The 72,089-nt window shown below is 42.6% G+C and overlaps 2 protein-coding genes across 2 annotated transcripts in view; both read right to left on the minus strand.

The window, feature by feature from the left end:
- POLR1B (RNA polymerase I subunit B) overlaps positions 1-881 on the minus strand; it is a 25,006-nt gene extending 24,125 nt beyond the window's left edge. The window contains exon 1 of the mRNA XM_065929184.1: positions 647-881. Coding sequence (XP_065785256.1) covers positions 647-823 — 177 coding nt within the window. The 5' untranslated portion in view covers positions 824-881. The remainder of the gene's footprint in view (positions 1-646) is intronic.
- A 6,943-nt stretch (positions 882-7,824) lies between these two features.
- TTL (tubulin tyrosine ligase) lies at positions 7,825-41,759 on the minus strand. Its single transcript, XM_065929185.1, has 7 exons — positions 41,502-41,759; positions 37,265-37,343; positions 29,987-30,219; positions 24,950-25,085; positions 23,000-23,269; positions 18,401-18,544; positions 7,825-11,454 (listed from the first exon to the last, which is right to left on the minus strand). The coding sequence occupies exons 1-7, from the start codon at positions 41,656-41,658 to the stop codon at positions 11,340-11,342; spliced, it is 1,134 nt and encodes a 377-aa protein (XP_065785257.1). The 5' UTR covers positions 41,659-41,759; the 3' UTR covers positions 7,825-11,339.
- Between the last annotated feature and the right edge of the window lie 30,330 nt (positions 41,760-72,089).

Raw genomic sequence — 72,089 nt, forward strand, 5'->3', positions numbered from 1 at the left:
AGCTCCACCTGCTGCTGCTGCTAAGTCGCTTCAGTCGTGTCCGACTCTGTGCGATCCCATAGACTGCAGCCCACCAGGCTTCTCCGTCCCTGGGATTCTCCAGGCAAGAATACCGGAATGGGTTGCCATTTCCTTCTCCATCACATCTCCACCACCTCCACCCAAAACACGATCGTAAGCAAGAACTGTCTCTTACACAGGTCTGCTTCTCCCTCACTGTCAGAGCCCAGTGACCGGAGACACTGGGATGCTTACTAAATGAGACCCTACCCCATTATTTTCACCTGAAGCCTGCTACCATCATCCTCTAGACCAATCACGTTAGTTTGGAGTAAATGTTACTTAATGATGTTAGCAATCTCTTAAGGAGGACCAAAGGTTTCCCACCGAATCTCGCTTTAATACCTCACTGGCACCTTCCTCGTCATAGCCCGGCGCTGGGCCTGTGCCCCATTCCCCCATCTCCTGGATCTCTCCTTCCCTCTTCCAGGCCCCCAGCCTCACTCACCTCTCCCTCTTCTCCAGCGCCTCACACACCCCGCATCCCATCCGCCGCCAGGCCCCTTTGCTCCACCCGCCTGTAGCAGGGGCTAGCGGCGCGGGAGAACCCAGAATTGAGGAGCGCCTGGGAGGACGCCGGGCTCACCTGCACCGCGTGGCTGAGCCCCTCGCGCACAGCGTAGTTGAAAGACTCGACATGCGCCCGCGTCAGCTCCTGCAACGCTTGCTTTTGCTGCTCCCGCGGGATCCCGTAAGAGGGGTCGGTCAAGTGCTTTAGGCTGGGCCCACTGGGCAAGTTTCGCCACCGGCCGCCGGGATCCATGAGTTTGCCTGCACACTGGGCGACAGCGACTGCTCCACACGCGCCGGAAAGAATGCCCGGCGCCCAGCACCCACGACCTGCTGGGAAATGTAGTACCTCTGGGTCTGCCGGCTCTGGGTCCTCCGATTTTACAGGGTCGACTAGAAACTAATACTATGGAGCAAGTGGGCCGGTTCAAAACCCTGCAGAGCCGGAGAGCGGCGGATCGGCCCCGTCTCCTCTCTTCCGGCGTTCACCCGTGTAGATCTCCGCTCTCCACTCAGAAAGCGGAAATCCGCTCCACGGCCAGTTCCGCGTGTGAAATCTCCATCTTTCATTTGCGCTTTAGGACCGGCGGAGAGTGGTGTTCAAAGTCTTCCTTTTCTTTCCTAGACCACTTTGCGATCCAATACTGATGCAGACTCTCGGGGTGACAGCCAACCGGAGTCCTGGCTTCAAGGAGAAAGCAGTTGGGCACCAAACCGACTGCTCTCTACCCAAAGTCAGGAAGGTTCACCACTGGGACCATCTAGCGGTGGTCCACCCCCCATTAGCCCCTCTCCGCGTCGTCTAGACTCGAGTCTTGAGCGGGAGCCGGCGACGTGTGTGCAGGCGGGCGTCCTAGCCCTAAGATCCTGTAGTTATTTAGTCGCTAAGTCAAGTTCAACTCTGCGACCCCATGGACTCTAGCCCGCTAGGCTCCTCTCTCCATGGGATTTCCGGGGCAAGAACACTGGAAAAGGTTGCCATCCCCTTCTCCAGGGGATTTTCCTCAACCAGGGATCCGGGCATCTTAGTTCCCTGACCAGGGATCAAACCTGTGCCCCCTGCAATGGAAATAACCACTGGATCTCCAGGGATCCTTTGAGTCTCTGTAAATCCTATAATCCATTCATCTCCCTAGAAAAGGATTTATCGGAGACTGTCTGCAGCTGTCTTTCAGCTTAATCTTTCCTGTGTATGTGCGTTTAACAGCTCTATTGTGTACTGCGGTATAACTGACACACAATAAACTACCCCCATTTAAAGGGTACGCGCTGGTAAGTTTTGACTTAAGACCTAGATAGCATATTAAAAAGCAAAATAAATAAATAAATAAATAAAATAAAAAGCAGAGACATTACTTTGCTAACAAAGGTCCATCTAGTCAAGGCTGTGGTTTTTCCAGTGGTCATGTATGGATGTGAGAGTTGGACTGTGAAGAAAGCTGAGCTCTGAAGAATTGATGCTTTTGAACTGTGGTGTTGGAGAAGACTCTTGAGAGTCGCTTGGACTGCAAGGAGATCCAACCAGTCCATCCTGGGTGTTCACTGGAAGGACTAATGCTGAAGTTGAAACTCCAATATTTTGGCCACCTCATGCGAAGCGTTGACTCACTGGAAAAGACCCTGATGCTGGGAGGGATTGGGGGCAGGAGGAGAAGGGGACGACAGAGGATGAGATGGCTGGATGGCATCACGGACTCAATGAACTTGAGTTTGAGTAAACTCCGTGAGTTGGTGATGGACAGGGAGGCCTGCGGTGCTGTGATTCATGGGGTCGCAAAGAGTCGGACACGACTGAGTGACTGAACTGAACTGACATACACCCTGGGCTTCCGTGATGAAGGTATTATCACAATTAAGATAATGAATTCATTCACCACTTACAGAAATGTCCACCTGACCCAATTCCACCTTTACCTAGGTCGGTGGTAATTCTCATTCCTATATCAATTAAAAAAAATTATCTTCTGTTTCTTTCTTGTGTTTACACCATCAAATCTCCCAAGATGTGTGCAGTTGTGACCTAAATTCTGCCTTCTCTTCCTTTACAGTGACTGCTCTTTTTAAGAAAAACTCTCTTCCTCAATTCCCTTTCCCTTGGTCAGGAAGGCAGGAGAATGAAGGGATTATGACAGGTGTGATCATTTCCATCAGCATACAAACTTGCTGGAAAAGCTGTTAGACAAAAAACAACTCACTGATCTCTTTCTTGTCCCCTTTAGAACACGGATCTTTAAAAGGTTGATCATCATTCCTGTCTCTCCACTGCTTTCAAGGTTCATCCATGTCTCAGCATATTTAGTACTTCATTCTTTTCACAGCTGATTAAGAACCCATTGTATGGAGACCCATTTTGTTAATCTGTTCACCTGTTGATGGACATTTGGATTGTTTCCGCCTTGACTGTTGGGAGCAATGCTGCTAGAAACATCCAAGCACAAGTTTTTGTATAGACATATGTTTTCAATTCTCTTGGGTACTACAGCTATTTATGGGACATATGGTAACTAACTGAGGTACTGCCAAATTTTTCCAAAAGCAGCTGTACAATTTTACATTCCCACTAGCACTGTATGAGGGTTTCACTTTCTCCTGTCTTCACCAGTACTTACCCTCTGTGTTTTAAAAATTATATCCACCTAAGTACATGTGAGGTAGTATCTATTTGTGATTTCTGTATTTCTCTAATGACTAGTGATATTGAGCACATTTTCATGTGTTACTGACCATTTGTATATTTCCTCTGGAGAAATGTTTGTTTAGATACTTGGTCCATTTTTCAGTCTCTTTTTAGGTCTATTCAGCATTTATCTTCTTGAGTCAGTTTCATTATTTTAAATGTCTTTCTAGGAATATGCCCATGGTATCTAATTTGCTGGCCTACAGTTGTTCATAGGATTTCCCTATAACCCTTTTTATTTGTAGTAATATCCTTTCATTCCTTATTTTATTACTCTGAGTTCTTTATATTTTTTCTTCACCAGTCTAGCTAAAGGTTTCTCAATTTTGTTAATCTTTTTTGAAGCGCCAACTTTTGGACTCATTGATTTTTATCTATTTTTCTATTCTCTAATTCATATATTTCCATGTACCTTTATTATTTCTACTTCCTTTGAATTTAGATTACTCTTCTAATTTCTTAAGGTGGGAGGTTAGATTATTTAAAGATATAAAATTTCCGTTAGATATGACTTTAGCTGCATCCCAGAAGTTTTGGCATGTTGTGTTTTCATTTTCATTTATCTCAAAGTTCTTTTTAATTTCCCTTGTGACTTCTTTTTTCAATCCATTGGCTATTTAGGAATGTGTTTTTTAATATTCATAGACTTGTGATTTTCCCAGATTTGTTAATGGTTTTTAGTTTTATTTCATTGTGGTCAGAGAACATATGTAGTATGATTTCAATAATTCATTGAGGCTTTATGGTGTACCATATGGTTTATTCCTGAGAATGTTTCACATGTACTTGAAAAAATGTATATTTGCTATACAAATACATTAAATATATAGTTGGGTAGAGTGTTCTATAGATACTTGTTAGATATGGTTAGTTTATATTGTTTTTTATTTCATTGTTGATTTTCTAGACATTATTGAAAATGGGAGATTGAAAACTCCCAACTATTATTATTGAATGTCTATTTCTGTCTTCAGTTCTGCCATTTTTTGCCTCATGTATCTTGGGACTCTTTTGTTAGGTACATGTGTTTATAATTGTTGTATCTCCTGATGGATTGGTCTTTTTATTATTATAAAATGTCCTTCTTTGCCTGTAGTGACAATTTTTTTCCTAAAGACTATTTTATCTAATATTTGTATGGCCATCTAAGCTCTCTCTAAGTTACTGTTTGCATGTTATATTTTTTCTCATACCTTCACCTCTTGTGTCTTTGAATCTAAAGGCTGTCTCCTGTAGATGGCATAGAGTTGGATTGTGGTTGTTTTGGCTTTTTATCCATTTTGCCAGTCTCTACCTTTTAACTGAGTCTTTAAGCCATTAGCATTTAATGAAATTACTGATAAGATAGGAATTTATGTCTATATTTTGCTGTTTGCTTTGTATATGCCTCCTACCTCCCCCCATTCCTTCACTACTGCCTTTTCTTTTGTTAAATATTTTCTAGTGTAATATTTTCCACCAGGGCTTCTCTGGTGGTTCAGATGGTAAAGAATCCATCTGCAGTGCAAGAGACCTGGGTTTGATCCCTGGGTTGGGAAGATCCCCTGGAGGAGGGCATGGCAACCCATTCCAGTATTCTTGCCTGGAGAATACCCATGGACAGAGGAGTCTGGCGACTTCAATCCATGGGGGTCACAAAGAGGCGGACACGACTGAGTGACTAAGCAGCACAGTGTAATATTTTAGTTCCCATGTCCCTTTTTACTATATACTTAAAGTCATTTTCTTAGTGGTTAATGTGTCTGGGGTGGATCTCTTTGAATCTATTCTACTTAAGAGTTCATTGAACCTCTTGAATGCAGTTTAATGGTTTTCATCAAAGAGGGAAAGTTTCTGACCACTACTTCTTCCAGTATGTTTTCTGCCACCCTCTCTCTCTTGCCTTTCTTCTAGGATTCCTGTTATGTCTATGTTGGTGTACATATATATCAACAGTTAAGTTCTGGAGCCTGTTCATTTTTTCTTCATTCTTTTTTCTTTCTATTCCTCAGACTAGATGATCTCAACTGAATTCAGAGTCACTGATTCCTTCTTTTGCCAGCTCAAACCTGCTTATGAACACCTCTATTAAATTTTTCATTTGCTTTATCATACTTTCCAGTGCCAAAATTTCTACTTTGCTTTATTCAGAAAACAATTTCTATTTCTTTAATGATATTGTGTCTTTGGTGACACATCATCCTATCTCTTTTATTTCTTTAAACATATTTTATATAGCTGAATTAAAGTGTTTATGTAGTTAAGTTCAATGCGTGTGCTTCTTCAGGGATGATTCCTATTGACTGTTCCCTCTGTGGGGCATGCTTTCTTTTTCTTTGCATGTCCCATAACTTGTTATGAAAACGTTAATAATACAATGGGGCAATTTTGGAAAACCACTCTTCCCTCCTCAGGGTTTATCGTTGTTTTTTTAGTGACTTTCCTGAACTAATTCTGTCAAGCCTGTATTTTTTTATGTATGGCCACTGAAGTGTCTGCTCTATTAGCTTAGTGGTCAACCAATGATTCTACAGAGATTTCCTTAAACACTTGGAACAAGTACATCTCCCAGTCTTTGGCACAGGACTGTGTGTATGTTTGTGTGTGTATGAAAGGTATGCCTTCATGCTCAAGCAGGCAGTTTACATCTCTGCCTTAGTCTTCACTTCCTGCTTGTAAAGATCCTCCTTGTCAGACAGAGGTGAAGGCTGAGGGAATTCAGTTCTCCTCTAGGCACATACACAGCCTACAATTGTATTTTTAGGAATATACTGATGCTTTTCAAAACTTATGAACATCTCATTCCCCATCTTTCCCTTCTAAGTTTTTTTGTTGTTCTAGCTGCTAAAACCATCTCAGCAAGTTGAGGGGTTAAACAGTTGCCACTGATTATTTTTAACAAATGCACCCAGGGATAGGCTGCTCAGAGTGGGCACACTCTAAGTGAGGTCAAATAAAATAAACTGAGGACTTACATGAACTGCCAGTCAGGCCAAACAAGAAGACCTCACTAGGAATGGAGCTTGGGGTGAGCTCCGGCACCATTCTATACCCTCTCATGGCTGCTGGGCTGCTGGGGTTTCACCATGACTCTGGGGTTCTTGGTTTCCAAGGCTATCACAGAGCTAGATAAAGGGGATGAAAATGGGGCAAGTTCAAACACTACCAAGCTTGCTGTTTTTATCAATATGCAAACATTTTTCTTTAATAAACGCTTCCTGGATTGTTGCAAGCTTTTGGCTAATTTGCCACTGTTCTCATTGCTTTTATGCAAGATGGGATTTTCAGAGGCTCTTCCTCTACTATTCCCCCTGATGTTTTCACCTGTGAATTCTGAAAAGGAATTTTGATTGTAGCAGACTTCAAGTTGTGCCACCAAGTATCCCATGGACAGGGACTCATTTTCCTTTGTCTTCAGGGATGCTTTGGGGAAAACCTCTTTAAAGTATTACTGGAACTTTTACACCACGGGAGAACATCAGCTTAAGGGGAAGGGGCAGCTACTAACAGCAAATGGGACCAGACTCTAAAAGAAGTCCTTTGACCCTGTCCACTCTCAGGATTCTAAGTAGCTGCCTGCAGGGTCCATGCATGTCTGCTGATCTCTGCACCCAACCTGTGCAGTCCCCACTGAATCCAGTGGGTATGTGTCATGTCACATCAGAAACTTGTTTGGAGTGGGGTGTTTAAGCCAAGATTTCTGGTGTGGAAGCTGCTATGCAAGGCAGGCCAGCTATACACAGGAAAGGAATTCAAAGCATCCAGCCTCAGTTGGATGGTTTGTCCACAAGTTACATGTTTAATTACAGTTTACATAAGTGAAGCCCTTTCTAGCCATGTGACTAAGGGTCTGAGGTGAGACCAGTAGGTATTGATATGGTGGTGGTGGTTTAGTTGCTAAATTGTGTCTGAATCTTGTGACTCCATGGACTGTAACCTGCCACGCTCCTCTGTCCATGGGATTCTTCAGGTAAGAATACTGGAGTGGGTTGCCATTCCCTTCTCCAGGGGATCTTCCTGACCCAGGAATCGAACCCAGGTCTCTTGCACTGCAGGCAGATTCTTTACCAACGGAGCTACAAAAGAAGACCCTAGGATATGCCTGCTGGTATTTATATGGCCTTGGTAAAGTCTTAAGAAGGACTTCTTGAACTTCTGGCTAATTGGAGAAGGATACTCTCTTTAAAGCACACAATCTGCAGCATGATTCAGATAATACACATGACATGTAAAACATGATGGACTAGATTTTGGCAGCTGAAATTGTTTCAGTGCATCACCCTGGAGCAGCTCACAGTTTCAAAGGACAAGTCCAACTTTCTTAGGTCAACAAACAATGGCCATATATGTGCTTATTTTTGCATGGCCCGTGAGCTAAGTTTTGTTTTTTTTAATATTTTTTAAGAGTTAAGGAAAAAAAGAATATGCAAGAGAGAACCAGTTGGGCTGGCAAAGCCTAGAATATTCACTACCTAGCCCTTTAGAGAAAAAGTCTGCCTGCCTCTAGGTTAACAGAATCACGGATTCCAATAACCAGGCATATCGGACGACAGTCAACACTCACAGTAAGATGAGAGAACCAAAGGGGACAAAAACACTTGAATACGATTCCTTTAATGCTCCAGGCATTCAAACATTCATAGAATCACCTTGTTTCAGAAGTAATTTCCTCTTAGGTACAGATTCTGTGTCCAGGAGCAGAGACAGCTTTCTCCATGGCACCCACTGGTGCTGTGGGGACCCACTCCGGCACTCTGTCTTCTCTGGTAGAGTCCCCACGACCCATGGCAAGGCTGGATGCACCCCTGCTTGACATAACCTCCACTTTAATGGAAACACCCTTGGTAGTGTTACCACTGCTTGTGGGTTCGTCCATTTCCAGCACAACCAGATGTTCCAAGTCTGGGGCCATCACCCTGAGGCGCTCATAAAACACCACATTAGCTGGTTAAGTCCACCAGCACCTGCTCCACTATATCAGACAGACACTGAGGCACTTTCATGTCCTGGGGAAACGGAGTTTACAGTCATCATAGGAATCCAGTGAGACAGAAGGGGCTTTCCTCTCAATAATACACTTGTAACCCTAACACATATTTAGCAGATTTATAAATTCATGTCTGGTTACATTTGACAACAAGGCTTCACAAAGTAGATGAAAGCAGATTTAAGTAGATGAAAGCATGGCTGAGTTTCCAAAGGCTATGACGGGGAGCAGAGAGAGAGAGAACTTGTTTGGATGGAATATGCTGTATATCACGCCAGCATCCGGTCATCCTTAAAGAAATGCCTGGCTTTCCAAAAGAAATTTTAAAAAAATCTCTAAACCTTATCAGATTCTTCCAAGGTAATAATGTTATCTGTCCTTCCTTCTCCAGCAGTGGTTTGAGGCATCTCAATGCATCTGACGCCTGAGGTTCAGACCTAACGGGCCAGGGGTCAGGGAGGAGGGAGGTGTGGACACCAACATTCTTTAAAGCTTCCCCAGTGACTCCAGCAAATTATCCACATTGAGAACCTCGGTCCTCAGTGTTCTCCAGCCTTCCTAATCTCCTGTGTCCTCACTGAATGCCCTTGAGGTAGTCCCTGGATCAGGCAACAAGATCTTCCACAAGATAAGAAACTAAGGCACAGAGGTTCATGGGTTTCTCTGTTGCTGTGCAGCCAACGAGTGGAGATGGAAATCAACATCTCCAAAACAACACCACCACCTCCTTCCCTAGCAACTGGCGACACGAACACAGACTACAAGGATGAAGACTGACTGGGGGACCATCTGTGCCAAGGATATTACTGAAGGGTACGGAAGAGTTCTGTGCCAGCTGTTCTCCCTGATCAGACATAAATGCACAAAACAGATACTTACTTGAAACCACGTGAGGAATGAAGCATAATTTCCTCTTTAAAGCCTTTCTTCCCTCACATATTGCTATCAATTCTGTTTTCTTAGAAAACCCATCAAAATCCACAGACTTCCTAACACCTGGATTCTTAGTTCTGTCACTGTAAGAGACACTGGAAAATTCTCAAAAAATATCCCTGTAATTTAGGTCCAAAAGATCATTACAAATCTGCATTTGCTTGTGACAGGACTACAAAATTTTCCCTGCTTTTTTTTTTCCCTCTTGTTTTTTGACCGCACTGGGCAGCATGCAGGATCTTAGTTCCCCAACCAGGGATCGAACCTGTGCCCCTTCTAGTGCCAGTGTGGGGTCTTAACCACTGAACGGCCAGGGAAGTCTTGAAAACCTCCCTACTTTTCCCATCACCAGCCCACACAGACTTCCCAAACTCCAGGACCCTACACTTTCTCCATGGCTGTGCACCTGCCCACAATCTACTCAGGATCTCCCCAAACACTAACTGCTCTGGGCCTCTAGGATTCCAGTAACACTTCTTTTATTTTGCTCTGGATGCAAACTTCATCATCTATATATTCTGGGTAACCACTGGCATGTTTATTTTTTAATTCCAAACTGCAGGGCGAGCCCAGCCAGCTGGTCCTTCCTCCACTTCACTGAGACACAATACTTTCACATCCCACACCCACTGCTGCATCCATGAAATCATTTCCATCATGATTCCTTTTTTTACCATCAGCTCCCACATCTCATCATATTTGAGGTTGCTTTTTCTTTGCTCTGTAAAAAAGTCTCCCCTGGCTGCAGAAGTGGAGATGAATAAGGGAGGGCATATGTGCCAGAGAGAAGGACCGCACCGGCCGCTGCCGGTCCTGGGGTGGAGGGTGCATGCCTGTTCAGTGGGTCTGCGGGGATTCCCATGCACTGTGCACTCAGCTCTCACTGGACACAAGTGGCATGCGGGGGCTCCTTCTTGCTAGTGACGTGGCCTCCTGGAAAGTCTGTAGATTATTCATCCATGCCGTGGGTAGTAGAAACTACACCTAAGGGGACACTGCTACATTTGCTGATTGACAGGGTGCCATGTGCCGCTTTGAAACCACAACTTTTCCATTTCAAGAGATTTCCTCATTCGGGCGAGACATACACTGATCCATAGCCTCTCCCGGACGTTGAGAGGAACAAGGAGACGAAAAATCTTCCCTGGAACAAAACCTAACCTTCCAACTCCTAAAGAAGGTGTTGAAAGAGCAAGAAAAACAAAATAGGGAGGAAGCCCCTGGGGTGGGGTAGGGGTGAGGGTAGGGGTGAGTGGAATTCTACTCTCCTGGGGGGCGTTTAACAAAATTTAAATCCTCCGAAAAATTAACAAAAGAGAACCTGTCCAAAGGGCATGTAGAATTCTGGTTAAAACAAGGAGATTTGAGAATCGCCATAATCGTCATATTTCAAAGACCCACCCCACCACCCACACACACCCAGCTATTAAGTAAAGCAAGACCGCGTTTTTTCCTCTCTCATGCTTATTGGATGCTTATGGGTTCTCAGCAGACTCTGCTGCTTGGTTTCTAAAACATGCAGAGGTCAGACAGAGCAGCGCTTGGCGCCCAGTCCACGCCAGCCCTGACCGGTGACCGGCCATCAGGATCGGGGCGAGCACGCCCCCTGGCGGCGAGGCGGCGCCCGCACAGCCAGGCCCCAGGGACAGATGGTGAGCACGTGTCCAGACGGTTGGGGGAGTGACGGGACAAGCGGCGGGCACCCATCGGCCACCTCCTGAGTGCTCTCACATCCCGTCCCCACCCCAGACCTGAGGCCACAGCTGGGCACAGAGCTAAGGCACTAACGCACCAGGTGGACAGTCACCAGCCAGGTCCGACGGCTGCCACCCCTGGGCGGGAGAGGTGCTGCTGCTCGTAGCGCTGCCTTAGGATATAATTCAGATCTTTTCAAAGAATGAGAAAGTAAAGTAAGTACATCCCTGTTTTTGCCCCTTAGAAGAATATCTGGCTCTTCCGTCTGAGAAATGTGCTGCAGTTTTCGAATCTCCGTAGCAGGGCCGAGAGCTCCACCCGGGGACCTCTGGGCAACCAATCGCTCCTGGGGGAAGCTCCTTTGTTTTCTCCCAGCACGTCTCTCCGAGTCGCCTCTCTTCCTCCCTTTTGGCTTGACAGCAATTCAGACACATCTCCTTCCCCTGGGGCAGGACCCCTGCGTGCTTCTTCCGAGGCATCTCTGCACACGGCCCTGGGTCACAGCTTGATGAAGGTGGCCGGCTGGGGGGGCTGCTGCTCCGCGTCTGGGGGCGGGAAGACGCTGGCAATGGCTATGTCCACGATGCCCTGGCACAGCTCTGCATAAAGCTTCCTGAAATGGGTTCGGAGATCTATTATTGAGGATGCACATCAAAGTGCAGGTGAGAAAATGAAAGGTGTTTTTTTGTTTTGTTTTTTCAAATCAGGATTGTTTAGTTGCTAGGTCCTATCCAACTCTCTTGCAACTCCATGGACTATAGCCAGCCAGGCTCCTCTGTCCATGGGATTTCCCAGGCAAGAATACTGGAGTGGGTTGCCATTTCCTTCTCCAGGGGAATCTTCCTGACCCAGGGATTGAACCCGAGTCTCTGGTGTCTCCTGCATTGGCAGGTGGATTCTTTACCACTGCACCACCTGGGAACTCTTTTACCAGGATCTGCCCCAAAATTCCAGCTGGTATTTATAAGACACGAGTCAGCTGTCCATACAAATACTGCAGGAAGTACTACTGCATGAAGATAAAGCATCCACTCAATGGATATTTCTGGAAGGTCTTGCGGGTGAACAGACAAGGCAATGCCTGCTCTAACTAACTGCAGGGAAGACAGGCAATTTCAAAGACAGCCTTTAAGGAAGACTCCTCAGAGTAACAGCTCAGCTGAGACCTGGAGAATGAGTGACATCGGACAGAGAATCGATGACAGGGCAGAAAGGAGGAAGGAGAGGGGAGTCAGACAGAGAACGAGGGTGGTAAGATCATCAGTACCATTCTTCTAGAGGCCATATATATGTGTTAATATACAATATTTCTGTTTCTGACTGACTTCACTCTGTATGACATTCTCTAGTTTCATCCATGTCTCTACAAATGATAAAATTCTGTTCCTTTTTAGGGCCGAGTAATATTCCACTGTATATACACACCACACCTTCTTTGTCTTGTCCTCTCATTTGCAAAGCAGAAATAGAGACACAGATGTAGAAACAAATGTATGGACATCAAAGTGGGAAGGGAGGGGTGGGATGAACTGAGAGATTGGGATTGATACATATATACTATGCATTAATATAAAATAGATAACTAATGAGAACCTACTGCATAGCACACGGAACTCTACTCAATGCTCTGTGGTGAGCTAAATGGGAAGGAAATCTAAAAAAGAGGGCATATATATATAAATATAGTTTATTCGTGGACTTCCCTGGTGGCTCAGATGGTAAAGAATATGCCTGCAATGCAGGAGACCCAGGTTCGATCCCTGGGTCGGGAAGATTCCCCTAGAGAAAGGAATGGCTACCCACTCCAGTATTCTTGCCTGAAGAATCCCATGGACAGAGGAGTCTGATGGACTACAGTCCATGGGGTCACAAAGAGTCAGACAGGACCAAGTGACAAAACATCCATAGCTGATTCACTTTGTTGTAAAGCAACTATACTCCAATAAAAATTAAAGATAATAATTAAAAAGAACGAGGGTGAGATACAGAGACAAAGGAGGGGAGGGAGAAAGAGAGAGGAGGGGCCATGCAAATAGAGGGAGGGGCAACCACCAAGGAGAGCTAACTCAGGAAATCAGGGAAAGGGGACCATTGCAGTGTGAGGCAGGGGACAAGGCGGGGCCTGATGCCACGTGTTGGCACCTGGACTTCAGCCAGAGGTCAAGGAACCACCAAAGCCAAGGAGGAAAACCTCCCACCCAGAGCTTTAAGGAGGCCTTCAAACTCCACACCCCCTTGTTCCCTACAGAATTTTTATCTGCTTCACACAGCAGTGTATGAAGCCCCAGTGCGAGCTCTTTTAGGACTGGCTCCAACACAGGGACGGCTTCCCAGGTGGTGCTAGGTAGGTAAAGAACCTACCTGCCAGTGTAGGAGATGTGAGAGATTCAAGTTTGATCCCTGGGTCAGGAAGATCTCCTGGAGGAGGACATGGCAACCCACTCCAGTATTCTTGCCTGGAGAATCCCATGGACAGAGGAGCCCAGTGGGTTACAGTCCATGGGGTTGCAAAGAGTTGGACATTACTGAAGCGACCTAGCACACACTCATGTCAACGCAGGGAAAAACCAGAGACATATGGTTCAAAGAGAAAGCCCTCATCTGAGATGATGCTCTGGGCCAGATGTGCCTATTTGCTATGTGCCTAACTTGCTCAGGACACTGCTGGGATACAGGTGGCAGGAGTCTAGGCCAGCCCAACCTGGAGGAACAGAGGTCTTCACTGTCCTGACTTCTAGAAGATGCTATTTCCCAATCTCCACCAGGTGGGAAATTTTCACAACTGAATTCCCGTCCCTCCTGATCCAGTGGCAAATCTCTGCTATTATCTTCATCATAGAAACTTTCTCCCACCCCTTGTCCCCTTCTACTTCCCTTGAGGCTGGAATTGCTATGTTCTAACCTTTTGTAAGGCCCTCTGGGAAGATAGCTCGTGCAAAGCCATGCTTCTGTTGTCTGTCTTGGTAAGCCCTAACTGCCGGCTGACCTTCGTTTCTCCTGTGAGATGTCTGCTCTTTCCTATCTCCCTTCCCCCCAACCCCCAGCCTGCTTCTTCTGTCTACATGGATCAAGCCTCATGGTCAAGGCTACACCACTCAACCTTCCCCTTCTGAAGGGACAATGATCAGGAGGCCCGCACAGGAGGGATGGTAGCTTGGGTCTTGGTAGCCTTGGGTCTTGGCAAGTCACTAAGAGCCAAAACCATTGAAATAGACAGTGTTTGGTGTTCCATGAAGCATGTCATTAGCCACCTTGGGAAAGATTTTCTGAAGGGGATGCTGGGGGCGGGGGGGAGAGACACAGCTTCAACCTCGTCAAGTCAACTCACAACTTCGGTATTTCTGGCATAGGAGGTGCCCAGTATACAAGCAAGTATGGGTCTTTGAACATCCTGCTATTTCATACAGCAAGACAAGTAAGTCCTGTTTTAACACTTGCACAACAATGGAAACCGTGCTTCCTGAATAAAGACTTTCCTTTGACTACGCCATTGTATCATCATCTCTATCAACTCTCTTCCCCATCTGTCCTTTAGGAAGCAAGGATAAAAGCATTTGAAAGTTTATTTCCTTCAAGGACTATTTATTTCCTGGTGGTCCAGTGGTTAAGACTTCGCCTTCCAATGCAGAGGGTACAGGTTTGATCCTTGGCCAAGGAACTAAGATCCTCCATGCCTCAAGGCATGGTCAAAAAAAGAATCAGGAAAAAGCATACATCACTGTTGTATTAAAAAAATGTAAAAAATAAAAAAATTTTAAAAATGTTTACTTCCTTCGGCATAAGAACAGGATCCATCCACCTCATGGTGTGGCCTGGGTCCCTTGGGGGTTTCCAAGCCACCTCACAGTAACCCCCCCATTCCAAGAGCTCTCCCTACTCAAAACTATGCACCTAAAAGACAGAAGAGCTTCCCTTGTGGCTCGGTGGTATAGAATCCACCTGCAATGCATAAGACCTGGGTTTGATTGCTGGGTCAGGAAGATCCCCTGGAGAAGTGGTTGGCTATCCCCTCCAGTATTCGTCCCTGGAGAATCCCATGGACAGAGGAGCCTGGTGGGCTACAGTACATGGGGTTGCAGAGTTAGATAGGACTGAGTAACTAACACTTTCACTTCACTTCTTCCAGAAGATAGAATCTGTTTCTTTTCTATAACAGCAACTATAACTCAAAATAATTCATACAATAATTAACTGGGCAATGTCTGGCTCCCTCCTCCAGTGGACTCTTTAAGGATGCTCATTTTTACATGTTCCTCAACACCCCGCTCTTCTGCTAGACCCCACTGCTTTCATCAGGACTCTGAGCAAAGGAGATCCAGCACATAGGGAGTAGCTCTAAGGGGCTAGTAAGATGGAGCCCAGAGAAGACAGCGAACCCTGATGCCCAGTGGCTTATCACTAGAGGCCTCTGTCAGGCTCCAGCATGACCAGATCCTGCAGAGCATCTCAGCAAGCAGGTGAGCCTTCGCCAGTGTGTGGATGCCACTGATAGAGGTCAAGGATATTACTCATCACTCCAAATGAACTGAGAAATTGCTGTTTCTCTGCCCTCCCTCGCCTTTAATCCTTACATGAATAAAAGAGGCAGATCCACCTTTTCCTACCCAGAGACTAGAGGTCAACCCTTGAGCCAAAGCTGGAGGCAGAATTGACCAGGCCTGATGGACAGAACCTTGGGGGTCATGGAAAGGGGGAGGCTGGGTCTTAGTTGGGTTTCTGGCTCAGGACCCCAAAAGAGGGGAGCTGGAAATTCACTGAGATGGGCAGCTCTGGGGTGGGATGCCCACTGGACATCCACATAGCTCCGCGCAGGATGCCGGGAAGACAGGTGCAGATATTGGCCTGGGACTCAGGGATGCAATGTAGTTGGCTGGCTTTAAAATCCAGGAGTGCAAGATGGACTTGGCTGGAGACCTGGAAAGAACAGTTTCTGTGAGGGTGGATGGAATTCAGCCTGGAGCGGACCACAGTGTGGATGTGGACTGAGGAAGAGGAGATAGTGTGTGCAGACATGGCTTCTCCAGATGTGTGGCTGTGGGCATTTCCCTAGTAGTCCAGGGCTTAAGGCTGTGCTTCCCGTGCAAGGGGTGCAGGTTCGATCCTGAGTCGGGAAACCAGTAAGATCCCACATGCTATGCAGAGAGGCCAAAAAAATAAGGAAGTGTGGCTGTGAAGGGAGCAGGGAGGGAGTGGTCAGGGGAGCAGGACAGGGCGTCAGAGGAGGGCTTTTGACCTCACTGCACAGCAGGTGTGTGGGATCTTAGTTCCCTGACCAGGGACTGAGCTTGTGCCCTCTGTATAAGAGGCATGGAGTCTTAACCACTGGACCGCCAGGGAAGTCCAGGAGGGCTCTTTGTAATCACTGGGGAAATCTGCTGGGTACCACATGCTGGTGGGAAGTATGCAGCAAAGAGGGAGAAGGCAGCTGAGCACAGCGTCCTCATCCTGCCCTCCTGCCTGGACGGAGGGGACTGCGCCAGAGCACAAGGAGGGATGTACCGCCAACAGGAAGGACAGGAGAAGGTGGGCACCCCAAGGACATGATGGAGGGAGGATGTGAAACGTTCCAAACCCCTCCACCCCAGCCTCCTTCACTCTCCTCCTCCTTCAGATCTCAGTCCAGGCATCACCTCCCAAGGGGACCCTTGTGCTCAATTTTATTATCTTCTAACATCTTTCACTCTATGACAGCATGTCTGTCATCTATATTTGTCTTGTCCTTGGTCCTTCCCAGTCTCCCTCTACAAAGGGCGGGGCCGAGGTCTCTCGGTACAAAGGCTGAGACCCAGAGCCCAGTCCGGGGCCTGGCAGGTGACAGGGACCTAACAAATACTGTTAGCTGCAGGCACGGATGAAGCTGCAACCTTTGAGGATGAAGTACAAATGACTCCCTTACATGAAAGGTTTCCCACAGGTAGACCCCAACTCACCTATACCCTGTTTTCCTTACCCCACAACATTCATGCCACGCTGCAGCCAGACTCCTCCCAGGAGGACTGGAAGTTCCCTGAGGGCAGGGTCTGTTCTCTGCACATCTCCCCTAGAGCCTGGCCCAGAGCAAGGTGCAGCTGGAGACTGGGTCCCTTTCCCCTTGGCACAGGTGACTCTCTCCTCTTCCAACTCAGCTTCAGCTCCACCATGTCCACGACACCTTCTCAGACCACCTCCTGTCCAGGGAGCCCCTGAAATGCTTGCTCATCACTATCTCCCCCACTCACGGGACCTGCTGACCCATCACCTTGCCACACAAGAGGGTCTCAGCTGCTACTCCTGGCTTTGTTTGGAACTTTCACGGCATCCACCACCCACCTCAGCACAGGCTAAATGCTCAGCTCATGTGGAAAGGAGATGGAAAGGGGAATGACCCGATAAGGCCCCCTGCTGTCCAGGGTCCAACCAAAGCACTACCATCGCTGGTACATCCTCCTTGACATCATTCAAAGGGTCTATGCTAGAATACCCAGTAATGGGCTTCCCAGGTGGTGCTAATGATAAAGAACCCATCTGCCAATGCAGGAGACACAAGAGACAGGTTCGATTCCTGGTTTGGGAAGATCCCCTGGAGAATCCCATGGGCAAAGGAGCCTAGTGGGCTATAGTCCATGGGGTTGCAAAGAGTTGGACATGCTGAAGGACTTAGCAAGCACACATGCACATTCTTGGACACCCTGGAAATGGGAGCTCACCCCGTGTCAAGACAGACTACCCCACCTGTGGAACCAAATTCCCACTTGTTAAAATGCAGTGGTGGTAGTTCCATTTTGTGTTTTAAGGAAACTTCATACTGTTCTCCATACTGGCTGTAGTAATTTACATTCCAAACAATAGTATTACAGGATTCTCTTTCTTCCACACCCTCTCCAGCACTTATTGTTTATACATTTTTTGATGATGGCCATTCTAACCCATGTGAGGTGATACCTCATTCAAAAAGACACAGGCATCCCAATGTTCACCGCACCACTATTTACAATAGCCAGGACATGGAAGCAACCTAGATGTCTATGGACAGATGAATGGATAAAGAAGTGGCACATATACAGTGACTATATTACTCAGCCATAAAAAGGAATGAAATTGGGTCATTTGTAGAGACATGGATGGACCTAGAGTCTGTCATACAGAGTGAAGTCAGAAAGAGAAAAACAAATACCACATATTAATGCATATATGTAGAATCTAGAAAAATGGAACAGATGAATCTATTTGCAGGGTAGAAACAGAAATGCAGATGTAGAGAATGGACATGTGGACACACGAGGGAAGGGGAGGGAGGGACAAACTGGAAGATTAGGACTGATACATACATACACTATCAAGTGTAGAACAGCGAGCTAGTGGGAAGCTGCTATATGGCACAGTGAGCTCAGCTGGGTGCTCTGTGATGACCTAGAGGGGTGGGATCGGGGGTGGGAGGGAGGCTCAGGAGGGAGGGGATATATTATACATGTAGCTGATTCACTTCGTTGTAGAGCAGAAACTAACACAACATTGTAAAGTAACTGTACCCCAATAAAAATACACACCCACAAACCCCCCCTGGTGGTGTTGAGACTTACTGAGCACAAGCAGGGGCGCCGTTGACTTCGATGAGCCAGACCTTCAGCTCCTCGTCCACCATGAAGTCAAAGCCGAAGAGCTGAAAGCTCTGGTAAGGGAGGTGTTTGGTGCTGATGGCGGGCTCCACGCTCATGAGGCAGCTCCTACGGGCACAGGGGAGAGCTTGCTGAGGATGGGGTGGTCTGGGCAGCAAGACCAGGGGAGAGGCGCTTGGATGATTTTACATCCAGTGTGCCGATGAAAACTGGCTTTGGCTTAATTCTCTCTTTCAAATGTATTACCAATAGATTATTCAAGGCGATGCAACTTATTTGCTAGAAAACTCTGCCATCACCCTTGTTCTTACAAGTAGCGGCTGCTTTCCCAGCAAGCGCTGGGTCATCACGGTCCCTCTAAATGTGGATTCCTCCGACGGGTGGGCTGCTACCACATTTGCTGATAATAAACAAGACACTTCTATATATTTTTGCCATATTAAAAATATGGCCCACCATTTTGTGACACAGAATTTGCAAGGAGAAGGCTGATCTCATTTCTTTCACAAGCTCCAGTTTGCTACTTTTAACTAAAAGCCTTACATGCTGAAACAAGATATTGAAATATGGGACTGTTATTAGGATCAACTACTGTTTGCAAAAATTAGAGGATTTTAGTGACAAGGAAAAGTTGAAAGTGAATCTTAGAAACCATGATGAAACAGTACATGAAGCCTGAGGTCATGCTGCCGAAGCCAGAATCTCAGACAAATTTTTTAACTTCTTTAAGCCAAGTGTTGACTTCATTGTCTGTGAAATTGGGGTAAAAATAACACATATTCCCAGTGCTGAGATGGTTCCATAATATAATTACCTAAGGAACTTGTCATACCTCCTGGAAGCTGGGAGGCATCTAATGAATGTTGTTATTAGTGAACAAGTATATTTACTTGTTTGTTTTATTTTATTGTTGTTTTATATTTTATTAATTTATCATTAATTTTGGATAATCATGAACCTATTACTTATGAATGAAAAAGAACTCTTATCTAGTACAACATCCCAGAAAGTCTATACCATTTCTATTTTATAAAACTCCTCCCTGATTTTTCCCTCAACTGGATGTTGGGGCAAAATATTTATTTTAGTAAACACAGTATGTTACGATGACTCTAAGAATATCAGAGACAGTTCTCCTTCTACCCAAGCTGTATATTTAGAAGGAAAAAGATGTGTCTTATAAGTAGGTTTTGGCTTATAACTTTAAAGAAGAACCGGGGCTTCAGTATTCTGCATTTTCTGTATTACATCTCTATGAGAGAATACCCTTGACTTCTGTAATTAAAATGCCCTTTACAATATTATAATTAAGAAAACATTTAAAATTTAATGGGTTCTTATGATAAAAACTCTATTACATTTAAAATTTTTTCTTAAATAAAAAAAAATACTAAAGGATAAAGGATAAAAAGTGAAAGAAACATTACACTCCAACACTTATAGGAAAAACCAGAAGTCAGAACCAAATCAAAACAAAATATTTTTTATTTGTTAGGAGTTCAAGTTAATAAATCACTTTAGAAGAATTTTTTTTTTATATATAGCTAATTTTTTTTTAGCTGGAGTAGGAAGTCTGGGGGAAGGTAGCTGGGGGAGAAAAAAAAGAACATAAGATCCAAGAGGAGCATTTATAGAACTTAAGTAGGAACATTGTCTGAATGGCACAGAACAATGAGAAGGAGGGGGATAGCAAATATCAAATATATCTTTTGCTGAAATAGGAATTCTTTCTTCAGTATATTTGATTTATCTGGTGTTCTAAGCACCTATAATCCCTGAAGAAATGGAACTCTGAGCCTTGTAATTATCCTGCTGGACTCTATGTAAGAATGTTGCTATTTTTGTTGTTTAGTTGCTCAGTCGTGTCTGACTCTTTGCAACTCCATGGACTGTAGCCCGCCAGGTTCCTCTGTCCATGGGGATTCTCCAGGCAAGAATAATGGAGTGGGTTGCCATTTTCTTCTCCAGGGGATATTCCCAACCCAGGGATTAAACCCCATGCGTCTCCTGCGTTGGCAGGCAGATTCTTTACCACTGAGCCATCAGGGAAGCCCAGTGTAAGAATACATTAAGGAAAAAGCTTCAGTCATCATGAGAGGGTGGCAGTGACAGAACAGAATAGCGATCCCAGGAATAGACTCTCGCACAAATGACCACCTGATTTGTAACAGAAAGGGCCACCAAAACGTGGTGGGGAAGGGAGAGTCATATGTGCAAGTGACCCTGGGTCAACAGAGTATATTCTAGAAAAACACGAAACTTGACATAAAACAATTCAGAGAGATTACAGGTCTGAAATATGGGAGAAAACCCAGAGGTCCATCAACTCCAGAAAGGATAAACCATGGACCATTCACACAATGAAATATGACACAGAAACAATATTGAAAAAATCGGAACACAAAGCAAGAATTACAGTATAATTCCACTTACATAAAGTTTATGAACAAGCAAAAGGAATCTATGGTGATAAAAGTCAGAGAGTGGCTATCTCTGGCAGAGAGTATATATTTTAAGGGAGTTCAAGAGTATCTTTTAGGATGCCGTAAATGTTTTCTATCCTGATTTACACTATGATTAGATGAATTTATGCATAACTTAAAATTCACTAGATTTTTACCATATATGTACATTTCTCCAAATAATGTATTACTTAGCTTTGCTTGTTTTTCAATTTATATGAACAGGGCCAGTTTGTAATTTTTTGCTTGGCATCGTATTTGGGTAACTCTAGTGATAAAATCCTTCAGGAATAAGGAGGAACCAAGACATTCTAAGATGCTGGAAAATCAAGAGGACTTATCACCAGCAGAACTGCTCTAAAAGAAATGATGAAGTCTGAAGGGACATGAAACTTGGAATTTTAGGGCTGAAGCAAGGGCAAAGGAAACAGCAAATATCTGGGTAAATGTAAAAGAGTGTTTCCCTCCTTTGTATTTAAAGTGGGTTTCTTGTAAACAGGATATAGTTTGGTCTTTTTTTTAATCCAACAAGGTAATCCATTACATATTAGGTTTATGTATATCATAACCCCTGGAGTAACCATTAAAACAAACAAACAAAAATACAAAGAGATATATCCAAATACTCAACAGAACTCTAAAAAAAGTTCAGACAATTCAGAAGAAGGCAAGAAAGAAGGAAATGAAAAAAACAAAACAAAAAAGAAGGGACAAATGGACAATGAATGGTAACACGGTAGATGTAAATTGCATCAAGCCAGCAATTACTTATTTTGAATGGTATAAACACAACGATTGAAAAACAGAGATGATACACTGGATTAAAAGCAAAACAAAACAAAATCCAATGATGCATCAATCAGAGCCCATTTTAATTATAGAACAGAGAGGAGGAGTAAAAGGATGAAGAGATACATGTTACTGATCAAAGGAAAGCTGGAGTGACTACATTAATATCAGACAAAACAGACCTCAAAATAAGAAATACTACCAGAGACAAAGACAGGAACTACTTAATGATAAAGAGGTCAATTCTTCCCAAAGAAATAACAATTCTAAATGTATATGCCCCTGAAAACAGATCTTCAAAATACACAAAGAAAAACAAATAAAACTAAAAGGAGACAAAGACAGATCCATAATTATACTTGGAGACTTCCAAAGTTTTACCTCTCAATAATGGACAGAACAAGTAGAATAGAAAATCAGCAAGAATACAAAAGACTTGAATGACACTACCAACTGCCTTCACCTAATGGGCATTTATAGAACGCCCTGCTCAATGACAGCAGAATAAACATGATTTTTAGTACATTTGGAACATTCACTAAGATGGACTGTATTAAGAAAAAATTTTAAATAAATACATAAGTAAAGAGAGACCATATTCTGGACCATGAAACAAACTTTAACAAATTTAAAACCATACAAAGTATGTTCTCTGACCATAATGAAATGAAAGTTCCTTGAGAATCCCAAATATTTGGAAATTCAGTAAAAATTTCTAAATAACACACAAGTCAAAGATGAAGTCACAAGGGAAACTAGAAAGTATTTTCATAAAATGAAAACAAAAACATGACAGCAAAATCTGTGGGATGCAGCTAAGAGTTCTTATAGGAAAGCTGATGGCATTAAATGCTTATATTTTTAAGAAAACTAAATATCTCAAATCAGTGATCTGACCTTATACTTTAAGGAAACTAGAAAAAGAAGAGAAAAGCAAACCCCTCAAAAGCAGAAGAATAAAAATAATAAAGAACATGAAGAAATTGAAAACAAAAATGACAGAGAAAAGCTATAAAGCCAAATGCTGACTTTTAGAAGAGATTAATAAAATTGATAAGCCTCTAACCAATCTGCCCAAGTGAAAGAGAGAAGATATAAATTACCAATATAAGGTAATCGAAGGATTAAGCATAAGGGTTTTAAAAAGCTTCATCACTACAGATCGTATAGATATTAAAAGGATAATAAAGGGATATAACAAATAATTTTTGCCCTTAAATTAGACAACTGAAATGGAACAATTTCTTGAAAAGCACAAACTCCCAAAGCTCCTTCAAGACACATTTAACCAAAAGAGATAGGATTAGGTTACCTTATTATATGTTTGATTTGTAGTAAGATACTACTTTCCAGGGTGATGTTCAAAGCACTTGTTAGGTACTGATTGAACGCCTCAAAGAACATTTCGTTCCCTTCTTCATACTTCCCATAGTTCTTTGAGTACTCCTTCTGAATGCAGTGATTGGTCAAGTGGCAGGTTTTATCTTGGAAATTATCCATATGATATGGTTCTGAAGCAGTCCGAAGGACACCCTCTCTATAGAGGTAGATATTAAACTGATGATCCACCAAGACCCAGCTTCTGCAAAGTAAAAAAAAACACTATTTTATTCAAGTTATCCAAAGCTTCTCCATGTTCTATTTATCATCCCCACACCTTGACTATTCTGGGAGGAAACAGAGGAAGGAGGTAGTTTCTAAAATTATATGAGGTTACAAACTTCTCTCGTGATCCAGTGGTTAAGAATCCGCCTTGCAATGCAGGGGATGCAGGTTTGAGCCCTGGTCGGGGAACTAAGATCTCACATGCCGTGGGGCAACGGAGCCTGCACACCACAACTACACAGAAGCCCGCGTGCTGCAAGGAAGACCCAATGCATCCAAAAATAAATAAACAAATATTAAATAAATAAATAAAATTATATGAGGCAAGCCATGACAATTAGCCAAAAGAGTGAATTATCACTGTAATGAGGCAAAGAAAACATTTCACCATAACTGACAAGGAAACTCTGGTCCATTCAAAAGATACAGTATTTTGAAGCGATCTGAGTGGGCCAGTTTTTACAGGTAATATGAAACCCCCAGTTGCCATGTTTGCTCTTTTAGTAATCTTAAGAAGACTGTTCCTACTGAAGCTGGTCTGACAAGACAGGTGTTTGAGAAGCAGTAAGTCAAAGTGTAGGCATGAAGGTGACAGAGTCCTGGTTGGGTGATGACAGCAAGGCCCGGGGCAAGCTGGGGCCAGGGCTATTCAGCTTTTGAAAGCGCCCACAACCTCTTTCTCCTTGCCAAATCCTTTCTTGGAAACATAAAGTCCAAAACCCTAAGGTGTGTTCAAGAAACCCTTAAAAAGTTGGACTCAGATAACAGAGGGAGGACACAGCCTTTAGCAGGCTCATGTGATCTGCTGTGTCTGACTATGTATTCTGTGTATATCTCTTTGCTTCTTTCACAAGCAAGCCCCACACACTGATGCCCTTCCTTTTGGATCCACTAGTCATCTCTAGTAAAAAGAATATTAAAGAGACTTCCCTGGTAGACCAGTGGTTTAGAATCCCGCCAATGCAGGAACATGGGTTCAATCCTTGGTCTGGGAAGATCTCACATGCCACAGGGCAACTAAGCCCATGTGCCACAACTACTGAAGCCAGACAGCCCTAGAGTCTTCTGTGCCACAACAAGAGAAGCCACTGCGATGAGAAGCCTGCGCACCACAACTAGAGAGTAGCCTGCACTCGCCGCAACTAGAGAAAGCCTGTGTGCAGCAAAAAAGATCCAGGGCAGCCATAAATAAACAGTTTTTAAAAGAGAGAATACTAAAAGATAAAGTGAGAGAGAAAATTCATCATCTTAGTAACATTTTATAGAAAGACAAGAGAAAGAGTGAAAGAAAAACAGAAAATGAAGTATAGCAACTCAGTTCCATTCAGTCACTCAGCTTGAAAGTGCTAGTCACTAAGCCGTATCTGACTCTGTGCGACCCCATGGACTGTAGCCTGCCAAACTCCTCTGTCCATGGGATTTTCCAGGCAGGCATACTGGAGTGGGTTGCCATTCCCTTCTTCAGGGGATCTTCCCCACCCAGGGATCAATGCATTGCGGGCAGATTCTTTACTGTCCGCGCCACCAGGGAAGCCCAACTTGGGTGACATTGAATGCAGCCCAATACTTTCTCACACTCCAGATCACACTGCTCATCACACATGATTGCATTTTTCCCAGATTTGAAAAACAAAAACTCCAGATGTGGATGCGTTACCGGATGTCAAACTTGCGATGACCGGGTTCCAGGAGCAGTGGGCGCTCCAGGTATTTCTGGATCACGTGCACCTGGCCTTGGTTGTCTATGAAATCCAACAGTTCTGTAGCATCTGAGGAGATGAGGATGCCTTCACCTAACAGGGCAAAAGCAAAGCAAGATCAGTTCAGTTCATCCCAGGAGGAAAAAGAAAAGCTCTCTGCAAAGCCAGAAGGGAAATGCTGACAGCAGGAAAAAGCCGACAGGAGGCTGTTATTGGCCGGCTTGCTTTTCTTCTCCATCCCTTCCCTCCTTCCCTCTCTCACTCTCCTGTCTCCCTACAAAAGCACCTGCATTATCCAACCCCACTCTCTATTTATATAGGATTGTAAACACCATCATGGCAGGCTCCAACCATGAAATTTCATTTTGACAGATATTCAAAATTTAAGCACTTTGAATACAGGCCACTACTCTTGATCACCGGCTATCACAATAAAGGTTGTGTGTTGCTTATAACCAATAAACCCACTGGAAACACTATATTTTACAGAAATGTCAGTAAGGTTACGGCATAAAGACAAATGTAATAGAACATTCTTGAAGCACTGTAATAGAAAACACTGGATACATTCAAAGTGTCCATCAACCGAGAGATAATCATACTGAGTAAAGTCAGACAGAAGAAGACAACTATCATAGGATACCACTAATATGTGAAATCTAAAACAAAAAAAGGTACAAATGAACTTATTTACAGAACAGAAATAGAGTCACAGATGTAGAAAACAATCTTATGGTTACCAGGGGTGGAAGGGGATGGGGATAAACTGGGAGATTGGGATTTACATATACATACTCCTACCTATAAAACAGGTAACTAATAAGGACTTAAAACTGTATAGGACAGGGAACTCTACTCAATACTTGATAACGACCTATATGGGAAAATAATCTAAAAAGATCGGATATATGTACATGCATAACTGGTTCACTTTGCTGTACGCCTGAAACTAACACAACATTGTAAATCAACTAGACTCCAATAAAAAGTGTCCCTCAACATTAAATAAATGATGCAATATTTTAAAAGAGCTTTGAGACATTTTACATACTACAAAATTCACCCTTTTAAAGTGTAAAATTCAATGTTCTTTAGTATATTCGAGGTTTGCAACCATTACTACAATCTAATTTTAGAATGTTTTCATCACCTCCCCCTAAACTTCATACCCACTAAGCAGTTATAGCCATTCCTTCCTCACCCAAGACTCTGATGACCACTAACCTACTTTCTATCTCCATAGGTTTGCTGAATCTAGAGACTTCATATAAATGGAAATAGCTAGTAAGAGGCCTTTTTTGGTATAGTTTCTTCCATTAACATAGTTTTTTTCAAGCTTCATCCATGTTGCAGCATGTGTCAATATGCCTTTCCATGTTTCTATGACTAAATATTCCACTGTGTGGATGGCTACACCACATTTTTTTCAATCGATCAATCGATGCACATTTGGATTATATCCACTGTAGTTTGGCTTTTTAAAAAACTTTTATTTTATACTGGAGTATAGTTGATTTTCAATGTTGTGTTAGTTTCAGGGGTATAGCAGAATTGATTCGGTTATACATATACATATATCTTTGTTTGGGTCTTATAAAGGTGCTATGGAGACTTGTATCATAGTTTTTGTTTTCAAAAACTTTTGAAAAATGCTTCCATCTCTTTTGGAAATTAGCATCATTAGCCTTCTTTCTGACTAGACTGTGGGTCCATGAGCACAAGAGAACCATGTCTGTCTCATTTATCTCTATCTCCAAATGTTCATTACTTCTCTTATTCATCCATCCATCTACACATTCATTCATTCACTCAATATATATATTGATCCTCTGTTGATTGTCAGGTGCTATCCTGGTCCCAGGGACAGTGCTGAGTACCAATGTGACATGGTCTGACTCTGCTCTAATAGGATCTCTGTCTGCTGTGCTGTGTGGAGACTCGGGAGAATGGCCGAGAATAGGAGGACAGGGAGCAACGCTGCAGGTGACGGTGAAGGTGACTCAGATCCAAGATGGGCGGTGGAGAAGGTAAACAGTGTCTTGCTCTGAATATAGTATAAAGTTACGCCAACTATACCCAGAATGCACTAGGTACTATGTGTCTGTTTAACAAGAATACAATTCATTTATTCAGCTATTCATTTCCTTTTGTAATTCCCAAATAAAACAAATCCACACCACTAATCTCCTCAGCTCCTAAAGTGAAATGTCTTCTCTGTTTGGCATTAATTCTCTCTGTACCTCCCTCTGCGGCTGAGCATCACTCTCTGTCTTGTGTTGGTGAGGGTCCAGGGACCACCCAGGTGGGATCGCCACCATAACCTGTCATGTCCTTCTGCCCAAGGCCTGCCTCACTCCTTGTTCTCGTGCCAGCCAAGTCCATGACACAAGGACGCAAGATGTCCTCACAGTGGCCGCCCTGACTCCATTCTCCATCCACAGGAGGAATCTGGAATGCTGTGGATGACTATTTCCTCTTCCAATTCCCCCATTTAGTATTGGAACAAAGCTAGGGGACAGTTCTGGGGAAGAGGTCACAGGAGGAGAGGGAGAATTAGGTGAGGCACCTGAAGATTCTAGGTGATGCCCTTCTGTCTCACAGTTGGTGAAAAACAAGGTGAGGTCCACTGGACCTGGGATAAAAATAAGTACCAGTGTGTCAGGGAGAAGAATGAGGTAAGGGATAGTTAGGGAGTTTGGGATGGACATGTAACACTGCTGTATTTAAAATGGATAACTTAACAAGGACCTACTATACGGCACAGGGAACTCGATTCAGTAATGTGGCAGCCTGGATGGGAGGGGGGTTTGGGGGAGAAAGGATACATGTGTATGTATGGCTGAATCCCTTAACTGTTTATCTAAACTATAAAATCACAGCACTGTTAATCAGCTATACCCCAATACAAAATAAAAAGTTGGTTTTTTTTAAAGAGGTAATTACCAAAATGATGGTAATAGGTGTTTTAATTTGTAATAGGGGAATAATAGTATCTGTACATTCTAACTTCCTGTAATGAACCCATATTGTTTATAAGATCAAAAGTGAGGTTGGAAATAATAATGAAGTTGATTTTGACTCAAAAAAAAAAAAATTAGTACCAATGGCCAGATGGTCTTTCAAGGCAATCAGAGAAGTGTAAGTTCAAAATGGAGTGGTTTTTAAGATAGCATATGATCGTAGTTATAGAGAGGGACCATGTCTATGTGATCGCTACATTGGCAGCTGTCTTATTTTAAGCCTGAGTTATGACATACCTCATGCCTTTAGTGCATTCATTCTCACACATTTATTAAGTGCCTGCGGGCAAAGTACAGAGATGAAGAAAACAGAAAACCTGTGTTTACATGGAGCTTGCAAGATTATGGAGGAGATGAAGAGATAAATTAATAAGTAATAGAGTGCTGGAAAAGGTTAGTGCAGGGATGGAAAATTAAAACAGGGGAAAGGATAGAAAGCAATGGACATAGAGGCTATTTTAGATCAGAAAAGCCTCTCTGACAAGGCACCATCTGAGCTGAGAAACGAAAAACAGCTCATGGAAGTGCGCTCCAGGTACAGAGATGAATTTAGAGTATTTGAGGGACTCTAGGCAGGCTTCCTGGCTACAGTACAGGGAGCAAGGCCAAGAATAGGGGGTGAGATCAGAGATATGGGCAAATACCAAGTGGTGTCGACTTCCAGCAGGACTTGAGTTTATTCTAGTTGCCTTGGGGAGGCAGCTGGTAAGTCTTGAGTGGGGAGTAATATGATCATGTTTCCATTTTTAAAACATCATTGGGCCTGAGAGCAGGAGAGCTGCTGTGAAAAGGCATTGTAATTACCCAGGTTAGAGAGAACAGGAGCTTTGATGTCAAGGGAGACCAGTGGAAATGGCAAGAAAAGTTCTATTTGAGACTATTTTAAAGGTAGAGTTAGCAAGACTTGCTGATGTGTTAGAGATTGACTGTAAAGCAAAGAGCAGGCAAGAAGGACTCCCAGGTTTGGGGTCCAGAGGCTGGGTGAAAAGTGGGATCATGTACTCCATGAGCAGGCAGAAAGAGGAGCAGGTTGGGGTGGGTATAGTTTGGAAGGAAACAAAAGGTTCTACATCAGACATATTAAGTTGAAAATGCTTACCGTTGGGTTTGGAGCTTAAAGAGAAAGCTCTCAGCTAGAGACACTTTTGCTTATTTTATTTTGCTTTATTTTTAGTATACAGTAAGTCCCCTACATACGAACCTTGAAGTTGCAAACTTTCAAAGATGAGAATGTGTGTTTGTATGTCAAAATCACGTAAGGTAGTTCACGTGTCTGGAGCACGCTGTCACGTGATGCATCCTCTACAAGCGGTTGTGCAGCTTGCCCTTCGTCTCCTACTGCTCATGACCCTTCAGCTCGACCACCTCCCACCTCCTCTCCCTCCTCCATCAGTAACTCTTCTTACCTGTTCACTCGATGCCAGCCCCTGTGTGCCAGCTGTTGTACTGTACTACTGTACTTTTCGTGGCACTGTGGTGTAAGATGAAAAATGTTTATTTTTTTAATGTCTTATTTGTGTGAAAAGTATTATAAATCTATTACAGTACAGTACTATATGGCCGACTGTGTTAGTTGGGTACCTACGGGAAAATTCCCTGGATAAGGGAATGGCTACTCACTCCAGTATTCTTGCCTGGAGAATCCCACGGACAGAGGAGCCTGGTGGGCTACAGTCCATGGGGTTGCCAAAAGACGGACACGATTGAGCTACTAGGCACACGCACAAACAAACTGGGCTTATGAATGTGCTCTCAGAATGGAACTAATTCGAACGTAGGACTTACTGTAAGTGATTTGGAGATACACATTTCTAGGTCATCAGAACCTAGTTATTTTAAATTGTGTAACTAGATGTGGTCTCTATTCTTGAGGATTCAGATTAGAATAGTCCCTGATCTAAAGACATCATTTGAATCTAACAAAGCATATTACACACCCACAGGGAAGGGAGAGGGGCAGTGATGCCAACTCACCTTTGGCTCCGGCTGACGACTTTGCGATCCAAACATTGCCCTCTCCCTCCTCTTTCTTTCTGTTATATGAAGCCAGGAAAAATTCTCTCTCGTCCGTCCTTGAACTATGGAGCGGTGGATGGATTCCATTCTGAGCTGGAGCAACTGGGGTCTTGAGGTTGGTTGGATAAATCACGTAGGACTCGGGGAACCATGTGCAGGACTCAGCCAGTTCTGGGCTGGTTTTGATGAGCCTGGCAGACGATAGAAGGTCAGTCTCTCTTCTGAGGACACTCTCTCCCTCTATTCAGAAAAGCCAGTGCTTTGCCCCACAGCTCTCCAAGGAGGCATGGCCAGAGCCTGGAGCTGGTCTTATACCACGCCTCACTCTTGGCCTCACTGGGCAGACCTCCAATGGACCACAGAGCAGCACACAGCTGTTACGCACGACCTTACAGGCACATTCCATGGAATTCCAAAGGGGTTTAATGTCCAGAACTTTAACTCCTCTTAAAATGCATCACTAAGGAAACTTAACATGCAGTGATCCTGAACCAACATATTTCCAACAAATACGCTGTAGCCAAGCTAGGCCTGCACTAACAAATCCAAGTGGAGAATTGAGGAAACTATCTGGATTACTAGCAAAAATACTACCTTGGCCCAACTCTGGAGAGAAAAGCCTAATACTTTGGAATTTGAATTATCTAAAGACTTATTTTAGTCTTTTACTTCTCGCTTTTAGCTCAGCCTGGTTTCAGTGGCAGAGTAAGAAGAATCTTTTTTTGGTGGGGGGAGGGGCAGCCCCATGTAGCTTGCAGGATCTTAGTTCCCAGACCAGGGATCAAACCTGTGTCACTGGACTGCCAGGGAATTCCCAGGAAGAGTCTTTCTAATGGAACACAGGACTCTGGTGGTCATAACTAAACACATCTCCTGCCTCCCAATAACATAACAAGGGGGATATAAAATCAGGCACTTAATAACACAAGGGCTTCCCTCGCCATCTCCTTCCCAATGAGATCCCTAGGGGCAGGCACCAGCATCACCTTTCATGGATGAGGTACTGGGTCACAGAAAAGTGAATTTCCCAACATCATAAAGGTAGTGAGGAACAGGTAGGATGTAAGCTCTGAATCATTCCCAAGTCCTAACTCTAAACCCATTTTTGGTCCCCAGGAATCAGATGAGGGAAGAACCTGGCCAAAGACACTCACAAGTGTCCCCTGAGCTGCACTTCCTTGTCTCTCTAAAACAGAAACGGCAGAGCCTGGTCTGTAATCAGCAAAACTCAGTCTGCGAGCCAACAGCAGAAATAATGAAAAGAAACTATAAATTTAGATTTTTAAATGAAGCTCTTCTCTGATAGCTCAGTTAGTAAGGAATCCACCTGCAATGCAGGAGACCCTGGTTCAATTCCTGGATCGGGAAGATCCGCTGCAGAAGAGACAGGCTACCGACTCCAGTATTCTTGGGCTTCCTTTGTGGCTCAGCTGGTGAAGAATCCGCCTGCAATGTGGGAGACTTGGGTTCGATCCCTAGGTTGGGAAGATCCCCTGGAGAAGGGAAAGGCTACCCACTCCAGTATTCTGGCCTGGAAAATTCCATGGACTATAGGGGTCGAAAAGAGTCAGACACGACTGAGTGACTTTCACTTTCACTTTAAGTCAGAGGCAATGGAATTTAACTTAAAGAACTCAAAATAACCAAAAAAAACAAACAAACATACATTTCTTCTCACAGATCATTCGGCTCTATCTGCACTGTCCAATATGGTGGCCATGAGCCACATGGAACTTTCAAGTGCTTCGAAGTGCTTGCAAAGTGGCCAGTGCAACTCAGGAACCCAATTTCCAATTGTGTCTAGTTTTAATTTAAAAGTTGAAGCATTGTAAGATATGTCTCCATGAAGCACAATAGTACTGTTTTGGCAAGATGATGTTTCCCTTTAACCACTGGGTGACCTAAAATGCTGTTGTTGGAGGGTGGCCTGTGTGTCGGTGGCACACGCTGCTTCTAGTATTAAACATAAAAGCATCACTGTTCTCTTTGTGGACAATAGATGGATTCATGCAAATTGTTTTCCAGGCACTGATGAAACATTATAACATGCTTATTATGCTCATAGCACAAGTTATAGTAATAGCTTTGTTGTTGTCGTTTACTCAATAAGTTGTGTTCAGCTCCTTATGACCCCATGGACTGTGGCCCTTCAGGTTCCTCTAGCCATGAAATTTCCCAGGCAAGAATACTGGCATGGGTTGCCATTTCCTTCTTCAGGGGATTTTCCTGAACCAGGGACTGAACCTGTATTTCCTGCAGGTGATTCTTTACTACTAAGCCACCTGGGAAGCCCTAGTAATAGCTAGGTAATCATAATTGGTAAACAAGCATAATTTTTTTTTATTAAAAAAAATGTGTATGGACAAGTTCTTTAATTTAAAACAAAGGTATACTACTGATTCAAAACTGAGTGGAGATGCAGAAGCCAGAGCTATAACTACACAATAAAGGAAAAATAAGCACTAGAAGACATTCAAATGTGTGTCACAAATTTCACCATGGATGGCAATTAAAATCTGCTGTTGAAGGAAAAATGAAGTTTGTTGTATAAAGGGGACATTTTCAAGAAACATAAGGAATTCGGTAAGTGTTTACCTCTCAACAGTCAAAAAACAAACAATGAAATTAGTGGCTAAAATCAGAATTAAAAATTCAACAGAAAAAAACTTTAAACACATTTTTAATAGGATCTGGGTTTGTAACTTTGTTCAGCTATGAAATGGCTTGGATTCTTACATAAAGAAACAGTATCGTTTTAGACGGAAATGTAGTAAAAGAATTTTTAGGAAAGCCTAAAAAAATATTTTACAAAAAGTGGATGGTCTTTAGTTAAGCCATCAATAACTGCCCAGAGAGTACAAAGCATTTCTAACAATATCAAAGATTCAATCAAAATGTGAAAATTTTGAAATATTTTTCCTTAGCGTTAGATGAGTTGGGTGACAGAAGCTGCCCAATTAATAATTTGTATGGTTTGCCTCAAAAGATTTCCAAATATATGAAAAAATATTGTCAAATTGCAGCCTAAAATAGAAACTCATGGTAAAGGATACTTTCTAATCTTCTGTGAAAAAATAGTTTCTGCCATGACAGACATTACTTTAGCTAACCTGGGTTAAAGTCTGGATTTACTAGGATTTAATAAACTGATGATTGCTTGGTTTTTGTTTTTTTTTTGCTTTATTGCTATATTCTACTGCATGATACATATCGACACATACTGAAAACATTTGTACTCAGTATGGATAAATTGTTAAAATGGTTCAGCACATACTTGCAAATGATACAATGAAGAATGGAAGAAACACAAGATGATGAATTTAATCATCCTGTGTTCTTTACCAATGCCCCTGAGTGAGAGATAGAAGAATTTTACCAGGATTCTTGCACTGTTAACTCCAATTCACATTCTCTTAAAATAAGAGGAATGCTTACCAAATCATTCTTTTCAATTATTATTTCACTCAATAGTCAAAGATAAAAAATGGCCTTGTGATTTATATTTTTTCATAAGTATATATATATTATATATATTTCATAAAATATATATTTATATTTTTTTATATATCCATGCTGCATGTGTCTTTCTTTCTCAATTATTCTTTCTTTCTCAATTGTTATTTCACTCAATCGTCAAAGATAAAAAATGGCCTTGTGATTTATATTTTTTCATAAATGTATATATATTTTATATATATTTCATAAAATATATATTTATTTTTTAAATATATCCATGCTGCATATGTCTTTCTTTCTTCTTTTTTCCCCACACCCAAGGCATGCAGAATCTTAATTCCCAAAGAGGGATCAAATCTGTGCCCCCTTGCAGTCGAAGAGCAGAGTCTTAACCACTACACCTCCTGGGAAGTACACCAATGAAAATTTAATGTTTGAGTTTAGATGTGCTATAAATATAAAATACACACCAGATTCTGAAGACTTGAATACAAAAATAACATATCTCATTAGTTGTTTTTTATATTAATTACATGTCAAACTGACGTTTTAGAATTATTTGGTTAAATAAAATATATTACTAAAATAAATTGTACACTGTCTTTGTACTCACTTTTTTAAGTTAATTAATTAATTATTTGGACTGTCTGGGCCTTCATTACTGCACGGGTTTCTCCCTAGTTGTGGCGAGTGGAGGCTACTCTCTAGCTGTGGTGCGCAGGCTTCTCACTGTGGTAGCTTCTCTTCTTGCAGAGCCCGGGCTATAGGGCCTGTGGGCTCAGTAGTTGTGACTCCCAAGCTCTAGAGCACAGGCTCAGTAGCTCTAGTACACGGGCTTAGTTGTTCTGAGGCCCGTGGGATCTTACATCAGGGACGGAAACCGAGTCTCCTGCATTGGCAGGCAGATTCTTTACCACTGAGCCACCAGGAAGCCTTCTTTGTACTCATTTTAATGGGGCTGCTAGGCAATTTAAAGTGATACATGCAGCTAGCACTCTATTTACTTTATTTTGAATCTGCCAGCAACACAGGGAACCTGGGTTCAACCCCTGGGTCAGGAAGATCCCCCAGAGAAGGGCATGGCAACCCACTCCAGAATCCTGCCTGGAAAATCCCACGGAGAGGAGCCTGGTGGGCTACAGCCCACAGAGTCGCAAAGAGTTGGACACGACTGAGCGACTAGCACTTTTACTTTCACTTTGAGCCATATAAACGATGGGACAAAGGGAATGACCACAGTCCTTCACAGGACACCTGAGAGAATGAAGGGAGCTTAGAGGATGACGCCAACCCCCAGCCCGCTAAGTCACATCGCCGTGTACAGGGTGCCATAGCAGACCACGTCACATGCCATGGGGAGGCAAAGAGCGGGCATGATCCCCGACATCCCCACAGATGGGACACGGGGATTCTGAGTGGCACTGTCCAAGGTCACAGAGATCCAGACACTTACTCAGATCTACTCATGCCTCTAGCTCTGAACTCTCTCCCTCTTATCTTAGCTGCCAAGTATGCAAATATAGAGAACATTACTTTTCACAGTATCATCTGCTTTTTACTTGAAAAAAAAAAATCTTACCTTTATCTTTAGGAAAAAAATCACAGAATGAACAAGCACTTTATCAAAATATCTAAATGAATAACCTCAATAAATAATCCCACTTCTACTCCTAGTTCTTATGAAACAAACTTCTGAGTTCTAAATATGTAAATAAGGGGACTTCTCTGGTGGTCCAGGGGTTAAGAATCCACCCTGCAATGCAGGGGCCATGGGTTTGATCCCTGGTCAGGGAACTAAGATTCCAAAGGCTGTGGAATAGCTAAGCCTGAACACCACAACTAGAGAATTCATGTGCTACAACTAAAGATCTTGCATAAGGCAACAAAGATTCCATGTCACAACTAAGATCCGATGCAGTCAAGTAAATAAATGTTAAAAAACAAATAAATACGTAAATATGTAAAAACACTTTATGAAGCTTTGTTCTCCTTTAGGAGTAGCTGATAAATCATGAAAATCCATCACAGGGAGACGTGGATACATAAGTTACTAAGGGCAGTGAGTCTGAGCCAAAAGGTGGAAATACTCCTATCAACACAAGTCAGTAAATATCTAGAGCTCAGAAAGCAGTGTGATTGGGGAAAAGAGTATTTTCATTGAGTCACGCCTTCTAGTGTCTTACCTAAGTGATATGTTTGGCTACATACGCATTCACACCAATCACCATAGAGGCAATCCTGGAGACCTGATTTGAGGGGCCCCACACCTCTTTCATTTATACAGTATGGACTCTGACCCTCATATGAGTCCAAGACTTTACATAAATTAATTCAACTAATCCTTACAACAACCCCGAGGTAGCTGCCATTATTATCCTCATTTACAGAAAAGGAAAGTAAGGCATAGGGTCAAATGCTCCCTCTGCGCCACTGTTAGAGACATTATGTGCATTACAACCTCTTTGTGAAGGATGCACTGAGGCTTAGAGGGATCAGAAAATTTCCCCAAGCTGTTAAGAAGAGTAGAAATTAAAACCCAAGCTGCTGATCCTAGATCTTAATCACTGGATCAGGCTGCTCCCTTCCACCTTATGACACTGCTCTTCTGTTTTTGTTCTGTCACACCACAAAGCATGTGAGATCTTAGTTCCCTGACCAGGGATGGAACTCATGCTCCCTGCATTGAGGAGTAAATGGCAACCCACTCCAGTATTCTTGCCTGGAGAATCCCATGGACAGAGGAGCCTGGCAGGCTACAGTCCATGGGGTCAAAAAGAGTTGGACACTGGACTGACTCTTTGAGTCTTAACCACTGGACCACCAGGGAAGTCCCATGATGCTGTTCTTTTGGCAGCAAGCCATAAGTGAACTGCTCAGAGATGGGCAGTGTGGTAGATACTGGTATATTCTCCCCAGGTGTCCCTTCTGAGGAGCCCCTGGCTGCTGTGAGTTGACTGCTTATGTGCACTCCTTCTCCAGGGACCAGCTGCTGCCTGGAAATGCTGGGAAGGTGTCCTCCCATAGCCAGTGGCTGACCGACATCAGAGCCTAGATTATCAAGGGGCCATTTACTCCCAGTTTCCATGGAATCAGGCTGAGTTGAGATTTCAGCTGAAACCACCTCTTTGCTTGGCTGCTTCTCCGGCTTCCTTGGTTCTCAGTGAGTTTCTCCTGCAAGCCCTCTCCTCATTAATCACTGCCATGAGAAGCCCTGTCTCAGGCTCTGCTTCAAGGGATCCTCACCTAAGAGTTGTTGTTGTTGTTGAGTCACTAAGTAGTGTCTGACTCTTTGCGACCCCATGGACTATAGCCCCTCAGGCTCCTCTGTCCATGGGATTCTCCAGGCAAGACTATTGGAGTGGTTGCCATTCCTGGGGGATATTCCCGACCCAGGGATCGAACCTAAGGATTAGCGGGCAGATTTTTACCACTAAGCCATCAGGGAAGCCCCTCATGTAAGAGACAGACAGGCTTTACCAGACACATATAGCAAAGTTTGGATAACAATCAAAAACTAATATTTGGGGGCTCCCCTGGCAGTCCAGTGGTTAAGGCTCCTAGCTTCCAATGCAGGAGGCACAGGTTTGATCCCTGGTCAGGGAACTAAGATTCAGGCAATGTGGCAACACACACACAAACCCCAAAACTGACCTTTGATTGCTTTCTAAATGAAAGTATTTTCACCCTTAAAAGACAACTCCACATTCTGCTTAAATGTTTTAGGATGAAAGCTCACGTTTAGGTGACAATGGGAAACACTGGGTCTTCAAGAACACTTACTTCACTAAAGATGCTTTGCGACATAGTTTGTCGGCCCCTCTGTAGTAATTCACCAACTGCATCAGCCCAGGCTCATGACCTGTGAAGCAAAGAGGAGGTTCAGAAAGGAAACAGACCATTTCTCCGATGGAAAACAATGTCAGCACCCGCATACAGGACAGAGAGCAGCGTGTCACGCTTAGCTCGTCCTTCCCCCATTATCAGACTGGGTGTTGGAAAGGGAGTGATTCTGTTGCCCTGCACCTCAATGCCCCTTTGCTCGGCTTTCGGCTGGAAATTCTCACCCTCCCCAGAGTGGAGATTATACCAGTATCAAAGGTCTGCCAAAGACTACTGCTGCCTTTGTTCCTAGTGTGAACCAGTAATTTCTATTTTGCCTCTCCTGGATCCCCACTGTACCTCACTCCTGGCTTAACACATGGATTTAATAATCTCTGGCATCACCGACTCGATGGGCATGAGTTTGGGTAAACTCCGGGAGTTGGTGATGGACAAGGAGGCCTAGCCTGCTGTGATTCATGGGGTCGCAAAGAGTCGGACACGACTGAGCGACTGAGCTGAACTGAACTGAACTGAACTGATACAGTAAAGACTTAAATGGTCAGACTTCTGATGTTGCTACCCTTGCTCTCTACAGCCATCGAGGAAGGCAGTAGAACTAAGATCCTGCTGTTCTCAAGCATGTCTACCTCTGCAAGCTCCTAGGGGAGCCATTAGCTAGCTGAGGGGGGATGGTGGAGAGGTCGTGTCTATAAATTCAGAAGCCCTGAGAATATTCTTCTGTGCATACTCCCACAGGGAAACTCATTTTCAGTAGGTTGCACTGCATGTCCCCCTCCTCTATAAAACTAAAGCAGAAGGATACAAATAAAAACAAAAGCCTCAATTAAAATTTTTTTTATTGAAGTAGTTGATTTACAGTATTGTTAGTTTCAGATGTACAGCAGTGATTGAGTTATACATATATCTCTCTATATATATTTCAGATTCTTTTCCACTGTATTTAATAATCATATCCATTACAAGATATCAAATATAATTCCCTGTGCTATACAATAAATCCTTCTTTTTCATCTATTTTCTATATAGTAGTGTGAATTGGTTAACCTCAGAGGCCTAATTTTTCCCGTCCCCTCCCTCCCCTCTGGTAGCTGTAAGTTTCTTTTCTATGTCTGTGAGTCAGTTTCTGTTCTGTAAATAAATTCATTTGTACTATATTTTTTAGATTCCACATATATGTGATACATATTTGTCTTTCTCTGTGTGACTTATTTCACGCAGTATTATAATCTCTACCAAAGCCTCAATGTATATTTAACATCCTAACAAAATGCACTGAGTTTTCAGCCACACAAAAGTAGAATGAAACAAAGGGAGTTTGAATTGAAGATGCCAGAGGTAAGAATAGTTCATCTGAGGACAGCATATAACCAAATAAGAAGTTTCAGGCACTAACTAGCTCTTATTATCTCCCTAAAACAGATGGACTGGTTCACACCTAAACTGCCCACTTTCTCTTCTCCATGGCACCAGCATTCTTGGGCCTTTATCCGGCTGGGCCATCTCCTTGGGTTTTGCACTGTGTACAAAATGTATATATCCCTAACATTGAAGTCATATAACCACCTGGGTGTGGGATGCTGTTTTGCTTTTTTTTTTTTTTCTGCTTGTTTTTAAGAAGCTAACCTTTAAATTTTTTTTTATTGAAGTATAAGTGTTAGTTTTTTTTTTTTTTTGGCTGACATTCTTTTTAGAATTTCTTTTTTTAATTTTTATTTTATATGGGACTAGAGTTGAACTGGGGCTTCCCTGGTGACTTAGTGGTAAAGAATCCACCTACAATGCAGGAGTCGCAGGTTCCATCCCTTGGTAGGGATGATCCCCTGGAGAGGGCACTGCAACCCACTCCAGTATTCTTGCCTGGAGAATGTCATGGACAGAAGAGCCTGGTGGGCAACAGTCCATAGGGTTGCAAAGAGTTGGACACAACTGAAGAGATTTAGCGCCCATGTACACAGTTGTTATTTCTGGTTATACAGCAAAGTGATTCAGTTATACATACATAGAATAGCTTGCATCTGCTAATGTCAAACTCCCAATCAGGATGCTTGGGAGTTAATGTTATACAAGTTTCTGATGTATGATGGGGACTCCATCGAAGGACTGATTCCAACCCCCAGAAATCTTGGAATAAGAAAATGTGTTTGGAGATTGCCCCTTGTCTCCGCAGGAAGCCCTCAGTTTTCTCATACAAACCAAACGTTTACTGAGCAACTGTTGACTTCATGGTACCGGTGTAGGTTTTGGACCTTCTAGAATTCTGCTTCTACATCCTAGTGCTGAGCCCCACAGCAGTGCTGATGGCCCCTGCTTCCACCACCGCTGAGCCACTGTTATCAGTTGTTGTTGTTGTTGTTGTTTTTTCTAATTTATTTATTTTTTATTGAAGGATTGTTGTCAGTTTTTAATTTTAGGATTCCAACCTCAGCTCTTTCAGCCAGGTACCACCCAGTCCAAAGAAGAAAGTCTGTCAGGCAGGGAAGCAGAGAGAGTAAGGAGGAAATTTAACATTCTCAACTCTAAGCAGGTTATTTTCTTTCAGGGAAGGCATTCTTCTTGGTGAGGGCTTCCTGGGGAGACAGTTTAACAAAAGGCAATCTCCAGGCACATTCTCTGTATTCCAGAATTTCTGGGGGTTGGAATCAGCTCTTCCATGGAGTTCCCATCATACATTAGAAATTTGTGTAAGAATAAAAAGTTGTTCGTGGTCCCATTTTAATGAAATTTCAGTAAGGAGAGGGTGAACCCCCTTCATTGCTCAAATCATTACAATTCTACAGGCCCCCACCCAACTGTGCTCTCCATGCAAGCTCACCAAGGGCTTATTGTTGTGGTGATCTCTAAGTTGTGTCTGATTCTTTGTGATCCCATGGACTGTAGTCCTCCAGGCTTCCCTGCCCATGGGATTCTCCAGGCAAGAATGCTGGAGGGGGTTGCCATTTCCTTCTCCAGCGGATCTTCTCCATCTTGGGATCGAACCCAGGTCTCCTGAATTGGCAGGTGGATTCTTTACTGCTGAGCCACCAGGGAAGCCTTCAGCAAGGGCAAGTCAATTCCAGATGGCTATTTTCATTCTTTGCCTCTTGCACCTCTCAACCCTCTGACCACACCTATTTCTAAAAACGGTCTCCTCTACTGGAGGTAGGACACTGCCCTCTCTAGGACGCCCTCCAAAGCAGAGATGACTTTTCCTCATTATTGACCCTCCCCTTCCATTCTTTGGTAATACACTGGGGTCCCAAACCCAGGGGAATTTTGGCAGGGCGCACTGGCAACCTCGAGTGAGGCTGCAATTCCCGGATGACTGTGCAGTGAGGAGTGGCCGTGAGACTATGCTCAGGTCAATGGGATGTGAAAGGAAGTGATCCGCACAACTTCTGGATTACGTCATCTAAAAAGGAGCCGCTGGTCCTCTCCTTCCCCAGCCCCTTCCTACAGGCGGATATGGAGATGTGGTGCTGCCTGCTGCAACCATGGGCACGAAGGGAACTCCCTCAGAGACAGCAGGCAGAGAATCCAGTGTCACGAAAAATCTGCATTCAACACGAAACTGTGGAAACGTGTTCTTTGGGGGTCTAAGGAAATGTCCAAAATCAGACACTCTTCCGCCCTTCGCTGGGCTGGGCTCACAGGTTTTGGAATTCAGAGGTCTTTTCCAAATCCCCTGACAGTTTGAGTACTCGGAGAGCTCAATCCTCAGAGCTTTTTCAACACACGCAAGCACCCCTCCCGAGCCCAAACAGGCAGGGCGGAATCCTCGGAGGAGGAACTATGCAAGAGGACTCCAGCCAGACATCCGTCCCCGGCCTCGCGCCGCCTGGCGATCCGCTCAGCCGACCTACCAGATTTGGGGGTGTTGGGCCCTGGGGAATCCGGGGAACAAGCGGCCTCGGCTCCCCGCCCCCGGAGAGACCGACGCCGCCGGGGGGAGAGGGCTGCGGGGGCCGGTCATTGTCAGGAGGCAGCTGCCGTCCCGGCGGCCCGCACAGCCACTCCCGCCCCAAATTCGATGAGGGCAAGAGAAGGCAAGAAAAACGCTGTGCTTGGCCCACTAGGGATGCAGTTTTCGATCTGACCGAGGAACGACGGAGGGGAAAAGGTTTCCGACCTTAAAACAAAAGCGCTCGTCCTACGGGGGAAGGGAGAGAGCAGGAGGGCGCAAAACGGGGACGCTCACCCAGTCTCCCGAAGGGCAGCCGGTTCCTTTCTCCCAGCATCAGGTTGAACCTGGGGTTGTCCCGCCGCAGCCGCTTCCAGTGGCCGGTGGCGAGCAGCAGCCGGGACACCTCGGCGTAGACGCTGCTGTTCTCGTCGCGCACCACGAATGTGTACATGGCGAAAGGCCGCGCGCCCGGGCCGCCCCGGCAGCCGCCGCAGGGATCAGCCGGCCGGGCTTGCGGCTCAGCTAGGGACCATCCCCGGCTCCCGCCGCGCTCCCGCCCCGCTCCGGCCCCGCCCCGCACGCTCCGACCGCGCCCCCGCGCCCGCCCCCAGCGACTCCCGGGTCCCGAAGGCTGCCCGCGGTCGGGCGCCTGCGCGTCTGCTGTAGCCGCGAGCGCAGCCGGGACGCCGCGCCCACCCCCGGCGCGGTCCCGCCCATCCCTGGCGCTGCCACTCCCACCACCGGCGCGACCACTCCCACCACCGGCGCGGCCCCGCCTCCGCCCCGTGATTCCGTGCGGCCGGCCCTGAGGCTGGCTACGGGGTGGAGGCTTGCACCTGTAGGGGCGCCCGCCACCCTCCCCGGGCCGGCTCCCTGAGCCTGAGGGTGCGGGGGCTGACTGGAGGAGGGGGAGCGTGGCGGCGGGAGCTGGCCCTGGAGAGGACCGGAAACTGGGGCGGTCCTCCCGAGCCCTGGGTCACTGTCGAGGGGCGGGGACTCGGCGGTGTCGGAGGATCACTTTTCAGGGCGCTTGCAGGTAGCTTTCCACCTGCTATTTCAAGGGGACATTTTATGGATTAGAAACAAGTTCTAAGGCTTCATACTGTGTCTACGATGCTCTCCTTTTACTCTCCTGTTTAAAGACCGCAGAGAAGCAGAGGCGTTCCGGTGGCTGCTGGTTTCCTTTGGGGCGAATGCTCCTTACACTTTCTGAGACCTCCTGGGTGGCGCACAGCCGGGGGTTGGAGGTGACTTTAGATTCCTTAGGTCACTGACATGGGGCTTCCCTGGTGGCTTAGTGATGAGGAAACCACCTGCCAATGTAGGAGACAAAAGAGACTGGGGTTCAATTCCTGGGTGGGCAAGATCCTCTGGAGAAGGAAATGGCAACCCACTCCAGCAGGCTTGCTTGGGAAATCCCATGGACAGAAGAGGTTGGCGATCTACAGCCCGTAGGGTCGCAAAGAGAGGGTCACGATGGAGCGACTAAGGTTGTTGGTCCCCTGCATACAGGCCCTGGGGAGCCCTGGATCTGCCCTGATCTTACCAGCGATGGGTCACTCGTTTTCCCTTCTTCAGACTGATTTCTCCTTAGGAGTGAGGGGAGGGTGGTACTTTGAAGTCTGTTCAGTCCTGATCTCACTCTAAATTCCTTTTAGGAAACAATTTTTGATGCATTTGAGGGAAGGAGAGAGGATTTCTCGCAGAGGTTCCTAGACTTCCTTATAAATTACTCACATCAGCCAGGCCCCTCACATCTCTTACTCTTCTTCAGCGAAAGAGCATCCGGGACCTGCTGTCCCAGTGCTCACGATATTTACTTAGCATATTGTAAAAGCGCGCTCCTCGTTCGCATCTAGTTGGGCCACTACCTGGAGGCATCACTGGCAGTGAGAAGCTGGCTCAGCGGGGAAACAGGAGCAGGACCAGGAGGGCTGGGGTGATTACATTTCCTCACCCCCCAAGTCCCACCCCCAGCAGTCGGACATCCCTGAGGAATGAGAGTTGGTAGATAGTCCCCCGGCTTCCTCACCCCTCCAGTGACTGAGTCTGAGGGGAGGCATACTTCCTACGCCTTAATTCAAGGTCATCAGCAGAAGCACTTCAGTTGTCCACAGCTGTAACCTGTTCATTCATGCATCTTCTCTTGTTGGATTCCTTCCTTCTGGTTTACTGTCCCATCTCTCTTGGGATCACGGATCAAATAAACTCCTTGCTCTCAATCCCTTTATCAGGTCCACCTTTTGGGGGAACTCAGGCGAAAACATTGTAACTGCTTCTCTTCACAACCAGTCATCTTAAATATTTATTTGACTGCGGCATTCGAGATCTTCAGCTGCCGCATTCAAACCCTTAGTTGCTTGACCAGTGGTGGAACCCAGGGCCCCTGCATTGGGAGCATGGAGTCTTAGCCACTGGATCACCAGGGAAGTGCTATTCACAGCCAGTCATCTTGACAGTGACACCCACTTTCAGCCTTCTTCCTCACTCACTCCTTCTGCACCACCCACTCACCCCTGCAAGCTGGCTTCTCTCTCTACTGCTCCACAGTCATGAATTTCATTAGGACTCTGGCTGTCTAAATCCAGTCGTTTCTTTTCTCCCTTTTCTTACCTACATTTTATAGTGAACATTATCTTGTTTGTTTTAGTTTTTGCACAGCATCCTTTATCTGTGACTCATTTTTATGCTTGGAACCCACTTTGTGCGATTCTGGTGGGATCAACATTGTACATTATAGGCGTTGGAAAATGAACATCCAGGCTTGGTCCAACAGGACAGCTCCATCCCTTTTGCCATCGTGATTGGTAAAACATAAAAGAGTAATCTAAATTTTCTACCTGAGCTATGGATAAAGATAAAGACTCTCTCCCCCTCTTTTCCTAACTGCAGTTGCTTAGGTTGGAGATTGTGTGGGACACTAGTTGGGGAAAACCCTGTCTGAGAGTTGTTTCCCATCCTCCTTTGCATTAGCCCTTGCCATGTAGGTATAGGAATATGGACTTGTCATATTATGTAAATGAAGTGCTGTGCATTTCTTCCAAGTCTGGACCTTAGAGTTTGGACAGACCTTCTTCTTCTCCTGGAAGCAGGATGCACAGTCAATAACAGTAGTGGAATGCAAAGTTGTAGGAAATTTATCAAAACCCATTGAATGCTGAGTCATAAAGTAAGCCTCAACAAATTTCAAAGATTTGAATTGATTCTGAACAATTTCTGTGACTGTGGTGGAATCAAGCTGCTTGGAAATTAAGTAAAACCTTTTTAAATAGCCCACGAGTCAATGAAGAAATCACAATAGTATGCAAACATTTTTAGATGTGGTATATCAAAACTGGTAGAATACAGCTAAAGATGTCCTTAAATGTAAATTTATAGTCTATAGTTCATATGTTAGAAAAAGAAGAAAGACTGAAAATCAATGATCTAAACTTTCACCTCATGAGATTAAAAAAGAATATCAAATCAAACCCAAAGTAAGTGAAAGGAAAGAAGGAATAAAAGAGGCAAAGGAAATAGAAAACAAATGTACAATAAAAAAAAGTAAGTAAGCCAAAAGGAGGTTTAAAAAAAATTTTTAAGACAATTTCAAATTGTTACACATTCAAACCAAACAAACAAAAATAAAAGGAAATGCAAAGAACCAGTATTAAAATTAAAAAGTAGACATCACTAGAAATCCTGAAGACATTAGAAAGAATAAGATACTAGAAATAATTTTTTGCCAATTAATTTGACAAATTGGATAAAAGTAGACAAATTCCTTGAAAAACCAAGTTTACCAAAACTGACACATAACTACAAAATCTGAATAATCTTATATCTATTAGAAAGATTGATTCTAGAAAAGGGAAGAAGGGAGGGACATATGTATACATATGGCTAATTCATGTTGATGTATGGCAGAAACCAAGATAACACTGTAAAGCAATTATCCTTCAATGAGTAAAAAGGGAGCCACATGTCTATATATTTTAAAGGTATAAACCAAGCCAATAAGTTGCTAAATAATGTGTCTATCCCTCTACCTTACAAATATACATTTATGAGAATGACCCGGAAGGTCAGGATTTTTAGAATTCTCTGACTCATAGGAGTTCCATGCCAGACCTTGGTAACACCAGAAGAGATGGCCCTGGCCCCTGTCCACAGCTCACCTCCTTGACTTCATCCTGAGCTGTGAAGAGTTCTGCATCATTCATGGGGACACCGTATCCAGGGAATTTAAGCTCCACCCCCTCACCAAACACCTCCTGCAACAGCTGGTCTTCTCCCACCCTGCAGGCCTAGAGGTGCCTACACCAGCCATGCCACTGACCCTTGGGAGCATGGACCCAGGGAAGAAGCCTGTGAGTGCCCAGGCCATGAGCTGGGCTGTTTGGACAGTGAATTCTGGTTCTCAGATACCTAGACTAGCCTAGAAAGCAGGAAAGCAGGAAGATTATAGTCTTGTGGTGGCCATATCCCCTTGACTTCACAAATATCTCACATAGGGAAGGATTTGGCTAGAATGGGAGCTTCTAAAGAAGGACCTTTTTTTTTTTAACTTTTTGTTTTATATTGGTGCATAGCCAATTAACAATGTTGTGACAAATTCACATGCACAGCAGAGCAACTCAGTCATGTATATACAGATATCCATTCTCCCTCACTCTCCCTTCCCATCCAGGCCACCACATAACATTGAAGAGAGTTCTCTAGGATACAGTAGGATGGACATTTTTTACACGGCCTAAGGTCGATGCTCTGAAGATGCAAGTTGCAAAATCCTCAACCACCCTTTCCCCTCTCCTTGCCCTTTGTGTCTCCTACTTGGACACCAAAGCAACTCAAAATTGTTTTACCTTCCACCATCTGTGACATCACCACAATCATTCCATGCTTCCGTTACTGCCTGTGCCTCCTGGCTGTTCTTGTTTTAGCTCCTTTACAACTGCCCCTCTTCCCTGAACATCATTACTGGGTTAACCTTTCTAAAACAACATTCATCATGTCTGTCCACCCATCAGAAACTGCAACGGTTCACTGAAGCCAGCATCCTTCATAGCCTTTCATTAAACCTTCCCATTGGAAGTTCCCTGCAGTGTCTCACACACTCCTTCAGCCAGTTTCTAAAGTGCCCTGATCATCATCAAGGTCAAGTGAAACTGTGTTTTAATGTTGAGTGTGTATTGAACCTGCCCAAATAGATGAACCAATTACCATATGAATCGTAAAGTCCTTATTAATCAAAATCTTCAATGAGCCAGCATTTTCTTTCTCATAATCATGCTAAGTAAAATAAGACTTGCTATTTCTTTAGCTTGAGGTCTCAGTTGCTCCTAAGCATTTTGGAGATACCCTTCAATGGAGCCGTTGACCCCTTCCCTGAGGAAGAATGCCCACAACAGCCTTCTGCCCCCAGAGAACCTGTATTGCTGTTCTCATGATGCTAAACACATGATGTTACGTTCACTGGATCATAAGCTCAAGGACCATGTTGTTCAGTTTTACATTTCAGCATTTCTTGCTGAGCTTTCCCATGGCAGGTATTTAATACTTTCTGAAGAAATAAAAAAAAAAAAATAGTCCTAACTGTTGTAAAAGCATGATGGGAGAATTTTGTTTGTTTTTCCAATAAGGACATGAAACTATAAAATCAAAAGCTTTCACATACAGGAAGAGTTTAATTGGAAACATTCCTTCTGCCTTTGATAGACTGATTTTAGCAAACTCTTCCTGCATATTATGCTGTATACAAAAGTCCATGGACCACACAGATTTTTTTTTCTTTTTTTTTTTTTTTTAAATTTTTTACTGGGACTTCCCCAGTGGTGTGTGGTCAAGACTTCACCTTCCGAAACAGGTGGTATGGGTTTGATCCCTCATTAGGGAGTTAAGATCCCACATGCCTTTGGGCAAAAAAAAAAATAGATACTTAGAAACCTAAAACAGAAGTGATATTGTAGCATTCAATGAAAGAGTTAAAAAATTTATTTGACTGCTCCCCTTCTTAGTTGTGGCAAGTGGGATCTTGTAGTTTCAGCGTGTGAACTCTTAGTTGCAGCATGTGGGAACTAGTTCCCTGACCCTACCCCAGCCCAGCCCACACCCCACACCAGCCAGGGCCCCACTGCACATCCTGGTACCGTTCTTTTAAGGCAGTGAGGTAAGCTCTGACCAGATAACTCCTTTCCCATCAGATTCCTGCTGGACCTTGAGAGTGGGATGGGTTTGCAGCCCGTGAACACAGACAAAGAGGAGACCTACCTCCACACAGTTCATGGGGTCACAAAGAGCTGGACATGAATTAGCAACTGAACAACAACACATCCAACCATGGAAAAGAGCCACGGAAATAGGACCAACAGAGACCAGAATGTACCCACAATTGTGACTATGGAACAGAAGAACTGGGGGAAGCTACGAAGTTTGTCAGTGGTGGGTAATACCAGAATCGATGGGGTTTTTTTGGTTTGTTTTTGGTTTTTTTTAATCTTTCAGCCACAATGCATGGCATGTGGGATCTTAGTTCCTGGCCAGGGATTGAACCCTAGTTCCCTACATTGGAAGTGTAGAGTCTTAACCACTGGACAGCCAGGGAAGTCCTGAGAATTGTTTTGTTTTTTTGTGCTTTTTTTGTACTGCATTTTATGTCAAGAGGTGTCTGCCCAGACATAGAGAACAGACTTGTGAACACAGTGGGGGAGGGGGAGGGTGGGACAAATTGACAGAGTAGCATTGAAACAAAATTGACAGAGTATCATTGAAACGTATACATCACCTTATGTAAAATAGATAGCCAGTGGGAGTTTGCTGTATGACAGAGGAAGCTCAAACCTGGTGCTCTGTGACAGCCTAGAGGAGCGGGATGGGGAGGGAGGTGGGAGGGAGGTTCAATAGGGAGAGCACATAGGTATACCTATGACTGATTCACATTGATGTGTGGTAGAAACTAACACAATACTGTAAAGCAATTACCTTAAAATTAAAAATAGGTTTAAAAAATGTGTCAATCTGCTAATTAACAGCGTCAACATTTTCTGAGCCACTCTGCCCAGAGAGTGTTGCACTCCTCTATCCTCATCCAGCCCATCCACGCAGCCAATGGACACCAAATTGATGCACTAAGTTGTAAAGTCCTTGGAGGACAGCACCTTGACCTTTTCATCTTTAGGTCCATCCAAGCATCTCTCTTACCACAACGAGAATATTTTCCACTTCAGTTGAACTTCTTAATGCTGAGATTGCAATGACTGTGTTGGTATTTCTTGCAGCATGGGTGATAGAAACAGAGGCCTTGGAACACAATAAATGCCTTATTCTCAAGGCATGAACTGCTCACTCAATATTTAACAAATCCTTGTTCCAGACTTCGCTCTCCGAGGCACAGAGCATGCAAGATGCTGCCTGCACAGAGCTTCTGTTCCTGGGGAAGTCTGGATTTTCCCGGATGCAAGGGAGAGGCATTTTAACTGAAGGAGCACTTATTTCCACTATCTCCGCAGCTGCAGTTTTGGGTGGGAGTGACAGTCGTAAGGGACAAGAATACCTTCAGGAAACCTCACACCTCACCCTGTTGGAGGAAGTCATTTTTCCTTTGTCTTCATGCTCTTTCTGGGATGAACACAATGACTCCCACGCAGAGATACAGGAAAATAGAAAAATAACTCAGTGAGCTGCAGTCAAAGGACACTGTGAAATCTAGAGTTACAGGGTACCAGTGACTGAGGTGACACCCATGCCTCCTGTTCAGTGGAGCCCACACCCTCCTTCTGCCTGGATCATGTTGCTGCAAAGTGATCCCTGCTCAGAGTTTACGCACAGGGTGACAGACCTGTGAATAACCAACTTAACTAGATATTGGTGGCATCTTTTCAAACCAAGACATCCAGGAAGTTGCCACTTAGCATAAGTTAAAATAGTATTTATTTATTTTTGGCTGCACTGAGTCTTCATTGCTGCTTGCGAGCTTTCTCTAGTTGTGGCTCTTGGACTTATTTGCCCCGTGGCATGCGGAATCTTAGTTCCCTGATGGGGACCATCCTTGAGAAGCACTGTTTTTTAATTCATTGTTATCTTAATTTCTTTCAAGTCTTTGCACATAGTTTTCTTTGAACATACTGTATCTGTTTTGAAAACGTTGATAAAAATAACTTTTTTATGAATAAATTTAACATTTTTAGTCACTTAGAGACAGTTTCTATTGACTGCCTTTTTTTCTTAAATACCGGTAACACTTTCCTTTTTCTTACATGTCTCATAATTTTAATGACTCTGGATTTCTTTTTTCTCCCAAAGTTGTGACAAACCTAGACAGTGTATTAAAAAGCAGAGACATCAGTTTGCCAACAAAGGTCTGTATAGTCTAAGGTTTTTCCAGTAGTCATGAACAAATGTAAAAGTTGGACCATAAAGAAGGCTGAGCACTGAAGAACTGATGTTTTCAAACGGTGGTGCTGGACAAAACTCTTGAGAGCCCCTTGGACAACAAGGAAATTAAACTAGTCAATCCAAAAGGAAATCAGTCCTGAATATTCATTGGAAGGACTGATGCTGAAGTGCCAAACCTTTGGCCACCTGATGGAAAGAGCTGACTCATTAGAAAAGTTGGGATGTTGGGAAAGATTGAGGGCAGAAGGAGAAGGGGGCGACAGAGGATAAGATGGTTAGATAGCTTCACCGACTCAATGGACATGAATTTGAGCAAACTCTGGGAGACAGTGAAAGACAGAGAAGCCTTGCATGCTGCAGTCCACAGGGTTTCAAAGAGTGGAACATGACTTAGTGACTGAACAACAACGTTTACTAGTCTGCTTGGACTATATCTATGGAATCTGCCTATCTCTTCTGTGGTGTGTGACCACATATTCATAGATGGCTTTACTCAAGAATATATTTTTGTTTTTATTGTTTAGCCTTATTTTTTATGGTTTCCCTGTGTCTCCACAGCTCAGTTGTCAGCCAGTGATTGGACAGAGATTGTACTCAAACACCTCAAACCAGTTAGGCTTCATCTTATGCTGATGCATTTGTTATGTAGACAGAAGAGCACATTCATGATGTAAGCTGTTCTCAGGTCTGTGCAAGTGGTTTCATTTCTGATGGGTGCTTTTGGGTTTTCTATGCTTATGTCCAAGACCTTAGCGACAGTCAGGAGTCCATAAATAGCTTGAGGATTCTTGATCACTCTTACATATATGCAAAGTGTTAGCTGGGAATGTGCTTGCCCTTATCACAACCTCAACCTGTGGCCAGTAGAAACGAGTCCTTGACTCTCCTAGACTCTCCCGGCTCTGGGAAACTACTTTCACTGAGTAGGATCCTGAGTGTGGCCATTGTCTGCAGCTCCAAATTGAATGACTCCCCTTTAGGCAAAAGAAAAGTTGCTAGTTCTCATGGCTTTTTCCTACCTGGTAGAACTCCATGTTGAAGGGAGAGATGGGATTAGACACAGACCAGAATGCCATTGATTTCCACCAAGTTCAACATTTGTTAAAGCATAAACTTCTCAGATTGTTGAATGCCTCTGGCCAATTTCCAGAGTGCAGAAATGATTGGGGGCAACTTTGTCCATTTTTATGGTTTTTAGGTTTTTAGGGTTTTTACGGTTTTTAGGGGAAAGCATTTGACAGTCTCCTCACTCAACCATATCCAGAAGTACTGCCTGAAATCAACTATCCTTCCCAAAGCTTTCATATTTAATTCTTTGAATCAAATTCCCTCTGTTTTATGTACCTAAACTGACTTCTGTTTTCCTGATTAGGCAGAACTCACACACCATGCAGCCTTTAGGAACTTATTGCAAATCGAGGAATGAGTGATAATTTGAATAGGAAATAATTCTCAAAAGGTTTGGCACCATTCATGTGCCCCAATCTTTTGTTTCCTCAAATCAAAGTGAAATTCATAGCACTTATCTAATTAAATTGTTTTAGGAAATAAGGAAGGTGATGTACGGAAAACATCTGGGACTCAGTGTGTGTGTGTGTGTGTGTGTGTGTGTGTGTGTGTGTGTGTATTAGTCACTCAGTCCTGTCTGACTCTTTGACTCTGACCCCATAGACTGTAGCGTGCCAGGCTCCTCTGTCCATGGAATTCTCCAGGCAAGAATACTGGAGTGGGTTGCCATTTCCTTCTCCCGGGGATCTTCCCGACCCAGGGATCAAACCCTGGTCTCCTGCACTGCAGGCAGATTCTTTACCATCTGAGCTACCAGAGAGGCCCTTGGGCCTCAGTACACACATTAAATACATATTTAATTCTATTTCCTCTCCACTTTAAGAATCCATTTCTTTTATTGTTCCCCAGGAAACAGCAGCCTGAATATTCACTCACAAACCAGTTTCTTGCAAAAATCTACCCATGAGGGAGCTGGAAAGGAGCCAGGTTAATAAAACTGCTTAGCGATCTTACTTTTAGAAGCCTTCTTTCCTTTCAGTCGCCCACAACAAAACTTTTCAAAGACACACACTTGAGTCTTATTTTTATGACTGAATTGATTAAAACATTTAGATTCTTTCTCAGACTGTATCTGATTCCTGTTTCTGTAAATAAGCAGGACTTTCAATACTGCAGAAACAGTAGACCTTCAATAGTTCCATGCATAAATTATGATGTTTGCTTGTCAGCAATACTGTCGGTGACGTCAGTGACAAGAGTCAGCTAACAGTCAGGAGATACCATAATTTCGAACTGCAGTGTGGATGTAAATAGATTCCTGTGGCTGGTTTTAAAAAACTGAATCCAGTCTTCTGCTCTTTGGTTTAGAGTGTGGAAAGCATCTGCCCATCAAGTTAAGCAAAAATGTCCATGTTTCCCCTTGTTGGTTCTCTATGGGTGGCTACACTTTCATGATTGTCAATCAAAGATGAATCAAACAGTTTTTATAACTCATGCTCTTGGTGTAAGATGGTGTTGATTGGTCTCTAAGCATACTCAGAAGCAGGAATAATCATATTCTCCTTTTCTTATAAGGAGTAATTTTTTTTAATCTAGAATAAACTCTTAAACTCTTTCTTATCTGGAATAATTTATTTTATAATACATTTTTGGTGCATTAAAATGTTTTATGAACAGAGTTCATACTAAAAATAATGTGTGGATGTCCAATTAAAAATGATCCACTAAAATAATAAAATTTAAAAAATACTAAATAAAAACAAATTTTATGTTTTAATTTTTTAACCATTGAGACACAGAGGTGAAGGTGAAGTCGCTCAGTCGTGTCCAACTCTTTGTGACCCCATGTACTGTAGTCTACTAGGCTCCTCTGTCCATGGGATTTTCCAGGCAAGAATACTCGAGTGGGACACAGAAGAAATAAGTTTAAAATATTTATTTATTTTCTTTTATTGCTTTAGAGGTGTCATTCTATTACCTTCTGGATTCTTTTTTTTCTATGGGGAAGTCACCTGTCAAATTTAATAGTATTCCTTTAGAGATAGCATAATTTTTTCTCTGGATGCTTGTAATTTTTTTTCTCTTTTAGTTTTCAGCAATTGGACTATGTAATGTTTCTAAAGTTTGGGAGGGTGTTTTTATTATAAAAATTTTCTTTTTGTTTCCTCTAGCGCTTCTTTTTTTAAAGTTGGTCCTAATTTTTTTTTTACTTATTTATTAACAGTTTTGATTGCACTGGGTCTTCGTTGCTGTGTGTGGGCTTTCTCTAATTGCAGTGAGCGGGGGCTGCTGTTTGTTGCAGAGCACAGATTCTAGGGCTCGAAGGCTTCAGGAGTTGTGGCATGCGCATAGCTGCTCCTTGGTGTGTGGAATCTTCCTGGACCAGGGATTGAACTCGTGTCCCCTGCATTGGCAGGCGACTCCTATCCACTGTACCACTGGGGAAGTCCAGCACTGGACTTCTAAATCATGCAGGCCCTGTTCCTCAAACTGTGCCCAGAATTAACAAATTCCCCCAAAAGAACAATCATCTATACTAACTCGTCTCCAAAAAATTCTCCCATCTCTGGAATTTTAATGTCTCATAATCCTTGCTGCCTCAGCTCTCTGATGTGCTTGAAATGTATTTTTACAATTTCTCTGACTTCTGTCATAGCAGGGATTTGGATCTGTTGTAGTCTATTACATCCTAACTAGACGGTTAAGTCCGAGCCTTCCTCTTTCCATCTCATTCATGTCACACTTCTGTCCACAAATGGAGTCTTTTCTCTTGAATGACATCAGCTCCATGATACACAACAAAGCCAGCAAGAGAATCATCTCACCAATGACTGTTCAGCTTTGTCATCTGATCCTCTCAATGGAGAAAAAAGGCATGGAGAATGAAGTGTTTGCATCTTTGGAGAAGATGGCAGAGGAACTGGTTCAAGTTAGTGAAGAGTTTGTGCAAGTTGCCCAAAGGTAATAATTTTAAAGATCCCTTTATTTTGATCAGTTTGCTGAAGAGTATAAACACATCCTTATTATAGACTCAGATACTTTTGGGAAGAAGTCAGAGGTGACAAATAAATTGATAAAAACAGAAAGCAAACTTACTTAATATGTTGTTATTTATTAGTTGGGATGTAATTTCAATAGGCAAACTTTTCAGAATTAGCTGAGCTTTCCACTAAGAAGCCATCATATGTCCCATCAAAATGTTTCTAGAGTCATTCTTATTTCACAGATTATTATTATTTTTTGCACTTCTTTTTCTAAAAATTAATTTATTTATTTTAATTGGAAGCTAATCACTTTACGATATTGTGGTGGGTTCTACCACACATCGACATGAATCAGCCATGGCTATACACATGTCCCCCCTTCTTGAACCCCCTCCCATCTCCCTCCCCATCCCATTCCTCTGGGTTGTCCCAGTACAGTGGCTTTGAGTGTCCTGTTTCATTCATCAAACTTGGCCTGGTCATCTATTTCACATATGGTAATATACATTTTTCAATGCTATTCTCTCAAATCATCCCACTCTTGCCTTCTCCCACAGATTCCAAAAGTCTGTTCTTTACATCTGTGTCTCTTTTGCTCTTTTGTATATAGGGTCATCATTACCATCTTTCTAAATTCCATATATATGTGTTAATATGCTGTATTAGTGTTTCTCTTTCTGACTTACTTCTTTCTGTATAATAGGCTCCAGTTTCATCCACCTCATGAGAACTGACTCAAATGCATTATTTTTAATAGCTGAGTAATATTCCATTGTGTATATGTACCACAACTTTCTTATCCATTCAGCTGCCAAATATGGACATTGGGGTACATGTGTCTTTTTCAATTCTGGTTTCCTCTGTGTGTATGCCCAGCAGAGGGATTGCTTGGTCGTATGGCACTTCTATTTCGAGTTTTTTAAGGAATCTCCACACCGTTTTCCATAGTGGCTGTACTAGTTTGCATTCCCACCAACAGTGTAAGAGGGTTCCCTTTAATCCACACCCTCTTCAGCATTTACTGTTTGTAGACATTTTGATAGCAGGCATTCTGACTGGCATGAGATTGTGCCTCACTGTGGTTTTGATTTGCATTTCTCTGATAATGAATGATGTTGAGCATCTTTTCATGTGTTTGTTAGCTATCTGTATGTCTTCTTTGGAGAAATGTCTGTTTAGTTCTTTGGCCCATTTTTTGATTGGGTTATTTATTTTTCTGGTATTGAGCTGCATGAGCTGCATGTATATTTTTGAGATTAATTCTTTGTTAGTTGCTTCATTTGTTATTATTTTCTCCCATTCTGAAGGCTGTCTTTTCACCTTGCTTATAGTTTCTTTCACTGTGCAAAAGCTTTTGAGTTTAATTAAGTCCCATTTGCTTATTTTTGCTTTTATTTCCATTAATCTGGGAGGTGGGTCATAGAGGATCTTGCTGTGATTTATGTCAGAGAGTGTTATGCCTGTTTTCCTCTAGGAGTTTTATAGTTTCTGGTCTTATATTTAGATTTCTAATCCATTTTGAGTTTATTTTTGTGTATGGCGTTAGAAAATGTTCTAGTTTCATTCTTTTACAGGTGGTTGACCAGTTTTCCCAGAACCACTTGTTGAAGAGGTTGTCTTTTCTCCACTGTATATTCTTGCTTCCTTTGTCAAAGATAAGGTGTCTATAGGTGTGTGGATTCATCTCTGGGCTTTCTATTTTGTTCCATTGATCTATATTTCTGTCTTTGTGCCAGTACCATACTGTCTTGATGACTGTAGCTTTGTTGTACAGTCTGAAGTCAGGCAGGTTGATTTGTCCAGTTCCATTCTTCTTTCTCAAGATTGCTTTGGCTATTTGAGGTTTTTTGTGTTTCCATACAAATTATGAAATTATTTGTTCTAGTTCTCTGAAAAATGCCATTGGTACATTGATAGGGATTACATTAGTGTACTCATTTTCACTATATTGATTCTTCTGATCCAAGAACATGGTATATGTCTCCATCTATTTGTGTCATCTTTGATTTCTTTCATCAGTGTTTGATAGTCTTCTATATATAGGTCTTTTGTTTCTTTAGGTAAATTTATTCCTAAGTATTTTATTCTTTCCATTGCAAAGGTGAATGGGATTATTTCCTTAATTTCTCTTTCTGTTTTCTCATTGTTAGTGTATAGGAATGCAAGGGATTTCTGTGTATTAATTTTATATCCTGCAACTTTACTATATTCATTGATTAGCTCTAGTAATTTTCTGGTGGTGTCTTTAGGGTTTTCTGTGTAGAGGATCATGTCATCTGCAAACAGTGAGAGTTTTACTTCTTTTGCAATCTGGATTCCTTTTCTTTCTTTTTCTTCTATGATTGCTGTGGCTAAAACTTCCAAAACTATGTTGAATAGTAGTGGTGAGAGTGGGTACCCTTGTTTTGTTGACTTTAGAGGAAATGCTTTCAATTTTTTTGCCATTGAGGATAATGTTTGCTGTGGGTTTATCATACATAGCTTCTATTATGTTGAGGTATGTTCCTTCTATGCCTGATTTCTGGAGAGTTTTTATCATAAATGGGTGTTGGATTTTTCAAAGGCTTTCTCTGCATCTATTGAAATAATCATACGGTTTTTATCTTTCAGTTTGTTAATGTGGTGTATCACATTGATTGATTTGTGAATATTGAAGAATTCTTGCATCCTTGGGATAAAGCCCACTTGGTCATGTTGTATGATTTTTTTAATATGTTGTTGGATTCTGTTTGCTAGGGTTTTTTTGAGGACTTTTGCATCTATGTTCATCAGTGATATTGGTCTGTAGTTTTCTTTTTTAGTGGCATCTTTGTCTGGTTTTGGTATTAGGGTGATGGTGGCCTCACAGAATGAGTTTGGAAGTTTACCTTCCTCTGCAATTTTGTTGAAGAGTTTGGGTAGGATAGGTATTAGGTCTTCTCTAAATTTTTGGTAGAATTCACCTGTGAAGTCATCTGATCTGGCTTTTGTTTGTTGGAAGATTTTTGACTACAGTTTCGATTTCCATGCTCATGATGGGTCTGTTGAGATTTTCCATTTCTTCCTTGTTCAGTTTTGGAAGATTATACTTTTCTAAGAATTCACCCATTTCTTCCAGGTTGTCCATTTTATTGGTGTATAGTTGCTTATAGTAGCCTCTTATGATCCTTTGCATTTCTGTGTTATCTGTTGTGATTTCTCCATTTTCATTTCTAATTTTGTTGATTTGATTCTTCACCCTTTTTTTCTTGATGAGTCTAATGGTTTGTTTATTTTATTTATCTTCTCAAAGAAACCGCTTTTAGTTTTGTTGATTTTTGCTATAGTATCTTTTTTTTTTCTTTTTCATTTATTTCTGCTCTGATTTTTATGATTTCTTTCTTTCTACTACCTTTGGGGTTCTTCATTTCTTCTTCTTCTTGTAGCTTTAGGTGTATAAAGTTAGGTTTTGTTTGACTTTTCTCTTGTTTCTTGAGGTAAGCTTGTATTGCTATGAGCCTTCCCCTTAACACTACTTTTACTGAATCCTGTAGGTTTGGGGTTGTCGTGTTGTCATTTTCATTTGTTTATATGCATATTTTTATATCCTTTTTGATTTCTTTCATGATCTGTTGGTTATTCACAAGTGTGTTGTTTAGCCTCCATATGTTTGTATTTTTTTTTTCCTATAGTTGACATCTAATCTTACTGCATTGTGATCAGAAAATATGCTTAAGGTGATTTCAATTTTTTTGAATTTACCAAGACTAGATTTATGGCCCTGGATGCGATGTATCCTGGAGTATGTTCCATGTGCACTTAAGAAAAAGGTGAAATTCATTGTTTGGGGGTGAAATGTCCTCAGTTCAGTTCAGTTCAGTCACTCAGTCGTGTCTGACTCTTTGCGGCCCCATGAACCGCAGCATGCCAGGCCTCCCTGTTCATCACCAACTCCCGGAGTCCACCCAAACCCATGTCCATTGAGTCCGTGATGCCATCCAACCATCTCATCCTCTGTCGGCCCCTTTTCCTCCTGCCCTTAATCTTTCCCAGCATCAGGGTCTTTTCAAATGAGTCAGCTCTTTGCATCAGGTGGCCAAAGTATTGGAGCTTCAGCTCCAACATCAGTCCTACCAATGAACACCCAGGACTGATCTCCTTTAGGATGAACTGGTTGGAGCTCCTTGCAGTCCAAGGGACTCTCAAGGGTCTTCTCCAACACCACAGTTCAAAAGTATCAATTCTTCTGTGCTCAGCTTTCTTTATAGTCCAACTGTTGCATCCATACATGACCACTGGAAAAACCATAGCCTCAACTAGATGGACCTTTGTTGGCAAAGTAATGTCTCTGCTTTTTTTTGATATTAATTAGGTCTAACTGGTCCTTTATATCATTTAAAGCTTGTGTTTCCTTACTAATTTTCTGTTTGGTTGATCTATCCATAGATATGAGTTGGGTATTAAAGTCTCCCACTATTATTGTGTTACTGTTAATTTCCCCTTCATACTTGTTAGCATTTGATTTATGTATTGAAGTGCTCCTATGTTGGGTGCATATATATTTATAATTGTTATATCTTCTTGGGATTGATCCTTTGATCATTATGCAGTGTCTCTCTTTGTCTCTTTTCATGGTCTTTATTTCAAAGTCTATTTTATCTGATATGAGTATTGCTACTCCTGCTTTCTTTTGGTCTCCACTTGCATGAAATATATTTTTCCAGCCCTTCACTTTCAGTCTGTATTTGTCCCTTCATTTGAGATAGGTCTCTTGTAGACAGCATATATAGGGGTCTTGTTTTTGTATCCATTCAGCCAGTTTTTGTCTTTTGGTTGGGGCATTCAACCCATTTACATTTAAGGTAATTATTATGTGTGATCCCATTGCTATTTACTTTGTTTTTTGGGGTTTGAGTTTATAAACCTTTTCTGTGTTTCCTGTTTAGAGAAGATCCTGTAGCATTTGTTGAAGAACTGGTTTGGTGGTGCTGAATTCTCTCAGCCTTTGCTTAACTGTAAAGCTTTTGATTTCTCCTTCATATCTGGATGAGATCCTTGCTGGGTATAGTAATCTGGGTTGTAGGTGTTTCTCTAAGTGTGTCCTGTCATTCCCTTCTGGCCTGAAGAGTTTCTATTGAAAGATCAGCTGTTATCTTTATGGGGATCCCCTTATGTGTTATTCATTGCTTTTAATATTTGCTCTTTGTGTTTGATCTTCATTAGTTTGATTAATATGTATCTTGGGGTGTTTTACCTTTGGTTTATCGTGTTTGGGACTCTCTGGGTTTCTTGGACTTGAGTGGCTATTTCCTTCCCATTTCAGGGAAGTTTTCAACTGTTATCTCCTTAAGTATTTTCTCATGCCCTTTCTTTTTGTCTTCTTCTTCTGGAATACCCATGGTTTGAATGTTGGGGCATTTAACATTGTCCCAGAGGTCTCTGAGGTTGTATTCATTTCTTTTGATTCTTTTTTTTCTTGTTCCTCTCTGCTTCATTTATTTCCACCATTCTATCTTCCACCTCACTTATCCTCTCTTCTGCCTAAGTTATTCTACTATTGGTTCCCTCCAGAGTGCTTTTGATCTCAGTTATTGCATTATTCATTATTGACTGACTCTTCTTTATTTCTTCTAGGTCCTTGCTAAACATTTCTTGCATCTTCTCATTCCTTATCTCTAGTCCATTTATCTGTAACTCCATTTTGTTTTCAAGATCTTGGATCATCTTTACTATCATTATTTTGAATTCTTTTTCAGGTAGATTCCCTATCTCCTCCTCTTTTGTTTGGTTTGGTGGGTATTTATCATATTCTTTTACCTGCTGAATATTTCTCTGCCTTTTCATTTTGTTTAAATTGCTGTGCCCTTTCTGTAGGCTGGACATTTATGGTTTCTCTTTATTGAGGAGTCTTCTCCTTGTGGGTGGGGTTGGACTAGTGGCTTGTCAAGGTTTCCTGGTTGGGCAAGCTTGCATCTGTGTTCTGGTGGGTGGAACTGGATCTCTTCTCTCTGGAGTGCAATGAAGTGTCCAGTAGTGAGTTTTGGGGTGTCTATAGGTTTGGCATGGCTTTGGGCAGCCTGTCTTTTAATGCTTAGGGTTGTGTTTCTGCTTTGCTGGAGAATTAGCATGGTATGTCTTGCACTGGAACTTGTTGGCTCTTGGGTGGAGCTTGGTTTCAGTGTAGGTATTAGGTATGGAGACTTTTGGGTGAGCACTTGTCTATTAATGTTCCCCGGAATCAGGAGTTCTCTGATGTTCTCAAGTTTTGGAGTTAGGCCTCCTTCCTCTGGCTTTCAATCGTTCTCTTACAGTAGCCTCAAGACTTCTCCATCCATACAACACAGATTAAGACGTCTAGGTTAATGGTGAAACAGTTCTCCACAGTGAAAGACACCCAGTGAGATTCACAGACTTACATAGAGAAGAGGAGAGGGAGGAGGGAGATAGCGGTGGCCAGGAGGAGAATAGGGGAAGTCAAAATGGGAGAGAGCAATCTAGCCAGTAATCAGTTCCCTAAGTGTTCTCCACAGCCTGGAACACCCAGAGTGATTCATAGAGTTAAATAGAGAAGAGAAGGGAGAGAAAGGAGATAGAGGTGACCTGGGTAAGAAAAGGGAGAGTCAAAAGAGTAGAGAGCAATCAGGCAATCAATCACATCTGTCCTTTTTGAAGAGAATGGGCTGCCTTTCTGGGTGCCTGGTGTCCCCTGCCAGCATTCAGAAGTTGTTTTGTGGAAGTTACTCAACATTCACATATCTTTTGACGAATTTGTGGGGGAGAAATCTCCCCATCCTATTCTTCCATCATCTTGGGATAGCTCCTCCACAGATTATTTTTTATTATGGAAATAATCAGAGTTGTCTAAACATAGTTTTTATGCCTGTCATGTGGTACATGGGGACTGATTCTTTACTTGTAAATTGGCACACAAATTATTTCCATATTAAACTTCCAGTTCCAAGGTTAATGTAAAAGAGCTTAGTTGTAACCACAGAACCAAACTCTATAAATGAAAGTTGAATACTACAACAAAACTTTTATATTTTTATAGCTACAAACTTTAATGTAAATGCTAGAACTACATTTCCTGTGTTTGAATCCCATCCCCACCACTTACTCATTGTTCAGTTAAAGCTACGTTCTTGAAATTACTCCATGTCTCCTCTGTGAAGGTAAAGATAATAACTAAATCTCACAGGATTGTCATCAGGGTATGAGAAATAGTACACACAAGTCACTGAGCACAGTGCCTGGCACATGGTAGCTGACACATGATTGCTTCAGTTATATCTTAAAAAACTCATAAATATTTGTGTCTTTCACCTGACATGTATTTATTGACCACCTAGCATGAATAGGAAACTCACAGGGGAATTCCCTGGCAATCCAGTGGTCAGAACTCCACATTTCCACTTCTGAGGGCACGGGTTCGATCCCTGGTCTGGGAACTAAGATCCTGTAAGCCTCAAGGCATGGCCAAAAAAAAAAAAAAAACCTAGATGTTCACAGTCCTTGCTCTCATGAGCAGTGGAGCAAACAGAAAACATACAACTATATCAATTAGGAAAAGTCAAATACCTAAACAGAAAAGTGATGAAACTATTTCTCAAGTATTTCAGTGAAGAAGAAATAAAAGTGAATTTTAAAATCTGAAATATATATTCAATCTTAGTAATCCTCAATAATTATTTTACCAAACATTTAGCAAAGAAATGCAAATTAAAGTGGTAAGACATTATTTTTCTGGCCCGACATACTGGCAAAGATTAAAGAATAATGATAATATTTAATGTTGGCAGAAATGGGTCATCTCATATACTCATGATAGAAATGGTAATTGGTGTCTTTGAGCATAGTTTGATAAAATAGATCCAAGACTGTAGAAATATGTACCTGTTGACTCATTAATTCCAATCTTACTAATTAATCCTAAGGATACACTGACAAATATGAGCTAAGATGTATTTACAGAACATTTATTGTGTCATTATTTAAAATTGGGAAAAGTAGAAACAAGCGAAATGTCCTAGTTTAGTAAACCTTATGGTGAAACATTAAAACAAAGTATATGCTTAAATATCGATTGTATGTGTGTGTGTGTGTTAGTAGCTCAGTGGTGTCCAACTCTTTGCGAGCCCATGGACTGTTGCCCACCAGGCCCCTGGCTCCTCTGTGCATGGAATTCTTCAAACAAGAATACTAGAGTAGGTTGCCATTCCCTTCTCCATGGGCTCTTCCCCACCCAGGGATCAAACCAAGGTCTCTCGTACTGCAGGCAGATTCTTTACCGTCTGAGCCACCAGAGAAGCCCAAAGTGTTAATTAACATTTGTTAATTAGGGGAGATACTTATAGTATTGATTTACAATGGGGAAGAAGGCTATCAAACAAAATTTTTAAGCTAATATAGAAATAGAATTAGTATGAACAGAGAATCATCTATCATAGTAATAACTGTTCCAGGCAAGGGTCATGGTAGATGCCAAAATAAGTGCTAACAAACAGCAGGATATTTATATTGTTTTTAGGTTTCTCCCTGAAGAGTATTTACTACTTACAAAGGGGAAATAGTAGTTTTACAGAGGAGAAACATGGCATATATCACTCCACCTAAGTGGTCAAAATTAATATTACTATTATTGGGACAAAAATAACATCACATACCTGCTGATGTGGTCCATTGAGAAGGACACAGCACCACTTCTGTGAAATCAATTCCAAAGATGTAAAATCCGAACTATTAATAAAATACCAAGGAATTCCCTGGTGGTCTAATGGTTAGGATTCAGTGCTTTCACTGCTATGGACTGGGAACCAACCCCTGTTAGAATACGAATTATTTTCAGTGTTACTCCAATATGATGGGCTGGACTAGTTCCAATGGTCATGAGCAAAGATCATTATAAATAGATCTTTATAAATAATTTGCTTGCCCATAATGGATGATACAACAAAAGCATTTATAATGAAGCAGACAAAAATGATATTTAACTCCTCCCAAAGTTTAGTGTGCCCCTTTTGTGTGTGATAACAAAATGTACTGCATTAAAAACTTAGAATGTACAAAAGAGCATTAAATTAGTGTGTGTGTGTTAGTTGCTCAGTTGGGTCTAACTCTTTGCAACCGCATGGATTGTAGCCCACCAGGCTCCTCTGTCCATGGGGTTCTCCAGGCAAGGATACTGGAGTGGGTAGCCAGTCCGTTCTCCAGAGAATCTTCCCGACACAGGGATCAAACCTGGTGGTCTAATGGTTAAGATTCAGTGCTTTCACTCCTATGGTCTGGGTTCCATGGTTGAGGGACTGGTTCCTGGTTGAGGAACTAAGATCCTACAACTCACATGGCGTGTGAATTAGAAGCAAAGAGAATTCAATATTGTACATAAGTTCTCAAAAAACCAAAAATAGAATTAACATATGATACAGCAATCCTGGTGGCTCAGATGGTAAATAATCTACCTGCAATGCAGGACACCCAGGTTCCCTCAGCTTTCAGGGTAGCTCCTCAAGTGGTACTCAGGAAAATGCAAGTGGATGCAGTCAGTAGAGAATGTGCTAAGCGTCTGGCTGGCAAGTTCCATGTCTCTCTCTGCTGGCTAAGCTCTCAGGAGGCCAGAGGAATTTGCCATGTCAGTGTGGGCAGAAGGAGAGACCCCAGGAGAAGAGGCCAACACAAGTGTGTTTCCTTTTGTTTAAAAATGTATCATGGGATGTACATTTAGAAAATATGGATGTGATAAGGAAGAAAAGAATTATCCATAAACCTCTAGCCCATAGGCAACCACTGGGAACATTTGGTATATACTGATTCCAGAGATTTTTTCTTTCTTTCTCTCTCCTTCCTACTCCCTCTTTCTATCCCTTTTCCTTCCCTATCTCTCCCTTTTTATCTAAAAAGTTTCATATAAAGCATATCTATTCATCAATACACACACATACATACATACAAATGCATATATCTGTATGTGTGTGTGTAATATATTGGATCATGCTGTTTTGTTGTCGTTTAGTCACTCAGTCAGGTTTGACTCTTTTTGCAACCCTGTGAATTGTAGCCCACCAGGCTCCTCAGTCCATGGGATTTCCCAGGCAAGAATACTGGAGTGGGTTGTCATTTCCTTCTTCTGGGGGAATCTTCCTGACCCAGGTATCAAACTTGTGTGTCCTGCACTAGTAGGCAGGTTCTTTACCATCGAGCCACCTGGGAAGCCATATTAGATCAGACAGGAAAGGGCCCTGGGGTGCCATGTGCTTCAGGGTCTGGGTGAACAGTGCCTTTGGGGCTGTGCCTGAACAGTCCACATGGGCATCACAGCAAACCTGGGAAAGGTGTTGGTTTAACACATCTTCTCTCTTCTTCACTTCTAACTTCAGTCTCTCCTGGACCACACAGCTGAATATTTTCGAGTTATCTTTCTGATTCCTAGTGCGATGTACATTGTGGTCCAATAAATACTCTATATGATTTCTCTTCCATTATGCAGCTATATATCTTTAAACTATTCCTTTAATGTTGTACACTGTGCATTAGTTAGTTCATTACAGCATTAATCCTTGACTTTTTAGACTCTAATATAAATTAGTAATGATTTTTTATTAATACAAAGGTGCAAAGGCAAATCAGTGAAAGTGGTTAGTTTTTCAACAAATAGTGCTGAAATAATTGGATGTTTATACACCAAAAAGATGAATTTTGATATATACCTCAAAACAGGGGTCTCCACCCTCTGGGTTCTAATGCCTGGTGATCTGAGGTGGAACTGATGTAATAACAATAGAAACAAAGTGACAATAAATGTTATGCACTTGAGTCATCCTGAAACCATTTCTCTGCCCCCTGGTCTGTGGAAAAATTGTTTTTGAGGTGCTGGAAAGGTTGGGGACCACTACCTTAGATCATAGGGTTTCCCTGGTGATTCAGTCAGTAAAGAAGCTACCTTCAACACAGGAGGCTCGGGTATACAAAAATAGATCATATATAAAAATTAACCCCAAATGAATCACAGACATAAATATCAATTCTAAGTTTATAAAACTTCTAGAGGGAAACATAGGGAAAAAATCTTTGAGATCTTGGGTTAACAACAGATTTTATAGACATAATGTCAAAAGCATAATCTATAAAAGAAAAAATGACATTTTTTTTCAAAAATAAAAAACTTTTCTCTTCAAAAGAAGAGGATGAAAAGAAGCTACTACTAAAAGAATGAAAAGAAGCTGGAAATTGGGAGAAAATATTAATAAAGCATCTATCTGAACAAAGGTCCATATAATCAAGGCTATGGTTTTCCAGTAGTCATGTATGGATGTGAGGGTTGGACCATAAAGACGGCTGAGTGCCGAAGAATTCCTGCTTTTGAACTGTGGTGCTGGAGAAGACTCTTGAGAGTCCCTTGAGCTGCAAGGAGATCCAACCAGTCAATCCAAAAGGAAATCAACCCTGAATATTCATTGGAAGGATTGATGCTGAAGCTGAAACTCCAATACTTTGGCCACCTGATGCAAAGAGCTAACTCATTACAAAAGACCCTGATGCTGGGAAAGATTGAAGGCAGAAGGAGAAGGGGATGACAGAGGATGAGATGGTTGCATGGCATCACTGACTCAATGGACATGAGTTTGAGTAAACTTCGTGAGATGGTGAAGGACAGGGAAGACTTGCATGCTGCAGTCTATGGGATCACAGAATCGGACACGATTGAGCAACTGAACAACAATCTGATAAAGAACTTGTATCAAAAATGTGTAAAGAACTATTAAATCTCAGTAGTGAGAAACAAACTTCATAAAAATGGTCAAAAGATTTGAACTGATGCTTTACCAAAGGAACTACACAGATGGCAAGTAAGCATATGAAAAAATTCCTGGGAAAGAATTTATTTTCATATGAAAGTAAAACATTATTAGCCATTCAGTTCAGTTCAGTTCAGTTCAGTTGCTCAGTCGTGTCCCACACTTTGCGACCCCATGAATCGCAGCACGCCAGGCCTCCCTGTCCATCAAAAACTCCCGGAGTTTATTCAAACTCATGCCCATCGAGTCGGTGATGCCATCCAGCCATCTCATCCTCCGTCATCCCCTTCTCCTCCTGCCCCCAATCCCGCCCAGCATCAGGGTCTTTTCAAATGAGTCAACTCTTCGTATGAGGTGACCAAAGTATTGGAGTTTCAGATTCATCATCAGTCCTTCCAATGAACACCTAGGACTTATCTTCTTCAGGATGGACTGGTTGGATCTCCTTGCAGTCCAAGGGACTCTCAAGAGTCTTCTCCAACACCACAGTTCAAAAGCAGCAATTTTTCGGCTCTCACCTTTCTTCACAGTCCAACTCTCACATCCATACATGACCACTAGAAAAACCATAGCCTCAACCAGACAGACCTTTGTTGGCAAAGTAATGTCTCTGCTTTTTAATATGCTATCTAGGTTGGTCATAACTTTCCTTCCAAGGAGTAAGCGTCTTTTAATTTCATGACTGCAATCACCATCTGCAGTGATTTTGGAGCCCCCCAAAATAAAGTCTGACACTGTTTCCACTGTCTCCCTATCTATTTCCTATGAGGTGATGGGACCAGATGCCATGATCTCAGTTTTCTGAATGTTGAGCTTTAAGCCAACTTTTTCACTCTCCTCTTTCACTTTCATCAAGAGGCATTTTGAGCATTACTTTTCTAGTGTGTAAGATGAGTGCAATTGTGTGGTAGTTTGAGCATTCTTTGGCATTGCCTTTCTTAGGGATTGGAATGAAAACGGACCTTTTCCAGGCTGGTGGCCACTGCTGAGTTTTCCAAATTTGCTGGCATATTGAGTGTAGCACTTTCACAGCATCATCTTTCAGGGTTTGAAATAGCTCAACTGGAATTCCATCACATCCACTAACTTTGTTGGTAGTGATGCTTTCTAAGGTCCACTTGACTTCACATTCTAGGATATCTGGCTCTAGGTGAGTGATCACACCATTGTGATTATCTGGGTCATGAAGATCTTTTTTGTATAGTTCTTCTGTGTATTCTTGCCACCCCTTCTTAATATCTTATGCTTCTGTTAGGTCCATACCATTTCTGCCCTTTATTGAGCCCATCCTTCCATGAAATGTTCCTTTGGTATCTCTAATTTTCTTAAAGAGATCTCTAGTCTTTCCCATTCTATTGTTTTCCTCTATTTCTTTGCATTGATCGCTGAGGAAGGCTTTCTTATCTCTCCTGGCTATTCTTTGAAACTCTGCATTCAAATGGAGAGATTAGCCATTAAGGACATACAAATGAAAACCACAGTGAGATAGCATTATATACTTGATTGCAATGACTAAACTTTAAAAGACTATACCAAGTGATGGTGAGGATGTGGAGGAACCAGGCCTCACACAGGGCTGACGAGAATGCAACACCGTACAACTACCTTGAAAAACACTTTGGCAGTTTCTTTACAAGTTAAACATATGTCACCTGGACAAAACTATTCAAAAAGACACGTGCACCTCTATGTTCACAGCAGCTCTATCCACAATAGCCAAGACATGGAAACAGCTTAAATATCCATCGACAGATGAATGGATAAAGAAGATGTGGTACATGTATATTAATACAATGGAATATTACTCAACCATGAAAAGAATGAAATCATGACAGATGAATGGATAAAGAAGATGTGGTACATGTATATTAATACAATGGAATATTACTCAACCATGAAAAGAATGAAATCATGCCATTTTCAGCAACAGAGATGGACCTAGAGAGTATCATAGTAAGTGAAATAAGTCAGAGAAAGACAGATATCATGATATGTAGAATCTAAAATATGACGCAAATGAACTTACCTATAAAACAGAAATGTGGTTGCCAAGGGGGGTGGTGGGGAAGGGATGGATTGTGAATTTGGGATTAGTGGGTGCAGACTATTATGTACAGAATGGATAAGCAACAAGATCCTACGCTTTAGCACAGGGAACTATATTCAATATCCTGCGATAAACCAAAATGGAAAAGAATACACAAAAGAATATATATATATGTGTGTAACTGGGTCTCTTTGCTATACCACAGTAATTAACACAATATTGTAAATCAACTATACTTCAATAAAGTAATTTTTTATTTTTATTTTTTTAAGTAATTTTTTAAAAGAAAATTAAACACATGCCTACCACCCCTAGGTCATTTCAAGAAAAATGTCATATCAAGAGAAATGACAGCATATGTGCACCCAAAATCTTACAGATTAATGTTCATAGCAACTTTATTTGTAACCAACCAAAAGCTAAAAACAACCCTAAAGTCCACCAGTTGACAAATGAATAAACTAACTGGTATAGGCATACAATATAATACTACTTAGCAGTATGAAGGGATGAACTATTTATCATGTGGTTGAGAGTTAAATTTGCAATTTCTTCATGTGTATAGGGCTTAAAATAAGTGGATATATTGTGGATAATGAAAATTAAGGGGCAGCATCTCTGGTGGCTCAGTGGTAAAGAATCTGCCTGCCAATGCAGGAGACATGGGTTCGATCCCTGATCCCAGAAGATCTCATCTGCCACGGAGCAACTAAGCCTATGTACCACAACTACTGAACCTGCATTCTACAGGCTGGGAGCTGCCAGGGAAGGCCCCTCCTGGCTTTCATTATGAGAAACAGATTGACTAACTAAAGGGAAGCATTTTTAAGTAGTTCTTACTGTTTTTACCTTGACTCTCTCCTGGAAAAATTCTGTTCTTTAGAGTTATTTAGGTTTGTTCTTTTCTTCTCCATCCCCTTCAGTGTAAATTCATTTGTAATTGTATTGGTTTTTCCACTGTTGGGTTACAAATTACCACCCAGTCAGCAGCTGAAAACAACACCCCTTTATCGTCTCAGAGTGTCTGTGGTTAGGAGTCTGGGCCTGGGGTGGCTGGTTGGCTGTTGGGGAGCCTCACTGGGCTGGGTGAGCTGGGTGACCCAGGTGTCAGTTGGGCCCCCATCTCATATGAGGCTCAGGTCCCCTTCCAAGCTTCCAGCTTGCTGGCAGAACTCAGTTCCTCGGATTGGAAAACCGAGGCCCTGAGACGTGGCCCTCTCCATTATGTGGCAGTTTGCTTCTTCAAGGCCGACAGGAGGGTGTCTCTGCTGCTTCAGATCTCTTCAAGAAGGAAGCACTTGCCCTTTTAAGGGCTCCCCTGGTTTGGTCAGGCTAACCCAAGATAATCCTCCTTTGATTAACTCAAGCCAATGGTTAAGGACCTTAATTACATCTCCCCAAACTCCTTTTCCTGTAATCACAGGGTGCCTTCTCATCTTTTTCACAGGTCCCCCCACACTCAAGGAAAGGGACCACCGGATGAGAGAGGGGATGAGAGCCTTGTTTTATTTATTTATTAGGCTGTGTTGGGTCTTAGTTGCAGTGCAGAGACTCTCTAGTCGAGGTACGTGAGCTCTAAAGCCCACAGGCTCAGTAGTTGTGGTGTGCGGACTTAGTTGCTCCATGGTATGTGGGATCTTAGTTCCCCAACCAGAGATCAAACTGGCATTCCCCACATTGCAAGGTGAATTCTTAACCACTGGACCACAGGGAAGTCCCCCTGTCTTTGAGTTTCGAGTCATAGTTACAAAGGTTTTCTCACACCAAGATTAAAGAGGGATTTCTTTATGTTTTCTCCTAGAAGTTGTATAGTTTTTACTTTATATCCAGATTCTCTAATCCTTTCAGTCTTATGACTGGCTTAAGATAGGAATCTTACTTTGTGATTTATAGAAGATAAGAAAATTAGAAGTCAAGCCACAGACTGGGAGGAAATATTTGCAACAGACATCTAGCAACAGATATCTTCTCAGTTGTCCCAGCATTATTTATTATCAAGTCTCCGTGTGTGTCAGTCACTCTGTCCTGTCCGACTCTGCGACCCCATGGACAGTAGCCCACCAGGCTCCCCTGCCCATGGAATTCTCCGGGCAAGAATACTGGAGTGGGTAGCCATTGCCTTTTCCAGGGGTTCTTCCTGACCCAGGGATCAAACCCAGGTCTCTTGCATTGCAGGCAGATTCTTTACCATCTGAGCCACCAGGGAAGCCCATTATAAAGTCTATCTTTACCAAATTAATTTGAGATGCTACATTTATCTTTTCATGTGAGCTCATAAAAAAAAAAACTGAATAGGATCCATAATGCATGCAAATTATAGTGCTTCTAGATAGTATTGTCTCCTTCCAGAGAGAATTTAATTTTATTCTGATGGGCAGTAGGAAGAGGTCACTGTTCTCCATCAAAGCCTTGAGATGCTTCAAGACTAGTTTCAGTCTTTGCTGCTGCTGCTGCTTCTAAGTTGCTTCAGTCATGTCCAACTCTGTGCAACCCCATAGACGGCAGCCCACCAGGCTCCTTTGTCCCTGGGATTCTCCAGGAAAGAACACTGGAGTGGTTTGCCATTTCCTTCTCCAATGCATGCATGCATGCTAAGTCGCTTCAGTCGTGTTCGGCTCTGTGCGACCCTATGGACAGCCGCCCACCAGGCCCCTCTGTCCACGGGATTCTTTAGGCAAGAATACTGGAGTGGGTTGCCATTTCTGTCTCCAATCAGTCTTTGCTAAGAGATGTCTATCCCCAGTTTGTTCTTATTCCTAAGGTGTAAACTTTTGGGGTCTCAGCTGAAATCCTGGGATACTCATCAGCTTCTCCCCACATTGATGAGACCCAAACTCTAATTTTTGTTTTCTGAGTACCATGAGACTACTGAAGTCTTGGCATAGCTGCCGCTTTTCACCTGGTTTTTGAGCCTCTTGGCCTGTGTTATTTGGGAATAAATCCTGGCTGGCTTGGTCGGTCTCTAGCACCTTAAAATATCTGGATTTTAAAAAAAAATATTTTATCCATCTTTTATCTATGTTCTTGGGAAGAAGATTGGTCTGATATTCTCATGGGTTGAAAGCTGAAGTTTGAGGATATTTACTATTATGATTCAAATTAGTGACCTGATAGGTCAAGCTACAATTCAACCATAGAGTAGAATCAGAAACATATAGACATCATGCATGAAAAAAATAGTAGAATTGGAGGATAGATTCAGGAGACACAATTTACAAATAATGAGGCTTCTAGAAGGAGAAACATGAAGAGATTGGGGAGAGGCAATAATTAAACAAATAATAGAAGAAAATTTCTCTGCGCCAACTAATGATCCAAATCTGTACATAAAAATTGCTCCCTGTTTTGGTTTTGGGTTTTGGATGAGATTGCACAGGAATGATATACATAAAGCAAGGTTGGCATAATTCCTGACCAATTAGTGCTTTCAGACAGAAGAAAACACAACTTATAACGGAAGATCAATTAGACTGGTATCAAATAGACTGGCTTCAGATTTCTTACCTGTAATTCTGGAGGTCAGAAGATGCTGGAACCAAGTCTATGGATTCCAGAGAAGAATGGCCTGCCATTAAGAACGCTCTACCTAGACAGCTTAACATTAACCTGAAACAGGAAGCATATGAATGCAGATAAGAAAGAATTTAGTGACTATACCACCATGTACCCCAACTCAAAAAAGCAAGAAAACCAAGACAAATATTGATAAACAACTCTAATCCACAAACAGAAACCCAAAACCTCCATACAAGGGGAGATGAAGAAGAACAGAACTTTGGAAAGGATAATAGTGCCACATCTTGCAATGGTTAAGAATCAAAATTCTTGAAAGAGAAGGTGTAATGCTAAGGGAACTTCAACTGTAGCTTCAAATTCAAAACATTATCTTAGCTGGAGTTAAAAGCTGGGATAGGAGTGAAGGGAGAAAGGAGGATTGGAAAATGTTCCAAAGGTCTCAGGAAAGAGGCGGGGAAGATGGGAAGGCTCGCAGGTCATCAGGTAATTCATTTGGACAAATCATCGCACGGTTTGAACTCTGTGTGGAGTCTCTGGTGTCTGATTCTTTGCGACACCGTGGACTGTAGCCTGCCAGGCTCCTCTGTCCTTGGGATTCTCTAGGCAAGAATACTGGAGGAAGTCCCTGGTACTCAAGGTCATATATTCAAATATAGCCATTAATTGCCTTGGCACTGGATTCCACAACCTCGTTTCACATATACAACCCTGATCCTTGACTGCTTTGTATCTCTCCCATGAGAAAACTCAGGGAATTAGGAAGAGCGTGGGAGCCCCAGCTCTGTAACTGAACAGCTACCGCGATGTGGCAGTCAAATTTATGGGTTGAGCAGCTGATATGCAAATTCTCCACAAGGAGTCAAAAATAAAACAAGGGAAGACAACAGCTGTCACACATTCTCCCCACAATTCCTTTGCCTCAATGTTTTAGCATTTTTCTGTACTGGGTTGTTTGGGTTGGCATGATTCTGCACACTGGGAACTCAGGGAATATTTTACACGAGGGTAGCTGGATTGTTGGGGGAAGAAGGGATAAGGAGCTCCGAAACTGGCTGCCACTAGGTAAGGGATCAAAACTGAGAGGCGCTTCTCTGAAATCACTCAGGCTGGTACTTCTGTGTCTTGTCTTCCCACCCTACAATTCCAAAGGCACACGGGACCTCCCTGGTGGTCCAGTGGCTTAGACCCCATGCCCCCTATGCAG

Source organism: Muntiacus reevesi, chromosome 3 (genome assembly GCF_963930625.1).
Source record: "Muntiacus reevesi chromosome 3, mMunRee1.1, whole genome shotgun sequence".
Lineage (NCBI taxonomy): Eukaryota > Metazoa > Chordata > Mammalia > Artiodactyla > Cervidae > Muntiacus > Muntiacus reevesi.

Coding starts and splice junctions, on each gene's coding strand:
- TTL (XM_065929185.1), bottom strand. CDS start 41,658: ATGTACACATTCGTGGTGCGCGACGAGAACAGCAGCGTCTACGCCGAG. Junction 18,545..22,999: donor CAAATCAAACATATAATAAG/GTAACCTAATCC, acceptor CTGTGCCCGTAG/GAGCTGCCTCATGAGCGTGG. Junction 11,455..18,400: donor GGCGCCCCTGCTTGTGCTCA/GTAAGTCTCAAC, acceptor AACCCATTTCAG/GAAGCTTTATGCAGAGCTGT.